Here is a 65,123-nt window from a genome sequence, read left to right as displayed (position 1 = left end):
TTCATAGCATCAGTCTAAAAGTTTGTACATACACTGCTGCCATCTAGTAGTCAAAATCTAAATTGCAGCTGGGCTGGAATAATACATGATGGCCTTTCTCTTGCATTTCAAAGTTGACAGTACAAAAAAAAAATACAAAAGAATGGTTGTTTTCTTTCTTTGTATTATCTTTTACCAGATCTATTGTGTTAAATTCTTCTACATTCCTTTCAGATTTCCACAAACTTCAAAGTGTTTCCTTTCAAATGGTACCAAGAATATGCATATCCTTGCTTCAGGACCTGAGTTACAGGCAGTTAGATTTGGGTATGTAATTTTAGGCAAAAATTGAAACAAAGGGTCCATTCCTGAAGAGGTTTTAAAACTTCAGGATTGGTGGAACCCCTGTGGGACGGTTAAGCTAACATAGGATTTACACCCGTGTTCTCCGTCTGTTTGTTGCCAGTTCGTCGTGTTCGTTCAAGCTAACCAGCGGTTTCCTGTCAGCTCCTATAGTTTCGCAGCCTCTTTTTCCTCGTCCTCCTGGTTTTTGACCTCTGCTTGTCCTGACCCTGTACCCGCCCGCCTGACCTCTCTGCCCGTCCCTGAATCTGCCTTCCATCATGTACCGTTGCTCCACCTCTGGATTACTCAACTCTGTCCCTGACCGCCGTCCTGTACCTTTGCCTTACCTTGGATCTTCGACCCCTGCCTGCCTTGACCTGTCTTTGCCTGCCCCTGTTGCTACAATAAACATTGTTACCTCGACCGTTTGCACCTGGGTCTTACCTTGATTCTTGATATACAAGTAGGGATCCAAAGTAGGTGCAGATACTTGTATACCTAAAACGTAGTAAACGCAGTGAAGATCTGTTCCAAATGTATCTACTGAGGTGTAAACCTCTGAGCTCTGACGTACTAATGAGGCCATCAAGCACACATACTTAGGCAACATACATTATTTTGGATACTGTATAGGAAAATAACTATGTGTGGTTAGTTTATGTCCTATTTCGAGGTTGGGGTCCTTACATTTCACTTCCACTCAGATAGCAATAAGATAACCACCGTGGGGAAGACCCTACTGTATGTAGTATGCCTACATTGCAATCTTAAACACTTGACCGACCTCATTTAGCAAAGTGAAATAGTTCCGAGTCTGACAGGTAGGTAAACATTACCCTTTAATCCTCACAGTTTCTTTCTAATTTCAACCAATGGGAATTGTGAGGTATCACACAAGGCCCCACTGCGCAAATGTACATGGATACTGGTATATCTGCTCAATTCTAGATAGGTTCTTTTCTAGATCTAATACAGATAAAACCTTATTTTAGCATTTATGAATAACACTTTCATTCCATTAGATGCATTTTTAAGAATCACTTTTTGCATTAATTCTTTGTCTCACTCTGAGGAAGATGAGTGGGAGAAAGCCTACTGTCAACGTAATTGAGTTTTGCATCGCAAGTGAGGGAAATTGCACTGGCAAAGCTTTTAACGTACCGTAAGAACTCATGTCAAAACATCATCCATACCATACACACGAGAGGACTTTTTCACAACTTATCCTCCTTCTGACACCGAGGTGTGAATTGAACAGAGAGATGAATGGGATAAAGGTTGCCAAAATCTTTCTAAAGCTCTCTTTGTCAAACCTACAGAATCTTTTCCACAAAAGAAATCCACACACCACTACTTCAGAAACACACTTGAAGTACAATGTGAATATCCAGTACCAGGCAAAAAATTGGACACACCTACAAGTTTTTATTTTATTTTTTATACATTGTAGAATAATAGTAAAGACATCAAAACTATGAAATAACACATATGAAATCATGTAGTAACCAAAAAAGTTTTAAACAAATCAAAATATATTTGACATTCTTTCAAGTAGCCACCTGTCACGGCCGTTGTATGGAGGAGACCAAGGCGCAGCGTTGTAAGCGTACATTCTTCTTTAATTAAAGAAAGAACACTGAACAAAACGTGAAGCAAATATGAGTAGTGCAGACAGGCAACTAAACATAGAATAAAAACCCACAAATACCCTATGGAAATGGCTACCTAAATATGGTCCCCCAATTAGAGACAACGATAAACAGCTGCCTCTGATTGGGAACCAATTCAGGCCACCATAGACCTACATATACCTAGACTTACAAAAACCCTTAGATATACAAAAACGAACATACCCACCCTAGTCACACTCTGACCTGACCAAAATAATAAAGAAAACAAAGATAACTAAGGTCAGGGCGTGACACCCCCGTTTGCCTTGAAGACAGCTTTGCACACTCTTGACATTCTCTCAACGATCTTCAACTGGAATGCTTTTCCAACAGTCTTGAAGGAGTTGACAAATATGCTGAGCACTTGTTGGTTGCTTTTCCTTCACTCTGCGGACAAACTTATCCCAAACCATCTCAATTGGTTTGAGGTCGGGTGGTTGTGGAGGCCAGGTCATCTAATGCAGCACTCCATCACTCTCCTTCTTGGTCAAATAGCCCTTACACAGCCTGGAGGTGCGTTGGGTCAGTGTCCTATTTAAAAAATAAATAATAGTCCCACTTAAGCGTGAACCAGATGGGATGACGTTTCGCTACAGAATGCTGTGGTAGCCATGCTGGTTAAGAGTCCCTTGAATTCTAAATAAATCACAGACAGTGTCACCAGCAAAGCACCCCCACATCATCATACCTCCTCCTCCATGCTTCACGGTGGGAACAACACATGCGCAGATCATCCGTTCACCTACTATGCGTCTCACAAAGACACAGCGGTTGGAACCAAAAATCTCACATTTTGACTCATCAGAACAAAGGACATATTTCCACCGATCTAATGTCCATTGCTCGTGTTTCTTAGCCCAAGCAAGTCTCTCATTGGTGTCCTTTAGTAGTGGTTTATTTGCAGTAATTCGACCATGAAGGGCTGATTCATGCAGTCTCCTCTGAACAGTTGATGTTTATTTGGGCTGCAATTTCCGAGGCTGGTAACTTAATGGTTTTTGCTACTGTACTTGAAGAAACTTTCAAAGTTCTTGAAATTTTCCACATTGACCGACCTTCTTGTCTTAAAGCAATGATGGACGGTAATTTCTCATTCCTTATTTGAGCTGTTTCTTGCCATAATATGGAACGGTATTTTACCAAATAGGGCTATCTCCTGTATACCACCACCACATTGTCACAACACAACCGATTGGCTCAAACGCATTAAGAAGGAAAGAAATTCCATAAATGAACTTTTAACAAGGCACACATGTTAATTGAAATGCATTCCAGGCAGTAACAGATTTAGGCATAGGCGACATGGGTCGACACGGGGCACCCGGGATTTTTGGGGGGAATGGTGACATTTGCGGGATCGGATTTCTATCGCTCATTTGCACGTCACGTCAATGATATCATGTCACCATGTGGGACTGTGGGTCAATTAAACTTGTTGGAGTGGGCGCCCTGATTCTAGTTTGTGAGCTAGGCAGGCTACTGCCTGGGAAGGTCTCCCACTCAGAAGTACGAGATGTGGAAGGGGGCGGGGATAGGTTGATGTCAGGTCTCCCCACTGGAAGCCCGAGGTAGGGGGAGCGGGGGAATCTATCAAATGCGCATCAGTCACACTACGAAATGCTAATAAATAAACCACAAGTCATTCATAATACTGTGAATATATTTTTCTGGTATGTGGTTTGTGCGAAATCGTTAAGAATGATATAAGTCTAGTCTGCACACCACCAAGGTGAATTGGTTTAGTCTTGACTCTTGGTTGACAGTGTTGGGGGACGGGTAATGTATTGGCTCTTGGTTGACAGTGTTGGGGGACTGGTAATGTATTGACTCTTGGTTGACAGTGTTGGGGGAAGGGTAATGTATTGACTCTTGGTTGACAGTGTTGGGGGACGGGTAATGTATTGACTCTTGGTTGACAGTGTTGGGGGACGGGTAATGTATTGACTCTTGAGTGCCGAATTAAAACAAATGTGTTCATATTTGCCTTTGTTACTTCTTTTTATATAGTTTTAAATGTTATGATTATTTATTTGTGTTGTTACTGTGTAAATTACATGTTAACACAATGTTTATACTAGACTAATTACAATGTCACACATAAGAGCAATTGAATATAAAGTGTTACCCAAAACAATAACAATTCCATTTACCCTACACCATTTATGCTGCTATGTCATTTCAGACATAGGCCTATCTTTAATCATTTTTCACTCTTGTGCTATACCTGTCAGAAACACAAAAAACATTTACACTTATAGATAAATACGCTGTGTCCCAAATGGCACCTTATTCTTTATATAGTGTACTACTTTTGAACAGATCCCTATGGGTGCCATTTAGGACGCATGATTTATCTTGGCCTTTGTATGACTTATCAACAGTGACCCAGACAGAACGTTTTCTGCTCCTTGGAATCGGTGGTGATGTGGATGACTCCTGGAATCGGTGGCTGTGCGGATGACTCCTGGCTCACCTTGATGATGATGACATCCCCAGTCTGGTGCCTGATGGGTCTGGATTAGCAGCAGCTCACAGGGTCATTAGCTCTATATTTACCAGATCCACAGGCTGAACTTAATCTGTCAGTCACCTGCAGTGGACTCACAGGTAGCTAAATGCAGAGTTCTTTCTCCTTGGGAGTTTGCGGATCATTCCGGGGATGTTGCATGCCTGTCTGCCTCCCTGTACTGTGAATCCCAGTGGGCTAACAGGTAGCTACATGCAAATAGCTTAAAACAAAGGAAGGACTGCATGACGGGTTGTTTTGTATAATAACGCTAGTTCTGGAGTTCTACTGCCAGCATGGCGCATTGGTCTGAATGCAATGAATGAAGGTGAGGTATACCTTGGGGTTTTGTGTCTCGTTCCAGGGATGTTGCTTGCTGCCTTCCTCCCTCCCAGTACTGTGAATACCAATGGTTTTAGCCTGAGCTGTTATGGCGCGGCCATTGTACAACTGCATTAACATAATAGAAATGAGTGAATGTGTGAACGGCACACAGCCCAGTGTGTCCAATGGATATCCTATTATGGGCCTCCATGGGATGCTGCTGCTCGAATAGAAACACAACGACTAGATTCTATTTCTATGACTGCCCTGCTGTTACTCTAATGGGTAATTAGAGTAACAGTAGAACAATGCTTCCTATTGCTTGTCCTGGATGGATCTGTACATTGAGTTCCTTTTCTGGAACAAAAAAAGTGTTTGGAATTTAGCATCTACAAAAAAAAAGTGTTTGGAATTTAGCATCTACAAGTCATCTTATTTGGGTTTTTAATATAGATCTGTAAAGATACGACACCCATCCACTTCCTTGCTAATGCTGCACCTTCACAAACAGAATGGGGTTACAGAGGAACAACCATAGCCAATATATTATATAGCCTACCTATGGGAACAAGTTTGCTCCTGCTATTTTTGTCCTTATTCTAGCATCAATGCTAAATTGCCCTCAACTCCCCTAAGGCAGCGGAAAGCAAACAGTGGTAAATGATTAGTGGTAGCTAGTCATGCAATAAAGCCTTAGTGAATAATAGTGAATAATCACTGAGTGAACGCCTATAAGCTATAGCAACAGTTAAGTTGTTAATGCCCTGGTTAATTATAAGAGGGTGAAATGAGTGGCTCGTTATAGTGAGCGGAAGTAAATGATCAGTGGGCTGCCAGAGGAGTGTTGTGCTCAGGTAAACCTATTAAGACGACACATCTCAGTCAGAGGTCTCACGGTGAGCTCAGCACTCTGTGTGCTCTCAGGCTTAAGAGCACATAAAGAAACAGACCCGGGCAGAGGAACAAAGGACGAAGGAGGAGGAGGAGGAGGAGAGGAGCGAGGATTGAGGCAAAATGCAAACGCAGCGTTAGGTAACCAGAGTTTTCTCTCAGCAATACAGGGGATTGAGAGGGGAAAAAAGTGAGTAAGGAAGAGCGAGGCTCAAGAGACGGAGCAGGTTGAGAAGAGTTAAGAAAAGATGTAGAAGAGATGTAAACAAAAAAAGATGCAAAAGGAGTGAGGAAGAGAGATGGAGCGAGGGAGGGATACCAAGAGACCAAAAGGGAGGGAGTGAGCGAGAGATTGTGACATAAATAGACCGTAAACAGATTACGGAATGGAAAGGACTGGTGAAAAGAAGGAGACACACAAACACGAGTAAACAAAGCAAGAAAGGAAGGAGGAATAAAGAGAAAATAAACTGCCAGAGCACACTGGCAGTAGTCCTCAATAGCTACTTCAATATGTATGAGAGAGTTTTCCCTGCTAGTAGACACTATACGACAACGATAAGATAGAGAGAGGGAAGAAAGAGAGGGAAATAGAGAAAGAGGAGGATAGGGAATTCAGGTTTTCATGAAAAGGGACTCCATTCCAGTCACAAGACGTTTCTACATGTCCAAGAGATAAGCAGGAACAAGAGACCTGAGATAAGCAGGAACAAGAGACCTGAGATAAGCAGGAACAAGAGACTTGAGATAAGCAGGAACAAGAGACCACCCAGAAGCCTGGTTAACAATCCCCTTGTGTTTCCCTGACACAACAAAACAACAAGCTCTGAGTGCAGGAGCCCAACTCAAACAACCAGCCCACCAAATTACAACACTACGCTGTCGCCAAACAAAACAATTACGTCATTATGATAACACAATGTAAACGTCCTCGCCGCATTACACATGCACAAAAGTAGATAGTCAACGAAACCGCCACAAGGCGTGAAAATAGAAAATGTCACCGAATGTGCAGATTCAGAACACCTTTCTACAGAAGAAGATGGTGGAGAAAGTGAGCTATACTGTAATTGCAGTACTTTCTGAGCTTTCGAAAGTCACAGCTCGTGAGTTTGAAACGTGCACCTGCATGGGCTCTGAGAGAAGCCAGCCGTAGTCAGACCTGCAGAAGATAGACTGTGCTTCTCATGCTGTCAGCCCCTAGGATGCTGCTGAAACAGCCCTACAGCGTGTCCCAAATGGAACCCTATTTAGTACACTGTTGTTGACCAGGGCACATAGGGTTCTGGCCAAAAGTAGTGCACTACATAGTGAATAGAGTGTCATTTGAGATGCGTGGCAACCTTGCATTCTCTCATTACCTCAGAAAAATTTAGAAACACAAGCCACAGCAGCTCTTCTCCCAATAGAACAGCAATCTGTCCAGTGCGCCCAGACCTCTGTGACATTGTCATCCTCCCACAATACTATGGGGGAGAAGAGACTTGAGACTGACACTTCCAGAGAACAGCGCGATCTGTCAGTGACTGACTCCGGTCAGTTACATTCCCATTCCATGACATTCTTGTTCACTTCCTCTGACAGATGTGATGTGAAATAATGTCCCATCAACAAAAAGTTACAACTTGCAACTTATTGTGCTGACTGACAGTGAATTCAGTAAACATGCAGAGATGAGGAATGATACCCAATTGTCATACTTGAGTAAAAGTAAAGATAACTTAATAGAAAATGACTCAAGTAAAAGTGAAAGTCACCAAATAAAATACTACTAGAGGAAACATCTTAAAGTATTTGGTTTTAAATATACTTAAACAACAAAACTAAATGTAATTGCAAAAATGTACTTAAGTATCAAAAGTAAAAGTAAAAGTATAAATCATTTCAAATTCCTTATATTAAGCAAACCAGATGGAACAATTTTTCATGTTTTTTAAAATTTACCGATAGCCAGGGGCACACTCCAACACTGAAAATGTATGTATACATGAAAATGTATGATGGAAAATGTATGTATGGAAAATGTATGGAGTAAAACGTACATCATTTTCACTAGGAATGTAGTGAAGCAAAAGTAAAAGTTGAAAAAATATCAATAGTAAAAGTAAAGTACAGATAACCCAAAAATTATTTAAGTAATACTTTAAAGTATTTTACTTAAGTACTTTACAAGACTGGATATGACGGAAGCCTGAAATATGAATGGAAATAGATTCTTCAGGTAATCACAGCATCAAAATTTTGGAGTATACAACTGGTAAATACACGTGTAAAGAAGGATGGTGTACATGTGTTTAGTCTGTTTACGGACACGTGTTCGTGTGTGAATATACAGCATGTGTGTGTGGTCCAGGCCACCCTTAAAGCACTATGGCCTCGGTACTACACCCTGTCAGTGTGCCGTACTAAAAATCAGCTTAACTTCCATTAGCCCACCCTCCATTCACCATGGCACATGCTGCCACTCTCCATCTCCCTCATGACTTAAAGAGAATGAGAAAATTAATTTTACAACCCCTGACATTTTCTCTCTTTCTCTTCACATCAACAGCCACGGCACACTCCACTACTCCCTCTCTCCTCCTCTTAAGAAAATAAGGAAAAGGAATGAGCAAAGATTTTAATTTTATTGCCCCTCTCCCTCTCCCTTTCCCTCTCCCTCTCCCTCTCCCTCTCCCTCTCCCTCCTTCTCCCCATTATTGACAAGGGCTCGTATCCAAAGCAGCACACTCCATCATTCTCCTTCTCCCTCATTACTTAAAAGAAGGGAGGAGAAAATGAATTTTAGAGCCCCGGGCCCCTATCTGTCTCTTCACCCCCACCCCTCACCACTCAGCCCCCCCCTTATTCGAAGTGGCACGCCAGTCCCCCTACTCTTCTCATTACTTAACCGAAAGATTGGAAAATCATTTTTGCTCTCCACCAAGCCCACACTGGCTCCATGGTCTCTTTCTCTTACACTCCCAAGGAGGAAAAATATATATATTTTACAGCACCTCCCCTCCATCCCTCATAAAGAAGAGCCACAGTTCCCATTTATGTTTTCTGCTACTTTTTTACATAAAAAAATATATGTATGGCACAGTTCTTCTTCGTCACTGTACTGCTGCTTCCACCCTCTCTTGGAAGGCTTCTCTTTTCATTAGCATCCTGGTGGTTCCCTTTGTCTCCCCACCCAGGCACACTTCTGCTCTGCGATGCCCATGTGTCCACTTTGATGGCATGCAGAGGGGCCATTGTGACTGCTAGAGGGTATTAAAAGGTCATTTAAGATAACTGGCCCTTCTGTTGCCACACCCCCTCCCTCACCTCCTCCTTAGATTGGGTACTGTCATTACCTCTGCTGCCTGGTATTGCACACATATGCTCTCTGTAGTCTCACTAAGTAGACTACAGGGGCATGGGGTCAGCATTGATCTACTCCTCCTGGGCCTGTAATTATAAAGCATCTCAGAGTATGAGTACTGATCTAGGATCCGTTTAGCCTTTTAGATAGTAAGGAATATAATCATATGGACAGGGAGGATCTGATCCTAGATCTATTCTAAGATGCTTTATGGATAGGGGACGTGGTCTTCCAACACGTAAATGTAATCGTACATGGACGAAATCCAGCCCTAAAAGCTGACATATTCCAAATGGTTCTTTAAAAGAGTATACAACAGAATGTAGACTCCATGTGAGCTTACATCACACAACAAAGACAGTCTGTGCTCAAACGGGTCATAGAGCACTAGTTATGACACAGTTCTTCAATCTTCTCCTCCCCCAGAAGTACACTGCTACCACAACCTCTCTACACATACAGTATCTGCAGCCCAGATGCTACTCACCCCCCAACTCCTCCTCCCCCTCCTCTCTCTCTTCCTCCTCCTTCGCTCTACTTGAGGCGGCTGTTTCCAGCACCCTATTCATTAACAGATTCTTAATGTTCCCGGATGAGTTGACTGTAATTTATGGTGGTAAAAAGTGCCTCAGTGTGTGTTGGTGTATGTGTGTACGTGTGTGCGTGCGTGTGTGCACTTCTGTGCTATTTCGTAAAGTACCAGGATGGATTTTGACATATGTACAACTGATTAGGCATGTGTGTATATTGATTTGCTTAATTAATGTTCATGCGTGTTTGAGTGTAGTACTGTATATGTAAATGTGCTTGTTCCTGCTTCTCTCTTCACTCTGAGTCTCACTGGAGAGAGTCACGTCTTCCTAGAGGGCAATGTAAGGACAGCGATGAAGGCACATATCAGGTTTTTCGGAGGACGCTCAATGAGGTTTCTGTCTCCAGAGCAGACCTCAGTCAAAGTCCTGGAGTTGTCCATTCTGTCTGTTTTTCCCTTTCCCAGTCTACTGCCTCTACTCGTTGGGGCACGCTGAATTAAGATGACATGAGTTTGTGTGGGAAGTCCCCATGTCCATGGCCACACAAATGTGGGTATGTATGTGTACAAGGTGTGTGTGTGTGTGGGTATGAGAGTGTCTTTTTTGGTCTGTGTGTGTGTGTGTGTGTGTGTGTGTGTGTGTGTGTGTGTGTGTGTGTGTGTGTGTGTGTGTGTGTGTGTGTGTGTGTGTGTGTGTGTGTGTGTGTGTGTGTGTGTGAGAGCATGCCACTTGCAACGCCAAGATAGTGGGTTCAATTCCCGGGACCACCTGTGAGTAAAATATACGCATGATATAAGTAAGTTGCTTTGGATAAAAACATCTGCCAAATGGCATATATTATTATTATGAAAGAAGCAGAGACAGAAACAGAGAGAGAGACAGAGACTGAAACAGAGACAGAGAAACAGAGACACAGAGACAGACAGACAGAGATACAGAGACAGAGAAACAGAGACAGAAACAGAGAGACAGAGACAAAGAAACAGAGACAGAGAGACAGAGAAACAGAGGTTCTGTGCCCAAACCTCATCTCACAGATTTTGGCACCCTCACTCCCCCAGATTGTGGAGTATTGAATCCCAGTGTTGCTCCTCTCTTTCAGGGTACTGGTGGTGGTGGTGGTGGTGGGTGGAGGTGGTAGAGGTTACATAGATTGCGAGCCGCTTTGTGTGCCAAGGAAAGCCTGTTTCCTAGAAATTGAGAAACACACACACATGCACACGCACACACACACAATCAAATAGTTATCTTCACATAAACAGAGGCACTGTGCTGCTCATATAAATGCCCACCCACACTAGTACACACATTCTTAAACACAAACACACACAGTCGTACCCCCCCCCCCCCACACACACCACCCCACACCCTAATGTACAGTACATAGTGCTGTGTCGGGGGGGGCATTCCTTTTCCTTGACTTCTTGACCATTTGAATTTCCTGCACCTCGCTCCCTTGGCAGTTGAACGGAACTCCACGCACGGTAAAAATAACCCCTGGAAAGCCAGTCAGCAGTAGCAATGCTCCGCTCTGAAAACACAGGGTGCCCACACCGCCTGTTAGCAGCAAGGTTTCTATTTGAGGAGGGTCAGGCTCCAGCGGTGGAAGCCGCTACTGCTTATAGTGCAGGGGGCTGGGCCGGTGGGCTGGGGCGGGCTGGGGTGGTGGGCTGGGGCGGCTGGGGTGGTGGGCTGGGCCGGGCTGGGGTGGTGGGCTGGGGTGGTCTGGGGTGGTGGGCTGGGCCGGGCTGGGGTGGTGGGCTGGGGCGGGCTGGGGTGGTGGGCTGGGGAGGGCTGGGGTGGTGGTCTGGGGTGGTGGGCTGGGCCAGGCTGGGGTGGTGGGCTGGGCCGGGCTGGGGTAGTGGGCTGGGCCGGTGGGCTGGGGTGGTGGGCTGGGCCGGGCTGGGGTAGTGGGCTGGGCCGGTGGGCTGGGGTGGTGGGCTGTTCCGGTAGGCTGGGGTGGTGGGCTGGGGTGGTGGGCTTGGGGTGGTGGGCTGGAGCGGTGACCTGAGGTGGTGGGCTGGGGTGGTGGGCTGGGGTGGTGGCCTGAGGTGGTGGGCTGGGGCGGGCTGGGGTGGTGGTCTGGGGTGGTGGGCTGGGCCGGTGGGTTGGGGTGGTGGGCTGGGGCGGTGAGATCCTTGAGGGTTGGAGGCTGGAGGTCCCACTGTCACACCTTTGAGCGCTTATTCCTAATGATTCCAGTTAGAGCGAAGTGCACTAATGGCTCACAGACATGTCACACATGTTGAGAAGGAGCACTAGGGATGATGGAATGCTGTGTGGGGACGTTCTACACACTGACATCCTGCCCCACTCAGGCAGCGAGGCAAGGTAAACACATGGAAATGAGCGCTCAGACGAGCAGCAGACGAGTAAATACACAGACATACACAAACACTCATGGTCACACGCACAGGTTCAGGTACATACACAAACACACACGCTGGAATGAAAACAAACACAGATGCTTGCCTATTTGTTCTCATTTGCAACCTGTTTTATGCTTTCATAGAAGTAGACATGGACATATGCACACACACGCACACGCACAGGTCAAGTATGTCCTCATCTGCAGCATACATAGATATAGATGTGTGCGAGAGTGTCCTCTCAGACCTCACCACAGTGCACAGTGCACAGCTGGAAAGGAGAGAGAGACCCGAGTGTGTCAGTGTGGTAAGGTTAGGGGCCCTGTCTCGCTCTCCCTCCCTCTCTCTCTACAACACTCCTTTTCTCTGTCTTTCCTCGTTTTCTCGGGCCTCCCGCTCCCTTTCCCTTAGTCTGGTTTTGGCATGTCTGTCAGTCAGTCAGTCAATCAGTCAGTCAGTCAGTCAGTCAGTCAGTCAGTCAGTCAGTCAGTCAGTCAGTCAGTCTGTCTGTCTGTCTGTCTGTCTGTCTGTCTGTCTGTCTGTCTGTCTGTCTGGGCCACTCTGGCCAGTCCAGGTTTCTCCTAACTCAAATTTACAAACATACACACACACACACACACACAGAAATGACAGTTGCCATGGTGCCCTAGTGAAAGTCTAAGCAGAGAGCTCCTGTACAATTTGTCAATATTTTCGTAATGAATTCCTTTTTATAGAATGTTTTACCTACAATCGTTTTGCTTTAAGAATATAGCTAATTAATATCATCAGAATCCACCACAGCGTTAAGACTGAAGTCATTTGTTTGTATGGCTAGCTAGCTAACGTTAGTTGGCTAGCTGTTTTGATTTTGAATGCCAACCGGTGTCCGGAGGTTGAAGATGGAGAGAAGCCGAAAGCAAGATGGCAGAGATGTGGAGTAATGAGGATCGTAAAGGAGGACAAAGTTACAAGGTTTCTCTTTAATTATTTTTTGTAATGTGGGGTGCTTTCTGGCACCATGTGACTGCTGTAGCATCATCCAAGAGGGTGCTTTATTTTGGTAGTAGTGTTGAAGGAATAGCTCGCTAGCTACCCACTACCAGTGGTGTAAAAGTAATTAAGTAAAAATACTTTAAAGTATTACTTAAGTCATTTTTTGGGGTATCTGTACTTTACTTTACTATTCATATTTTTGACAACTTTTACTTTTACTCCACTGCATTCCTATAGAAAATCATTTTCATACATTTTCCCAAACACCCAAAAGTACTCGTTACATTTTGAATGCTTAACAGGACAGGAAAATTGTAAAATTCACACACTTCAAGAGAACATCCCTGGTCATCCTTATTGCCTCTGATCTGGAGGACTCACTAAACACAAATGCTTCATTTCTAAATTATGTCTGAGTGTTGGAGTGTGCCCTTGACTATCCGTAAAATAAAAAAACAAGAAAATTGTGCAGTCTGATTTGCCTAAAATAAGGATTTTGAAATTATTTATACTTTTACTTTTGGTACTTAAGTATATTTTGAGATTACATTTACTTTTGATACTTAAGTATATTTAAAATCAAATACTTTTAAACTTTTACTCAAGTAGTATTTTACTGGGTGACTTTCACTTTTACTTGAGTCATTTTCTATTAAGGTGTCTTTACTTTTACTTGAGTCATTTTCTATTAAGGTGTCTTTACTTTTACTCAAGTATCCACAACTACCTTCTACAGAGTCCATGGACTGAAGTGGCTTAGCTGAAACTTCATCTGACTGAGTTCTACTATGGAAAAGCCAGAGACAGCGAGACACGTTGATGAGACCGCACTTCTTGCCTGCCTACGGACTTTCTCTCCCTGCTTGACAACCTCCCTCAGATGACCTCTCATGAACTTTCTAATGACTGTCCATCTCATGATGTTGTGATGTTGTTTTTCTAAATTACTTGTTTTTTTGTGTGCTTTGAAGAGCTTTAATATTCTTTGAAAAGTGCTATATATTATTATTATTTTTAAATTGGATACGCACATACATTCACACAGACACAAACACACCAACATACAGTGCCTTGCGAAAGTATTCGGCCCCCTTGAACTTTGCGACCTTTTGCCACATTTCAGGCTTCAAACATAAAGATATAAAACTGTATTTTTTTGTGAAGAATCAACAACAAGTGGGACACAATCATGAAGTGGAACGACATTTATTGGATATTTCAAACTTTTTTAACAAATCAAAAACTGAAGAATTGGGCGTGCAAAATTATTCAGCCCCTTTACTTTCAGTGCAGCAAACTCTCTCCAGAAGTTCAGTGAGGATCTCTGAATAATCCAATGTTGACCTAAATGACTAATGATGATAAATACAATCCACCTGTGTGTAATCAAGTCTCCGTATAAATGCACCTGCACTGTGATAGTCTCATAGGTCCGTTAAAAGCGCAGAGAGCATCATCAAGAACAAGGAACACACCAGGCAGGTCCGAGATACTGTTGTGAAGAAGTTTAAAGCCGGATTTGGATACAAAAAGATTTCCCAAGCTTTAAACATCCCAAGGAGCACTGTGCAAGCGATAATATTGAAATGGAAGGAGTATCAGACCAGCTGAGGTGGGAGACTCTGTCCATAGGACAACACTCAGTCGTATATTGCACAAATCTGGCCTTTATGGAAGAGTGGCAAGAAGAAAGCCATTTCTTAAAGATATCCATAAAAAGTGTTGTTTAAAGTTTGCCACAAGCCACCTGGGAGACACACCAAACATGTGGAAGAAGGTGCTCTGGTCAGATGAAACCAAAATTGAACTTTTTGGCAACAATGCAAAACGTTATGTTTGGCGTAAAAGCAACACAGCTCATCACCCTGAACACACCATCCCCACTGTCAAACATGGTGGTGGCAGCATCATGGTTTGGGCCTGCTTTTCTTCAGCAGGGACAGGGAAGATGGTTAAAATTGATGGGAAGATGGATGGAGCGAAATACAGGACCATTCTGGAAGAAAACCTGATGGAGTCTGCAAAAGACCTGAGACTGGGACGGAGATTTGTCTTCCAACAAGACAATGATCCAAAACATAAAGCAAAATCTACAATGGAATGGTTCAAAAATAAACATATCCAGGTGTTAGAATGGCCAAGTCAAAGTCCAGACCTGAATCCAATCGAGAATCTGTGGAAAGAACTGAAAACTGCTGTTCACAAATGCTCTCCATCCAACCTCACTGAGCTCAAGCTGTTTTGCAAGGAGGAATGGGAAAAAATTTCAGTCTCTCGATGTGCAAAACTGATAGAGACATACCCCAAGCGACTTACAGCTGTAATCGCAGCAAAAGGTGGCGCTACAAAGTATTAACTTAAGGGGGCTGAATCATTTTGCACGCCCAATTTTTCCGTTTTTGATTTGTTAAAAAAGTTTGAAATATCCAATAAATGTCATTCCACTTCATGATTGTGTCCCACTTGTTGTTGATTCTTCACAAAAAAATACAGTTTTATATCTTTATGTTTGAAGCCTGAAATGTGGCAAAAGGTCGCAAAGTTCAAGGGGGCCGAATACTTTCGCAAGGCACTGTAGACATTTTCATTCATTGTCAGTCCATTCACTTCAAACCCCCAAAAAGTTTGTGAAGTTCCGATTTTCCAAACTACTTCTCGTTCTTTGTGCAACATGCCTCTTGTGTGAGTACTGACCACATGACAAAATGATAAAACTAAACAGCTCGCTGAGATACCAACAGAAAAGACACCAGGAAAACCAACTTATCGAAATAACAGCATCAGTTTAGACATAACTGTGGTGTTTATTCTGTATCTGTACAACAAGGACACAGAAGTCACAGTGAAGCACAAACCTCAAACCCCCTACCTCTCTGTTGTCATCAATTGAGTCAAATGGGGTTGACAATTCAAATGGATATTTCTTAGAAAAGAGGTCGATATGTTTCAGATGAGCAACCCCATGGAAAACATGCATTTACATGGATGACACATCAATTAAAACATTTCCCAGAATGCATTTCCTATCTTTTTTGTTTTTGTTTCCCACTCAGTGTATTTCAGATCACTTAAAACTTTATTGACATTACGACGAATATACAAAAAAACGAACTGGATAAAAGCACTTAGCAACAGCCGGTATGGAAAGAGCTAGCGCTAGTGAAATCAATGGAAAAACACTCTGCCAGAGCTCACGCACTGTACTTATCTGTCGTGGATAGTGAATCTGGCCAACAGTGACTTGCACCCGCTACGTTGCCATGACCTCAGGGCAGGACACAGATGTTGGCGGCTGCAGGCCAGACAGACAACCCTTGGTCCAGTCCGGAGTGGAGACACTCTCATGAACGTAACCTCTAACATGACCTTTGACCTATCAATTTGAAGTTGATGCCCTGATTTTGGACCAAAAGGGCAAATCCTAGAGCAAGGCTTCTGCAAACTACAAGCTGCACTGTTGCTATTATTTTGGAGAGGGAACAGAAGGGCAAATCTTAGAATTGCTCTTTTGCAAACTCCAATCTGCACTGTTGCTATTATTTTTGTCAGGGTTTGTTTTCGCCTTCATGTAACCCGTGGCTATTATTGTGTGGGGGATAAAAGGTGATATCCAGAGCTTATAGAATTTAATCATTTGATATCCTGGGTGTGTGGTTTTCAAACAGTCCTGAAAGAGCTTGATTTCATGTTATGTGTAAAAGCATTCCCACAAAGGGAAAGAAAGGTGGGATGTAGGCTGGTGTGTTGCGTGTGTGTGTGTGTGTGTTTTGTGTGGTTGTACCTCAGGTCCTCTGAGCAAACACAGCTGAGAAACAATCTTTCATCAAGCCCTTTTATTCCCCCCACAGGCAGAGTGAATACAGGTTTGGAGTTCCCTGGATCAAAACATGATTACACTGGATATTTAACCCAAGACACACATTTTACATGAGTTCAAAAAGACAGGAAAAGTTTGAGTGGCTGTCGATGTCTAAATAAAATAATTTATTGCCGTTTCTATCAAGCTCAAGGACAAAGATGTTTAGCACATTAAACAGTCAATTAACCCTGGGAATTGTGATAATCCTTTTGTACTTGCTGAGACAGAACTTGAATGCCACTACATGCACAGACTTACTGTCCAGTCTAATGTATGTGATGGGATGTTCCAACAAAGATATTCTCCCAATTAGACAAACCTACAAAGGTTAAATAAAATGCGGAACAAACAAGATAAAAAAAATGACAATTATCATAGGATGTTGCAAAAACAATGATGAGAAAACCCATGACATCAAAACAAATCAAATGTTATTTGTCACATGCGCCGAATACAACAGTGAAATGCTTACTTACAAGCCCTTAACCAACATTGCAGTTTTAAGAAAATACCTTAAAAAACATTTTTTTTAAGAGCAGCAGTAAACAACAATAGCGGAGCTATATATAATGTGTACCGGTACAGAATCAAGGTCAATGTGCGGGGGCAACGGTGTGGAGGTAATTGAGGTAATATGTACATGAAGGTAGAGTTACTAAAGTGACTATGCATAGATAATAACAGGGAGTAGCAGCAGCGTTCCAGAAGGGGAGGCAATGCAAATAGTCTGGGTAGCCATTTGATTAGATGTTCAGGAGTCTTATGGCTTGAGGGTAAAAGCTATTTAGGAGCCTCTTGGACTTAGACTTGGGGCTCTGGTACCGCTTGCCGTGCGGTAGCAGAGAGAATATTCTATGACTAGGGAGACTGAAGTCTTTGACAATTTTTAGGGCCTTCCTCTGACACCGCCTGGTATAGAGGTCCTGGATAGCAGGAAGCTTGGCCCCAGTGATGTACTGGGCCGTACGCACTTCCCTCTGTAGTGCATTTTTTTTTTTTCATTTTACTAGGCAAGTCAGTTAAGAACAAATTCTTATTTTCAATGACGGCCTAGGAACAGTGGGTTAACTGCCTGTTCAGGGGCAGAACGACAGATTTGTACCTTGTCAGCTCGGGGATTTGAACTTGCAACCTTTCGGTTACTAGTCCAACACTCTAACCACTAGGCTACCCTTGCGGTCGGAGGTTGAGCAGTTGCCATACCAGGCAGTGATGCAACTCTTCAGGATGCTCTCGATGGTGCAGATGTAAAACCTTTTGAGGATCTGAGGACCCATGCCAAATCTTTTCAGTCTCCTGAGGGGGAATAGGTTTTGTCGTGCCCTCTTCACGACTCTCTTGATGTGCTTGGACCATGTTAGTTTGTTGGTGATGTGGCTGCCAAGGAACTTGAAGCTCTCAACCTGCTCCACTACAGCCCCGTTGATGAGAATTGGGGACGTGCTCGGTTCTCCTTTTCCAGTAGTCCACAATCATCTCCTTTGTCTTGATCACGTTGAGGGAGAAGTTGTTGTCCTGGCACCACATGGTCAGGTCTCTGACCTCCTCCCTATAGGCTGTCTCATTGTTGTGGGTGATCAGGCCTACCACTGTTGTGTCATCAGAAAACTTAACGATGGTGTTGGAGTCGTGCCTGGCCGTGCAGTCATGAGTGGGAGTACAGGAAGTGGGGGAGTACAGGAGGGGGCTGACCACGCATCCCTGAGGGGCCCCTGTGTTGAGGATCAGTGTGGCGGATGTGTTGTTACCTACCCTTACCACCTGGGGGTGGCCCGTCAGGAATTCTAGGATCTAGTTGCAGAGGGAGGTGTTTAGTCCCCCCAGGGTCCTTAGCTTAGTGATGAGCTTTGAGGGCAATATGGTGTTGAACGCTGAGCTGTAGTCAATGCATAGCATTCTCACATAGGTTTTCCTTTTGTCCAGGTGTGAAAGGGCAGTGTGGAGTGCAATAGGGATTGAATCATCTGTGGATCTGTTGGTGCGGTATGCAAATTGGAGTGGGTCTAGGGTTTATGGGATAGTGGTGTTGATGTGAGTCATGACCAGCCTTTCAAAGCATTTCATGGCTACATACGTGATTGTTACAGTTGGGTAGTCATTTAGGAAGGTTACCTTGGTGTTCTTGGGCACAGATACTATGGTGGTCTGCTTGAAACATGTTGGTATTACAGACTCAAACAGGGAGAGGTTGAACATGTCAGTGAAGACACTTGCCAGTTGATCAGCGCATGTTCGGAGTACACGTCCTGGTAAGCTGTCTGTTCCTGCAGCCTTGTGAATGTTAACATGTTTGAAGGTCTTACTCACATTGGATGCGGAGAGCTTGATCACAAAGTCGTCCAGAACAGCTGATGATCTTATTGTTTCATTGTTACTTGCCTCGAAGCGAGCATGGAAGTTATTTAGCTCGTCTGGTAGGCTTGTGTCACTGGGCAGCTCTTGGCTGTGCTTCCCTTTCTGTCTGTAATAGTTAGCCAGCCCATCTCTCTGTATCGGATCTATGAAACAGACAAATGTCTACCAGAGAGTAAATATGATCCATTCATACTCCATGCCGATCATTTTGGTACAATGGAAAAGACCAATCACCAGAAAACAGACAGAGTATCAGCAATACCGCATATTGTTCCTTTCCCAGACAGTTTCTGCTGATGTCCCACTCATGTCGGAAAACAATGCCATCAAATCTGCTCTGCCTGACTCGTTACGACAAGGAGGCTTGTTATTCATACCAAGTGTGCCCTTCGGCTTGTTGACGGTTGGCAAAAACATTTAATCTTTAATCAAATGAAATGAGAGATGGAGCAGGAGAAAGCGCACACTGGGCTTGTTGCAGTTAATCATGCAGTCAGTTGAGCAGGCCCGCCCCGGTGTTCCACCTTGGGTTATTTGCGTAACTTAATGAGGTATACAGCACACAGATGTCCTGGACAAGATATTGTCTGAGGTTATGAGCCACGCAGACAGATAAAGAGAGAGACCCCACAGAGATACACTGTAACCACCAGTTCCTGGAATCCCAGACGTGATGACACAGGGAGGGATCAAGGTGAGGATAATGGTTTCTACTGAATCACAGCTGAATCATCAGCATGAAAATGTAATAACAGTCTTGATATCAAACTCTTCAATAAAGACAGTCTAGGCCGGGGGAAAACATAGAGTATAAGCTGTTGGCGAATATCTAAAGATGGGCCTCCGGTACATTATGGTAATTAGACATTGTTGCTCCATATTGTACATCATTAATTCCTAAAAAATGCCTTGGGCTGTTTGCTTAAATAGGACAACACAGTCCAAATATTCAAATAGATATTTATATCCGTCCCATTGGTAAAACATAAAGTGCCGGGATTGGGTGATTCTCTGAACATGCTGTTGTTACAGCCACGATATATTCCTACATACAGTAGTCACAGCCACGATAGTCTTTTATCTATCGTAAAACTTACGTAAGCCAGTATGTAAAACTAGGTTTGTAGGGTGGTAAGCCTATAAAATGAAATATTGTTTGTTCATCAGAGCGATGAGAGCACTTAATAACACACACTTGGAGAAGCACAAGGCCTGACCCACTTCATATCAGAACTAGTGACCTAGATGTTTTGCATGACCTACTGCAATGGGAATGCCATGCGGGCTGCTGACAACGATTGCTTCCCAAATGGCACCATATTCCCTATTTAGTGCACAACTTATGACCAGAAGTAGTGCACTAAATAGGGAATTTGGTGCCATTTCGGATGAAGGCAGGTGACAATGACAGCGGTATGCAGACAGCCTCTGGGACTAGGACTGTCCCTGTTTTGAATCTTAGTCCAATTGCACGGTTAGATTTCAATGGCCGACAACAAGGAGTAAATGACTTGAACAAGTACAGATGTAGGAAATTAATTTGATCACCAATGCAAGAAATGTAAAACTTGAGTGTATTTGAAGTTAAAAATGGCTTCTGAAGTTTAAAATTTCCACTTGCTTTTCCCTTAGGAAAAAAGTACCAACCCCTACAAAAATTGCCATGAATTATAATCCACTAAATAATTCACATTTCCTATTGCTGCAGGATTATTTTCCTAATGTAGCAAATTGGCTCAAATTAAGAATCTACATCTGTAAATCTCCCAGTTGTTTCCAAGATAACAAAGCTAAAAGTTTAACCCTCGAAAATTAACTGCTGAGCATGGAAGATGCTGCCATGCACAAATAAATTAATGAAGCAAAATATAACTCCCCCCAATGCTTTGCTGACAATACAGACTGGATGCATGATGATGTGTACTGTATCGTAGATTTAAAGATAAGCGTAACATTTTATCACCATCTCTGACCTTGTGTGTGTGAGTGTGTGTGTGTGTGTGTGCTTGTGAGCTGGTGTGTGGGGAGCATGTTTTTCGTACCTACTGTACATGTGTGTGTGTGCGTGCATGTGTGCATTTGGGAGTGTATGTCCAGGACAGTGTGTTCTTGTTGTGCGCGTTGCGTGCTGCTAAAGAGTTTATGTTTTCTGTTATCCTCCCTCCCTCGTTTACTTTCTATTCTGGGAAAGTCCAAATTACAGTTCTTCAGTGTGTGGTTGGCTTGTGTGGTTCAGAATTTGTACTTAACCTACCCTTCCTGCTCCATCCCTCGCCCTCTGCCTCCCTACTTCCTCTCTTCTATACCTTCCTTGTTCTTTTCTCACTCTCACTCCATCTTGCTCCCTTGCTTTTCTTGTCCTTTGTATTCTCAAATCCACATTCTTCTGTTCACTTTCACTACATCCATCTTTCTACCGCACTGCCAACTCTCTCTGTTTCCCTACCTCCAACTCCCTGACTTCTTCTTCTCCTCTCTCCTCCCTCATTCCCATTGTCTCTCTCTCTTGCTCTCAGTTGTTTTGTCCCTCAGCCTGTTGCTCTGTGCTGTAGATTTCATGAATAAATCCATGTCTCCTTTAAAAACACGTCCTCCCTGTGGCTTTGCTCCACTCATTTCAGCTCTTCCTGTCTCCCTCCTCTTCCTCCTATAATTACCATCATATAATGTATGGATCTTTCACTGCTCTCTACTCGCCATTTACAAATATGACTTCCCCCCAGTAGTGTGTGTGTGTGTTTACCATTGTGCACCCTCAGCGGGTAGTAGACAACCGGGTGCATCCTGTTTTCAGGGGAAATGGAAGAGTGCCTGTGAAGCGACTTCCGCTTTTGGACATTAAAAAAGCCACACTCCTCCTTAACTCCTCCTCCACATTTATGAGATTGGTGGAACAGTGCAGAAGAGAACCTCCCCAAATTTTTTCTTGTCAGGACCAGAATGAAGGAAACGCCAGTTAGGCGTTTCTTTTAGAACAAACAACTGGGTTGCGTCCATAGATTTAGAACGAAAATACTTAATGACTGAGTCTCAGTCAACCGAACCGATAGAACGACCAGCCGGCTTGGGTAGCAACCTTAGATTTGTGTTGGGACTATATCTCGCGGAAGGATGAAATAGTATGAATAAATTCATCAAAATAAGCTATGGAAAATAATGAACAAAGTGGAAGGTGTGTGTGTGATCTTCCATGGAATTGCATTATTTTCATTATTTTGGATTATTTATACTATTGGCTTTAATTGAACACATGTGCTCGTTTTCTGGTAAAAATGTGTTCAACATTCACTGAAGTAGCTAGGAAGTTTACTAGATAGGTCCAGTAGTTGCCGTGGTATCCAAACCTACATTCTTGCTAGTTTAACTAACCGAACCACCAGTCCTAGCTTGCCATTATGAAAATCGAATTCAAAAATGCGAATAATGTTTTAAATGAGACGTTTGCTTTCAAAAGCAGCTCAAACATAGAACTATAGCCAATGAATTTTATCGCGCAAATATACCGTGCATTATAGGGAATTATAAACGGAGTGGTTAGAACCATGAATGCTGATTGGCTGACAGCCGTGGTATATCAGACCGTATACCATGGGTATGACAAACATTTCTTCTTACTGCTCTTATTACATTGGTATCCAGTTTCTAATAGCAATAAGGCACCTCGGGGGTTTGTGGTATAAGGCCAATATACCACTTCTAAGGGCTGTATCCAGGCACTCTGCGTTGTGTCATGCTTAAGAACAGCCCTTAGCCGTGGTATATAGGCCATATACCACACCCCCTCGTGCCTTATTGCTTAAATATTGCAAGCTCTAAAATGCTCTTCAAGTCAATCAGATACAAGTATTCAACAATTCCATGGTATAACACATAAATAGGATAGAAAGAAAGGCAACGCTACTCTTGGGTTTGCTTGCTCCATTCAAATCTAACTTTAACATTAGAAATATTCCACAATACTGACGACGGATCAGCTCCGAGAAAGATATTATCATCTATGGCTGCAAATATTGAGGTGGCTTATTGTAATGCTTACCCTATAATAATGCACTAAATCAAGATTTGGAACATCACTGTGCACATTTTAGACTACACATCATGAAATATATTGAGACAAATTACAGACAATAGAACTCAATTGATTGAACATGAAATGTACCCATTTCAATATGATTGAAATAGGCCTACTGTATTTATTTTTCAATGCAGTCATCTCAGTTTTAATTAGAAGCATACGTTGCTGGTTTGCATCAATTGCAAAGTCATTGGAAACTTTATATTTCTTTTAAACTTTCTTCTGAAAGTAGCATTTCTTTGGACGATGTGTATGCAGTATACCATGCGTATTCCGTACATACGGTTAATAAAACTTGAAACTGGAAACTATCAGTGTTCACACAGAGGTGGATAAACATGTGATTCTATGTTTAGCGAAGATCTTCTGTGTATAAAGTGATGTGGGAGGGCAAAAAGGCACCTAATGACTTACTTAACTGTCCTACGATTGGTCTGAGGCAGGCGTTAGATTCCGAAGGTTTTTCAATTGCAACTTTACTAACAATGGTTTTGGGAAACAGCTCGAGATTTAACAATACTCCTACGAAGGTTCTAACAATGAACTTCGCCTGAAGATGCTTTTGGTAAACAAGGCCTGGTTTGCATCATAAATGGTACCCTATTGGCCCTGATCAAGCACTATATAGGGAATAGGGTGCCATTTGGGACACACACCTGGTTATCCACTGTGCTGATCATTTTAGAAATCCTTGGAGTATCTGTTTATTGTGTTGACCTAAATGTAAATTCAGTTTTGCTTCTATAACTTTGTCTCCTCAAGTACTCTCTCCTGCTTTCCATTTTTACTTAAATGGTTTATCCATGTCCCCAAACATTAGCAGTAATATGTGATGCATTAAGTCCAAACAGTAGCATATTAACAGGGACAGTTCAGGACAAGCCCGGCACTCAGAGGAGCTTAGATATGACCACTTCCTCTTCCTGCACACTGGACCCAAATCAACAATATTTTAAACACATAATCTAGACATTTAAATGTGACATTTTTATTTATTTATTGTAAGAGGTGTGGGTGGGTGTTTGTGGGAGTTTGTGTTTCTTTGAAAGATATGGATCTGGGACACAATCTAGACATTTAAGTGTAAAAAAAAGTATTTTTAGTAAAACGTGTGTGTGGGAGTTTGTGGGAGTGTGTTTCTTTGAAAGATATAGATATAGATGTGAGAAGTGGGAAGTTCATTTTCATGCCTATCAGACAAATCCTCTTATGAATCCTTTCAGGTCCTATTTCCTCTCTCTCTTTTCCATATAACAGACGACTGGCAACTCATTAACCTCCATCCCTTCCTCTGTGTGTGTGTGTGTGTGTGTGTGTGTGTGTGTGTGTGTGTGTGTGTGTGTGTGTGTGTGTGTGTGTGTGTGTGTGTGTGTGTGTGTGTGTGTGTGTGTGTGTGTGTGTGTGTGTGTGTGTGTGTGTGTGTGTGTGTGTGTGTGTGAGGGTGTGTGCTGTGTGCTGTGTGCTGTGTGCTGTGTGCTGTGTGTGTGTGTGTACGCTGTGTGTCTGTGTCAGGCTGTGGAAAGACACAACCATTACGAATATGTACCGCTTTGCCTCCTAATCCTGTGGAGAGAGATGGCCTCAAGGCCAGACCATGGAGGAATTACCAAATTCTTGTGACTCTCTCAACAGCGTCATCTCAGGCTCCCAATGACATGCAAGCAGAAACACCACACTTTTCCCCCTCCTTCTTCTTCCTCCTCCTCCTCCTCCCTGAAAAAACATGTTCGGTTGCAGTCACATGGTTACACATGATAAATAAATTATCTGCATGAGCGTGTTTGGTTGAGCAAGTGCCAGGAGCATCGCGAGTCAGAGGCTTGATCCCAAGCTCATTAGGGCCCAGCAAAAAGCTCTCATCGAGTTAGAAGTTAAAAATCAGAGCTTATTTTGTCAGGCTTTTATACCGTTTGATTTTCCAAAGAGCGTGTAAAAGGTTGCATAAAACAAGGTTGCATAAAACACGGAGATGTATGATTTTAACCCAGCCAAATATTCAAGAGTGCCCAAGGCAATATCTTGAACATGTTGACTGTACAGCCATGTTTGGCTGTACAATTAGGCATAATTAAACTCCAATGGTGCAAGGTGAGGGAGACAGCTAGGGAGAGGAGTACAATTATTTTATACAGAGGAATGATCTTGGATCAGTCTCTGATAGACATGTTTTAATAAGTAAAACTCCCGTGAGCACAGTTTTAATGATAAGTAGCTTTCCTTTTCTCTCTTTCTGACATCATCTTCATTTACCATGACTTTTGTCTACCTTCCATTTCTTCCCTTTATCTACTTCAATCTTTAACCCTCTTTTTCATTTCTTTCAATGGCTCCCTTTCCCTTTCTCACATCACATTTACTTCTCTCTCTTTCTCCTTTCATCTCTGCCGCTCGCAAAATCATTCCCTTAATCTCTCTCTCACTCTTCCAGAACCCTTTTTTGTTTGTCACCCTCTCTCTTTGTCTGGAACCATCTCTTCTTCTCTCCATATGTCCTGTTCCCATCTCTTTCCCCTTTCCACTCTCCCATCGCTTCCCTTTCTTTCTCAAACTCTGCCTCTCTCTTCCTGCTCTCTCTGGGTTTCTTTGTGAAAGGGGGCTTTATCAGTGTGGCTGAAGAGTGCAGGTCCAGTGGAGGCCGGGACAATAGGCCCATCATCAGAGGAGAGCAGAGCACATGAATGAGGAACAAAGGCCTCCAGCCGTAGAGGCCCCACTCTCCCTCCACCTCACTTCACCACACAGCAGCCCCAACTGAACCTTGCTCTGTACACAGTACTATACAGTATTACACACACTGCTCCAGTGTGTGTCCGTGTCCGTGTGCGTGTGCGTGTGCGCGCGTGTGTGTGTGTGTAAGCAGGCGTTAAATTGAGATTCAAATCAAATCAAATGTATTTATATAGCCCTTCTTACATCAGCTGATAGTTCAAAGTGCTGTAAAAGCCTAAACCCCAAATAGCAAGCAATGCAGGTGTAGAAGCACGGTGGCTAGGAAAAACTCCCTAGAAAGGCCAAAACCTAGGAAGAAACCTAGAGAGGAACCATGCTATGAGGGGTGGCCAGTCCTCTTCTGGCTGTGCCGGGTGGAGATTATAACAGAACATGGCCAAGATGTTCAAATGTTCATAAATGACCAGCATGGTCAAATGATAGTAATCACAGTGAACAGGTCAGGGTTCCATAGCCGCAGGCAGAACAGTTGAAACTGGAACAGCAGCACGGCCAGGTGGACTGGGGACAACAAGGAGTCATCATGCCAGGTAGTCTTGAGGCATGGTCCTAGGGCTCAGGTCCTCCGAGAGAGAGAAAGAAAGAAAGAGAGAAAGAGAGAATTAGAGAGAGCATAGATAAATTCACACAGGACACCGGATAAGACAGGAGAAATACTCCAGATATAATTGAGGGATTGAGGGAACTGTTCTCAAAATGTATTGGTCCCCTCTGTTTTCAGCTATCTGTTTTTTTAAACAGGCACTTTGATAGTCACTGATGGTACTACGCATATATTATTGTCTCGAACCATCATTTGACTGCATTTCCTCCAGTATATTTGCACCATTATGCATTATGTACGGTTGTTTGTCAGTGTGCATATGCCACTACACATGATGTCTGTGTGGAATTGCAACTGCCTTTCTCTAAACGGGATAAGTGACTGCGATAAATATGCATGCCACGCTTTGTGAATTCGCGGCTGCCTAGCAGCGGGAAAGAAAGTGAGCACTTAAAAAAAAATGTTTGTGCATAGATAGCAGCATGTGTGTGTGTGTGTGTGTGTGTGTGTGTGTGTGTGTGTGTGTGTGTGTGTGTGTGAGTGAGTACGTGTCGAACGTGCGTGCGAGTGTGTGTATCTGGGCCGCTGCTGTAAGAAACAAAGGGACCCATCTGTTCATAAATTTGCCATCATCATTTACTGTCCACGTCTCCCCAGACATCAAAAGCATAGAGATCAAACCAAAAAGGGACTTAACATATGGCAAAAACTAAGAACACTATGTCAAAATATCATGCGCTTAATAACAAAATAACATCTAATGTGTGGTCTAAGCCTATAGTCCACATATTAATGTTGTAGATGTTGTACTGTATAGCCAAGGTGAGTTCATATTAACCTGACCTTAAATTATCAACTGTGGTTATGAGTTGATGAAACAAAATTGCCTCTTATCAAACCCCATTACGCTTGTAAGAGACCTGGGGTGACCTAGTGTGAATAAGCTTTCATCGAGGTGCTTCAGGGTGAGTTAGTAAGTGAGTGCGTGTGTGTTTGTGTGTACGCGCACGTTTGCATATTTGTGGGCGTATGCCCTTTCCATTTTTCTCCTGATAGGTGGGGTGACAGTGTACTCTCAGAGGCCAACACACACAGACAGACCAGAAAGGAACTCTATTCATGGGGTTAGCCGGAAAGAAGAGCATGTTATGCAGCCCACAGGACAGGGCACAAGCAATCAACCTCTGACCCCTCTTCCATCAGGGAAGACTAATCCTAGCAGTGTTTACCACACAACTAGAACAGCAGCTGGATGCTCAGCCCACGGTCTCTACCCTCAGACCTGTCTGCGGGGTAATATATATGCATGCTCACTCTGGTGATGTGCCCTTGGACTGCGTCCAATAGGTAGGGGAGAGATGTAGGCCATACTCAGCCCAGAAGGAGCCACATGGGGGTTCACTCCAGTGTGCTGCTATCTAGACCAGTGGTTCCCAAACTGTGGGGTGAGCCCTCTGGGTGGGTGCGAGAGGTCCGGCTGCGAAAAAGGAACGTTTTTAATTTCAACTTACTGTTGAAAGTTGTAATAGTAGAATGCACAAGGTGAAATTTCGAAATTGGGTAGTGCATCATCGGTATTCCTCTTGCCTGTCACGTCCTGACCATAGAAAGCCTTTATTTTCTATGGTGGAGTAGGTCAGGGCGTGACTAGGGGGGTGTTCTAGTTTATTATTTCTATGTGTAGTCTAGTTTTTGTATTTCTATGTTGGCCTGGTATGGTTTCCAATCAGAGGCAGCTGTCTATCGTTGTCTCTGATTGGGGATCATATCTAGGAAGCCTTTTCCCACCTGTTGTTTGTGGGATCTTGTTCTTGTATTGTTGCTATTGAGCCCTACAAGGCTGTACGTTTGTTTCTCTTTATTGTTTTGTTGCTGGTTCACATTTAAATAAATTATGATGAACCCAAATCACGCTGCGCCTTGGTCTACCCATTTCGACGAGTGTTACATTGTCATGTCATTCATTGCATACCGCAGAGGGCTTTTTATAACTTGTCAGAAATGTCCAGATCAACTAGCCCATGCCAGCTAACATTTTTTTGCTCGTTTTTTAGCCCATGTTCGAGTCACTCAAATATCACATGAATACACATTAGACATGGCAAAATGTATGAAAAACTGTTTCTCTCCATCCCATGACAAAATGTGTATAATTGAAGGAAATAAGCTTCAAACTTGCAAAATGTTCACACCAACAAGAGGGGTGTGAACAGTTTGTGTTATGAACAGTGTTTGTGCTCATAGAAATAGACATTGCATGTGTTCCCCAATGCGGGATATTCCCAAATGCTGGACGAGGGACCTGAGTGAAAAAGACAAGCAGACAGGCAGTCAGGCAGTCGTGTGTCTATATTCTCTAATCACCCATCTCTTTCTTTCTCTCTTCTCTCTCTCTTTCCCTCCTCTGTCCCTCTCTTTGCCTCCCTGTCCCCATCTCTCTCTACCTCTTTTTTATCCCACGTTCTCTTCCCTCCCCCTCCCCCCTCTTTCACCGCCTCAACCCTATCCCTCTGACTTTCTCCCCCTCTCTCTTTCTCCCTCCTCTCTCTTCTCTCTCCTCTCCCTCCTTTCTCTCCCCCTGCTCCCTTCACCCTAACTCTCCCTCTTCTCTCTCCATCCTCCACCCCTCCATTCTCTCTCCTTCATTCTTTCCCTCCCTCTCTCTCATCTCATATCACCCTCCCTCCCTCCCTCCCTCCCTCCCTCCCTCCCTCCCTCCCTCCCTCCCCCATTCTTTTCCCCTCCTTCTTTCCCTCCCTCCCTCCTCTCATCTCTCTCTCCCTCCTCTCTCTCCCACCTCCACCTCTCTCTCCTCTCTCCCACCTCCACAGACAGGATATTGACACATAGATAGTCTGTCTGTTGACTCTCCCTCTCTCCCCTCCCCTCCCTCCTCTCGCATTTCCTCACTTTCCTCCTCTCTCTCTCCCTCCTGTCCTCTCGGTGCTCCCTCCCTCCCTCCCTCCCACCCTCCCTCCCCCTCCATTAACCTCTCTCTCTCTCTCCACCTCTCTCCCACCTCCACAGCCAGGATATTGACGCATTGATATGCATACATTGCTTTCAAGGCAATACATTTAGTCATACATCTGCAATGGGTAAATTCACACAGACAGATAGACAGTGTGATTTTCTGGATTTTTGTTTTAGATTCCGTCTCTCACAGTTGAAGTGTACCTATGATAAAAATTACAGACCTCTACATGCTTTGTAAGTAGGAAAACCTGCAAAATCGGCAAAATCAGTGTATCAAATACTCGTTCTCCCCACTGTACATTTATTTACATTTAAGGGGATTATTGTAGTCTTCTCCAAGTCGCACCAACCCGTGCCAGCACTTGTTAAATGACAGACAAAAAATAATTTTTCTAGACAATTATTGTTTGTTTTATGGCAGTAGGGGCAGCCAACCCTCCTCCTGAGAGCCACTGGGTGTTTCTGCTTTTGTTCTAGCCCTGATCTAGCAGACCTGATCCTACTAACCAACTGATTGTTTGGATCTGGTTGGAGTTGCAACTCCACACCACCTACATTAAAACGTTGAATATCTGGCTATGAAAAGCAATCTCATATTACAATTTTGAAGTGTTGCACCATCTACAGCCATCAGGGTTATTATTTGACCCGGTTGATCATCTATGAATGTTTAAGTGTCTTAAAAAATGATCTGGCCTTAATGGAGCTGATCGTGGACTTCAATGGGACTGCAGTGGAAAAGGTGAAATGCTTCAAGTGTACGCATCACTGACAATCTGAAATGGTCCACCCACACAGACAGCGTGATGAAGAAGGCGCAACAGCAGCTCTTCAACCTCCGAAGGATGAAGAATTTCAGCTTGGCCCCTAAGACCCTCACAAACTTTGACAAATGCACCATTGAGAGAATCCCGTCGGGCAACCGCCCGCAACTGCAGGGCTCTCCAGAGGGTGGTGTGATCTGCCCAACACATCACCGGGGAAAACTACCTGCCCTCCAGGTCACCTACAGCACCCCATGTCACAGGAAGGCCAAAAAGATCATCACGGACATCAACCACCCGAGCCACTGCCTCTTCTCCCCGCTATTATCCAGAAGGCAAGGTCAGTACAGGTGCATCAAAGCTGGGACCGAGAGACTGACAACCAGCTTCAATCTCAAGGCCATCAGATTGTTAAATAGCCATCACTAGCCGGCTTCCACCGGGTTATGGTTTATGACCCCCATAAATACCTTTCACCCTTTCCTCTCTCAACTCTACAGAGTGACTCTTGGAAAGCCCTTTGTTAACATAGAGAGTTGGGGAACATCAAAAGGGTGGTGAACAGAACCATATTTCGGTAATCCAACCAGTTGAAAATATGCGTTGGTACTTAAAGAATATGATATCAGATCAGTTGTCATCTGAGACATTATTACTGATGGCAACTTGGTATGAACTTTGAACTCTTATTCACTAAATAAGTGATACCTCCTAGCCGTTGAGTGAGCAGCAGCAGCTGTAAACATGAACTAGGAAAGGACGGACAAAGTATCTCTTCTACCAAACACACGACGGTACGACAACGTATCCGTTCTACCACAAGACATATTCTTCAAAGGACAAGGGAGATCTATGTTGGGCAACACGGCCTTCCATCTATGACCAACCTATTGAAGCACCGCTCAGAGTAAATATTTCTTGCATTTCCTTTTCCAAATGGTGGTTATTTAGAATGCATAAGATTCTGTATTTACGATAGCATAGCTTTACCAAATTCCTTTGTTCCTCATTATTCCCGCGCTTTCATTCAAAACCCAACCCCCTTTCTTTGTGTAACCAGCCGTCATATCTGTTCCCTCCTCCAGGGACGTTTTCTTTTATGACATAATTAGTCATCAATGTATGACCCATCCCGTGTATGTGTATTTCTGTGTGATTGTTTAGGTATTTAGTAAATCAATATTTGAACCAAATTTTGTATTGCTGATTCAACTTGTTAGCCAAGGGTTCGTGAAGATAACCAAGAATTCTACGACTTCAGAAGAGACGGAATAAGGTGACGATTAAGAATTGACCGCTATTGATGTAAAAGATTACCAGGTCTTTAATAAGAGTTTATTCGGAAGAGCTCTATAAACATTATTTCATGGGTCCCCGACTTTCTAGTTAATTACATTTACTTGATTAGTTCAATCAGGTAATATTAATTTCAGAGAAATTATTTTATAGAATAGCATGTCATATCACTTAATCAGGCATAGCAAAGACACGACACAACCCTGCACCTTAGAGGCTGCTGCCCTATATACATATACATGGAATCACTGGTCACTTGTTTGGGGCGGTGTTCGGCGGTCGACGTCACCGACCTTCTAGCCATCACTGATCCATTTTTCATTTTCCACTGGTTTTGTCTTATCTTCCTTCACACCTGGTTCCAATCCCATCAATTACATGTTGTGTATTTAACCCTCTGTTTCCCCTCATGTCCTTGTCGGAGATTGTTTTATTGTACGTGATTGTGCTAGTATATGTTGGTGTGCGATGGGTTTTGTACCCACTTTGTTATTTTTATATATTTTGGTTTTTGGAGTTTGGTCAGCACTTATTAAACGACTCCGTTTATACCAAGTTCGTTCTCCTGCGCCTGACTTCCCTGCCACCAACACGCACCCAATACAGAATCTCCAACCATAACTATGGAGTCAGCAGGAGAAGGTACCCCGGCCATTGGGGTGGAGGAGTGTGTCCAGGAGCATGCAGTTATGTTTCACCATCTTGGTGTCGCCATTGATCGCGTTGTCCAGACAATGGACCGCTGGGAGAGACAGGGAGTTCTTCCAGCGCCTCCACCAGCACAACCGGGGTCTCTCTTGAGCGTCACTTTCCAACCTGAATCCAGTGGGATCCGTCTCTCCTTGCCCCAGGAGTACGACGGGAGGGCTGCGAACTGCCAGGGGTTCATGTTACAATTAAACCTTTATCTGGCCACCGTTCACCCGGCTCCATCGGACCGGGAGAGGGTGTCCGCCCTCGTCTCGTGCCTCACCGGGAGAGCCCTGGAGTGGGCCAATGCCGTGTGGAGAGAGGGAGATGCAGCGTTGGACCAGTTTGAGGAGTTCACCCGCCGTTTACGGGCAGCCTTCGACCACCCGCCCGAGGGTAGAGCGGCAGGTGAGCGCCTCTACCATCTGAGGCAGGAGACGAGGAGCGCCCGGGAGTTCGCCCTGGAGTTTAGGACCCTGGCTGCCGGCGCGGGATGGAACAACAGGGCCATGATTGACCATTATTGTTGAAGTCTGCGCGAGGACATCCGTCGGGAGTTGGCCTGCAGAGAAACCACCCCTATGGTGGAAAGTCCAGACCTGGTCTCCACCGTGCACATTCCCCCTGAATATGCCAATTTGGCACTCACCTTCTCCAAACAAAGGCAACTCAACGGGGCGATTGTGCGATAGATCTCCTGGTAGACGCTGCACTTCCCAGGAGTCACGTGTATCCCCCCTCACAGGTGGAGACGGAGGCTATGGAAACAGATGTCTCCGAATCCCTGCATCAGGGGTACATTCGGTCCTCCACTTCACCCGCCTCCTCGAGTTTATTTTTTGTGTAGAAGAAGGATGGAGGTCTAGGCCCGTGTATTGACTATCGGGGTCTGAATCAGATCACGGTAAGTATAGCTACCCGCTACCGCTCATAGCCACAGAGGTAGAGTCAATGCACGGGGGTGATTCTTCACTAAACTAGATCTCAGGAGCGCTTACAATCTGGTGCGTATCCGAGAGGGAGACGAGTGGAGACGGCTTTCAGTACCACCTCTGGGCACTATGAGTACTTCGTCATGCCATACGGTTTGATGACTGGGCGTCTGTACATTCTGTCTGCTGTCCGCGACCGGCTGATTTATTGGGCCCATACGTCACCCTCCTCTGGTCATCCTGATATCGGTCGGACGGTGCGCTGTCGTAGTGGGAAGTACTTACCCGTTCCACAACGGCCATGGTCGCACCTGTCGGTGGATTTCCTGACTGATCCTCCTCCTTCACAGGGTAACACCACGATCCTGGTCGTTGTGGATCGTTTTTCTAAGTCCTGTCATCTCCTCCCGTTGCCCGGTCTCCCTACGGCCCTACAGACTGCGGAGGCTCTATTTACACACGTCTTCCGGCACTGCGGGGTGCCTGAGGATATAGTGTCTGATCGGGGTCCCCAGTTCACGTCGAGGGCCTGGAGGATGTTCATGGAACGTCTGGGGGTCTCAGTCACCCTTACCTCAGATTTTCACCCCGAGAGTAATGTGCAGGTGGAGAGAGTTAATCAGGATGTGGGTAGGTTTCTGAGGTCTAATTGCCAGGACCGGCCGGTGGAGTGGGCAGCGTTCGTGCCCTGGGCAGAGATGGCCCAGAACTCGCTCCGCCACTCCTCCACTAACCCTTCTCCCTTCCAGTGTGTATTGGGGTATCAGCCAGTTCTGGCTCCTTGGCATCAGAGTCAGACCGAGGCTCCTGCGGTGGACGACTGGTTCCGGCACGCGGAGGAAATATAATATATATTTTGGTTTTTGGAGTTCGGTCAGCACTTATTAAACGACTCAGTTTATTACCAAGTTCGTTCTCCTGCGCCTGACTTCCCTGCCACCATTACAGGTACTGGTCTTTGGTCATCAGTGCTCTGGTCAAAAGTAGTGAACTATATAGGGAATATCTATCTATCTATCTATCTATCTATCTATCTATCTATCTATCTATCTATCTATCTATCTATCTATCTATCTATCTATCTATCTATCTATCTATCTATCTATCTATCAATTGTACAGATGTGTTTATCCCACTTCCAATAAACAGTTGTATTTCATAATGTGTTTATCTACCACAGTATGTGGGCTTAGGCTAGTCTGGACAAGGGCCAGTATTGGTGTCCTTGTAAAGGGCAGTTTGCTTTCTAGGGTCATATTTTTTATATAGACCTTTAATGCAAAAAAAGCCAGCCAAGGTCTTGTAATCATTCTGATTACATCCAGGCTTTCATTTATAAATTCAGGAGGTTTTGGCCTTGTTATGTGAGGAATAGTTAGCTACCATCACAGCACGAGGGCAAGCCCACTGTTCAATACCAAAACCAGGGCACATTATCACATACTGTATCATTTTTAGGGCCCTAGGGTATGGATGATGCAATGGAGAGAGTCTAAAGGCGATGAAATGCTTCCAATCTGAAACAGGTTGGAACAGTTCATGCATATATTATGATTACATTTTGTGACATTTGTGTTCGCTTTGGTCTTCGGAAAAGTTATTTCGGCAGTTCGTGACACAAAACATTTTCTTGACGCAAGCCGAATTTCGATAGCCGAAGTCTAGGCCCCTTTGTCGGTCATTGGTCAACAGTAGGGATTCTTCAATGACGTGTTTGTTGTCATTCTATGATAGATTACTTGTTTTATGCACATTTTTTCATAGAGAAATACTGCACCAAACATCTTAGTTAGATGTGAAATTGCGTGATTAAGATCTCCTCTGCAAAAACGTCACAATGAATGACAGATTTATTGAGTTATCTTACTTTATTTCTGACTATTTTGAGGAATTTTATGCTGGCTACAGCGTCTCAAGATGGACAAACAGTCCATCTTGAATCATAAACACACACATCCACACAGTCTTGTACAGCTAACCTTGTGGGGACACACAATTCAGACCCTTTCAAGATCCTATTTTCCCTAACGCTATAAACCTAACCTTAACCTGTACTCTTAACGTAACTCTAACCTTGACCTTAACCCCAACCCCAAAACCTAACCTTAACCCTTACTCTAGCTCCTAACCCTAAACCTAATTCTAACCCTAACACTAATTCTAACCTTAACACTAAACCCCTTAGAAATAGCATTTGGCCATGTCAGGACCAACAACATATCCCCAGTTGGTCCCCCCACCAGCCACACACTCTAATACCCACTCCCACCCACTCTGAGGCCCTCCCTCCTGTCACTAGGGCTACATGGGGACACAGACAACCGTCAATATCTTAGCTTGTTAGATCTCCTATTATGACCATGGAATTAATGGACCACTGAGAGTGTCTGAAAGAGGGAGAATAAACCTAATGGAGAGAGATTTTATTTGAGATCATTTGAATGGGTGCATATATGGATATAACCCCAATAGAGGACATAGCCTCTGTCCTCTGACCCTGTTGACTAATGGATGCAAAGCCAATCCAGGACACAGACAGAGGACTCTAGTCAATCCGTATCGCGGAAGTTCAGTGTTACAGCGTGATTGAATTTAATAGACAATGTTTTCACGGTAGACGTTGTATATATCGACTCAATCGGACATTACCTTTACATTTCTATTGCACAATATGTAATGCTTCAGCTATATACTGTACACTGCATTCGGAAAGTATTCAGACCCTTCCCCTTTTCCACATTTTGTTATGTTACAGCCTTTTTCTAAAATATCCTCATCAACCTACACACAATACCCTATAATGACAAATCAAAAATAGGTTTTAAGAATTATTTTCAAATTCATAAGAAAACAAACAGAAATACCTCATTTACATAACAATTCCGACCCTTTGCTATGAGACTCGAATTTGAGCTCAGGTGCATCTTGTTTCCATGGATCATCCTTGAGATGTTTCTACAAGGCCAGCAGCATACCACCCTGCATACCACTGCAGGCTTGCTTCTGAAGCTAAGCAGGGTAGGTCCTGGTCAGTTCCTGGATGGGAGACCAGATGCTGCTGGAAGTGGTGTTGGAGGGCCATTAGGAGGCACTCTTTCCTCTGGTCTAAAAAAATATCCCAATACCCCAGGGCAGTGATTGGCACTGCCCTGCGTAAGGTGCCATCTTTCGGGTGGGACGTTAAATGGGTGTCCTGACTCTCTGAGGTCATTAAAGATCCCATGGCACTTATCGTAAGAGTAGGGGTGTTAACCCCGGTGTTCTGGCTGAATTCCCAATCTGGCTCTCAAACTATCACGGTCACCTAATAATCCCCAGTTTATAATTGGCTCATTCATCCCCCTCCTACCCAACGACCCTGTAACTATTCCCCGGGTCGTTGCTGTAAATGAGAACGTGTTCTCAGTCAACTTACTTTGTAAAATAACGGATAAATAAATCCAACTTGATTGGAGTCCGCCTGTGGTAAATTCAATTGATGGGCATGAATTGGAAAGGCACAATGACCCTAAGCACACAGCCAAGACAAAACAGGAGTGGCTTTGGGGTGGCAGGTATTCTAGTGGTTAGAGCATTGGGCCAGTAAGCAAAAGGTTGCTGATTGAATCCCTGAGCTGACAAGGTAAAAAAATATGTTGTTCTGCCCTTGAACAAGGAAGTTAACCCACTGTAGGCTGTTATTGAAAATTAGAATTTGTTCTTATCTGACTTGCCTGGTTAAATTGAGAAAAAAACCCATTTCTGAATGTCCTTGTGTGTCCCAGCCAGAGCTGGGACTTCAACCCGATCAAACATCTCTGGAGAGACCTGAAAATAGCTGTGCAGTGATGCTTCCCATCCAACCTGACAGAGCTTGAGAAGATCTGCAGAAAATAATGTGAGAAACTCCCCAAATACAGGTGTGCCATTACTCAAGGCTGCAAAAAGGTCCTTGCTCAGTACTTCGGACTGAGCAAGGACCTTTTTGCAGCCTTGAGTAATGGGGTCTGAATAATTATGTTAATGTAATATTTCAGTTTTTTTTAAATAAATTTGCTAAAACAAATGTAAACCTGTTCTTGCTTTGTCATTATTGGGTATTGTGTGTAGATTGATGAGGGGAAAACACAAATCAATATTAGAATAATAATGTAACATTACTGGAAAAAAGTAAACGGGTCTGAATACTTTCCGAATGCACTGTAGATTGAATAGAGCCCCGACACTCATGCTGCATCCCAAATAGTATCTGTTGGTCCTGGTCAAAAGTAGTTGACTATAGGGACTAGGGTGCCATTTGATATCACAGCCAGAAACTCTGATCTGGGTTTGCCCATTTGACAATGTGGGTCTTCCAGTAAAAAGGGTTCTTGGTGGGGAAGCTACCTATACGGTGAGTGCTTTCAGGAAGCCTGGAGACTGAACAATAATCCTAATTTTGACGGATTTGTGTGTCTGGGGTCCTGTGTGACTCCTTGGGTAGAGCATGGCGCTTGCAATGCCAGGGTTGTGGGGTCAATCCCATGGGGGAATGAAAATGTATACACTCACTACTGTATGTCGCTCTGTCTTAAGGATCCGTGTCCCGCTAGCGGGATAACTTCCGGTGAAACTGGAGGGCGAACAATTCAAATAAATAATCATAAATATTAGGGATTTTAAGTATTTATGTACATATACAGTGGGGCAAAAAAGTATTTAGTCAGCCACCAATTGTGCAAGTTCTCCCACTTAAAAAGATGAGAGAGGCCTGTAAATTTCATCATAGGTACACTTCAACTATGACAGACAAAATGAGGAAAAAAATCCTGAAAATCACATTGTAGGATTTTTTATGAATTTATTTGCAAATTATGGTGGAAAATAAGTATTTGGTCACCTACAAACAAGCAAGATTTCTGGCTCTCACAGACCTGTAACTTCCTCTTAAAGAGGCTCCTCTGTCCTCCACTCGTTACCTGTATTAATGGCACCTGTTTGAACTTGTTATCAGTATAAAAGACACCTGTCCACAACCTCAAACAGTCACACTCCAAACTCCACTATGGCCAAGACCAAAGAGCTGTCAAAGGACATCAGAAACAAAATTGTAGACCTGCACCAGGCTGGGAAGACTGAATCTGCAATAGGTAAGCAGCTTGGTTTGAAGAAATCAACTGTGGGAGCAATTATTAGGAAATGGAAGACATACAAGACCACTGATAATCTCCCTCGATCTGGGGCTCCACGCAAGATCTCACCCCGTGGGGTCAAACTGATCACAAGAACGGTGAGCAAAAATCCCAGAAGACCTAGTGAATGACCTGCAGAGAGCTGGGACCAAAGTAACAAAGCCTACCATCAGTAACACACTACGCTGCCAGGGACTCAAATCCTTGGTAAAAACTAAACTCGTCGTGTTTGAAGGACAAAGAATGCTGAATTGCATCCAAAGAACACCATACCTACTGTGAAGCATGGGGGTGGAAACATCATGCTTTGGGGCTGTTTTTCTGCAAAGGGACCAGGACGACTAATCTGTGTAAAGGAAAGAATAAAGGCCATGTATCGTGAGATTCTGAGTGAAAACCTCCTTCCACCAGCAAGGGCATTGAAGATGAAACGTGGCTGGGTCTTTCAGCATGACAATGATCCCAAACACACCGCCCGGGCAACGAAGGAGTGCCTTCGTAAGAAGCATTTCAAGGTCCTGGAGTGGCCTAGCCAGTCTCCAGATCTCAACCCCATAGAAAATCTTTGGAGGGAGTTGAAAGTCCGTGTTGCCCAGCAACAGCCCCAAAACATCACTGCTCTAGAGGAGATCTGCATGGACGAATGGGCCAAAAAGACTTACAGAAAACGTTTGACCTCTGTCATTGCCAACAAAGGGTATATAACAAAGTATTGAGATAAACTTTTGTTATTGACCAAATAGTTATTTTCCACCATAATTTGCAAATTAATTAATAAAAGATCCTACAATATGATTTTCTGGATTTTTTTTTTTCATTTCGTCTGTCATAGTTGAATTGTACCTATGATGAACATTACAGGCCTCTCTCATCTTTTTTAAGTGGGAGAACTTGCACAATTGGTGGCTGACTAAATACTTTTTTGCCCCACTGTAAAAACAGGGAGATGTAGACTACACACAACAGCTGGCTGGACCGAACAGTTTTTCTCTAGTGGATTTTTATTACTTCCTTACTACTGATATGTGATTGAGGTAGAAATGATTTGCAGGTTGATATGTTACATGTATGACCTTCAGAGCTGGAATCAGCATTAGATGAAACAGCACCACCGGTCGCCCCCAATAACATTTGTTATTGTTTTGTTTATAAAAGGAGGAGCATCCAGCATCTTGGTTAAAAAAAATAATGGTGCATACTCTTCCGTTCTATTGTGCATGCAATGATGTGCAATCATGTTGAATGGAAGAAAACAGTGTTGATTGTTTGAAGTAACGTCTTTATTGTTATGTATATCACAAACGAACATGGCAGCTTCACCGCTATGGATTCCATCTTTAAATGCTTCCAAGTGCTTCAGATTATTTTCACACTTTACTTTTTTTGGAGACACTTACTGGGACATTCAAGGTAGTAACTCTTTAAAAGTAATGGGATAGCTCATAAAAATGATGTATTCAGATATTTGTTTTCTTACGTGGTCTTACGTGGTAAGCAGTCTAAGGACTGCTCTAAGGATTGACTTGCAATCCACACTCTGCCAAGAAACACTAACATTTTCGGATGGAAAACATAAATTTATTCAGCAAAGAGTGTGTCTGAAGTTGCATACTTATCTACTTCCCCAGCGTCAGATGAACTTGTGGATAACATTTTTATGTCTCTGTGTTCAGTTTGAAGGAAGTTGCCAACTAGCATTAACGCAATTGCTAACTAGCATTAGTGCAATGACTGGAAGTCAATGGAACAGCTACCATGCTTATGTCTCTGAGTCCAGTATGAAGGAAGTTAGAGGTAGTTTTGAGAGACAATGCTATCTAACGTTAGCGCAATGACTGGAAGTCTTACAGAAGTTCATAGACTTCCAGTCATTGCGCTAATATTAGATAGCAATTGCGCTAACGCTAGTTGGCAACTGCCTTCATACTGGACGCAGAGACATAAAAATTCCAAACTATCCCTTTTAAGGAGTATCATGTACTGCTGGAATGTCTACAAATTACATGTCCATCTTTAAGTTAAGCTTGACTTCCTTCCTACTTCTTTCTCTTCATTTTGTAGCATTTCATTTACAGTATTTCCTATATTCTTTGTTGTGGATGGCTTAGACACCAGCTGACCATGACACTTCCTGAATAAAGAGTGAATTGAGGAAATAAAAACAAGAAAATCTGTCTTTTAATACTTTTTTCCAAGAGAAGGATTAGATATCCCTAGACTGGTTGATCAGAAGCCCAGCTGTGTGTGTGTGTGTGTGTGTGTGTGTGTGTGTGTTAGAGTGGGGGTGTGGCCATTTGTGTAAGTATATCCCCAGCTGTTGAGTGCTTTGCAAATGTGACAACCAGAAATAGGGGATTACAACTAAATACAGAGAGACGGAGGGAGATAGAGAGGGAGGGAGGGAGGGATGGGGAGTAAGGGTGATAAGTGGGGGACAGTGCTAACTGAAAAGCAGCGGAAAACAGGCTGGAAATAAAGAGGCAAGGGGATATCATAAAAACCAACATGATAAAGAAGAGATGAGAAGTTAATGAGCGTAAACAACAGACTGACTGGGAGAGATATGGAGAAAATAAGAGAGATAGAGAACACTAGAGAGAAAGAGAGAGAGAGAGAGAGAGATGAATCACTAAAACAATACAGAAATACACTACAGAAAAAGAAAGAACAGCAGCAGAAATCAGCTCAATGTAGAAATCAGCTCAATGTAATTAGAAATCAGCTCAATGTAATTGAAGAATCCATAGACTCTAACCACTTCTGGGAAAATTGGAAAACACTAAACAAACAACAACACGAATAATTATCTATCCAAAATGGAGATGTATGGGTTAACCACTTCTCCAATCTTTTGTCTCTATAACAAAGAATAATGAGCAAAAACATATACAGGATCAAATACAAATCTTAGAATCAACTATTAAAGACTACCAGAACCCACTGGATTCTCCAATTACCTTGAATGAGCTACAGGACAAAATAAAAACCCTCCAACCCAAAAAGGCATGTGGTGTTGATAGTATCCTTAATGAAATGATCAAATATACAGACAACAAATTCCAATTGGCTATACTAAAACTCTTTACCATCATCCTTAGCTCTGGCATATTCCCCAATATTTGGAACCAAGGACTGATCACCCCAATCCACAAAAGTGGAGACAAATTTGACCCCAATAACTACCGTGGGATATGCGTCAATAGCAACCTTGGGAAAATCCTCTGCATTATCATTAACAGCAGACTCGTACATTTCCTCAATGAATACAATGTACTGAGCAAATGTCAAATTGGCTTTTTACCAAATTACCGTACAACAGACCATGTATTCACCCTGCACACCCTAATTGACAACCAAACAAACCAAAACAAACGCAAAGTCTTCTCATGCTTTGTTGATTTAAAAAAAAAGCCTTCAACTCAATTTGGCATGAGGGTCTGCTATACAAATTGATGGAAAGTGGTGTTGGGGGTAAAACATAAGACATTATAAAATCCATGTACACAAACAACAAGTGTGCGGTTAAAATTGGCAAAAAACACACGTTTCTTCCCACAGGGCCGTGGGGTGAGACAGGGATGCAGCTTAAGGCCCACCCTCTTCAACATATATATCAACGAATTGGCGCGGGCACTATAAAAGTCTGCAGCACCCGGCCTCACCCTACTAGAATCTGATGTCAAATGTCTACTATTTGCTGATGATCTGGTGCTTCTGTCACCAACCAAGGAGGGCCTACAGCAGCACCTAAATATTCTGCACAGATTCTGCCAGACCTGGGCCCTGACAGTAAATCTCAGTAAGACCAAAATAATGGTGTTCCAAAAAAGGTCCAGTCACCAGGACCTCAAATAAAAAATTATATCTAGACACCATTTCCCTAGAGCACACAAAAAACTATACATACCTTGGCCTAAACATCAGCGCCACAGGTAACTTCCACAAAGCTGTGAACGATCTGAGAGACAAGGCAAGAAGGGCATTCTATGCCATCAAAATGAACATAATATTCAACATACCAATTAGTATCTTGCTAAAAATACTTGAATCAGTCATAGAGCCCATTGCCCTTTACGGATGTGAGGTCTGGGGTCCGCTCACCAACCAAGATTTCACAAAATGGGACAAACACCAAATTGAGACTCTGCATGCAGCATTCTGCAAAAATATCCTCCGTGTACAACGCAGAACACCAAAAAATGCATGCAGAGCAGAATTAGGCCGATACCCACTAATGATCCAAATCCAGAAAAGAGCCGTTCAATTTTACAACCACCTAAAAGGAAGCGATTCCCCAACCAAATCATGAGAAAACAAAAAGATAATTACTTGACACATTGGAAAGAATTAACAAAAAAACTGAGCAAACTAGAATGCTATTTGGCCCTAAACAGAGAGTACACAGTGGCAGAATACCTGACCACTGTGACTGACCCAAACTTAAGGAAAGCTTTGACTATGTACAGACTCAGTGAGCATAGCCTTGCTATTGAGAAAGGCTGCCGTAGGCAGACATGGCACTCAAGAGAAGACAGGCTATGTGCACACTGCCCACAAAATGAGGTGGAAACTGAGCTGCACTTCCTAACCTCCTGCCCAATGTATAACCATATTAGAGACACATATTTCCCTCAGATTACACAGATCAACAAAGAATTTGAAAACAAACCCAATTTTGATAACCTCCCATATCTACTGGGTGAAATTCCACAGTGTGCCATCACAGCAGCAAGATTTGTGACCTGTTGCCACAAGAAAAGGGCAACCAGTGAAGAAAAACACCATTGTAAATACAACTCATATTTATGCTTATTTATTTTCCCTTGTGTACTTTAACCATTTGTACATTGTTACAACACTGTATATATATAGAAGCATATATATATATATATATATATATATATATATATATATATATATATATATATATATATATATATGACATTTGTAATGTCTTTATTGTTTTGAAACTTCTGGATGTGTAATGCTTACTGTTCATTTTTATTGTTTATTTCACTTTTGTATATTATCTACCTCACTTGCTTTGGCAATGTTAACATGTTTCCCATGCCAATAAAGCCCCTTGAATTGAATTGATGATGACAGATGAACAGACTTACAATAATTGATTGACAGCTAGAGTGAAGAGAATAAAAAGAGACAGGTAGACTGAGGTAAAAAAAAATGAATTGTGCTACGCTGCTACACAATAAATGTTTTAATTTGATTTTTTAAATGTTTTTATTCAGAAGATTTTTTCCCCCACAGAAAAACATATCTGTCATGCCAGAGTACTGTATTACACAACTGTCCATGGCCAAAAATAAACTGTGGATAAAGCATCTTATACTTACCATCCATTTATATTGGATATTCATAAAGGGGAAGAGTATTTGTTTATCATGGTTCACATGGGCTTTCAGCGGTGTCTAAATGTGTTTGTCTTTCATTTATAAGGCTTTTTTGGCCACACAAATGGAGAAAGATAATGGATTATGATCAATTTTCACTGTTTTCAGAGAGCTGAAGAGACTTCTGATTTGAATAGTTGTGAAGGTGTGAAAAGCCCTCAGACTTAATGAGATTCTCTTTTAGCACTGTTTTATATGTTGATTAGAAACATTTTCACATGTAGTTAATCATAGAATACTGAAGTTCGTGGTTGGTGACATTGGTACTATTTGTTATTTAGTGATAAGTATCTTCCACTTGTCAACGCACTGGGCTGAACTGATCCAGAGAGGTTTGGCAGGAACTCAAATGAATGTGCACAAAAGCCCTTGAGGGATTGAGTTTAAGGCCTTTCTAATTAAAATACACGTTGACATTTCCCCACTCCGAGCTTCCAGTCTGTACGCACTTTATAGCAGCATTTCCTTTAAGAACCTAGCTTTACACATAAAACCCTGGTATATTATTTGTGAGGGATTATAAGCCTGCATTTCAATCTCCTGATATTACATATTGTTGAATACACACATGGCTGTGACAAAAACGAAAGAAGGGTGGTTGGTCGTGGTGGATGGGTAGGCGTATAATGCGAACTTATAGCAACCCAATGGGGTTGTTTAACTTTAGCATTTGAGCTAATTAGCTACTTCTTACAACTTTTTTGCTACTTTGCAACGACTTAGCATGTTAGCTAACACTTCCCCTAACCTTAACCCTTTAACCTTAATCCCCAACCCTTAGTGTAGCTAATGTTAGCCACCTACCCACCTAGCTAACTTTAACCCCCAACAAATTGGTATTCGTAACATATCATACGTTTTGGACATTCGTAACATATTGTGCAAATTGTAAGTCATAACATATCATACGAAATGAATGATGGACATCCACAAATGAACAAATATCATACGAAATGTAACATATACTAATGTCCCAATTTAAATGTACTGTGTTACCTCTGAGCCTAGGTTGAATACTTACAGTACACACTTGTTATTCTGAAAACTGGAGCCACCTGTGACTGTCATGGTTCCTCAAGGCACCAGAGGGCGGCAGAGACAGCCCTAGAGACTTTTATTGGACTCAGGTGTGTCTTATTATTTCATGATTGTGTCCCTGTTAAAAAAGGTGTGTTTTCTGTGGTCTTTTGTAGAAGCTTGAATTGTTTACTGTGTGTGGTTGTTACCGGACTTAGTTTGTGGGACTTAGTGTTTGTTTTTAAAGTGTACAGTCTACCAGGTAGCAACCATGGTCTTTACAGTACCCAAAACCATTCTGAGATTGGTTAAAAATAGTTATTGTGTTAATATCACAATGCAGGTTTGAGTGATTTGAGCCCTAAGTCTACACTCTTATAAAATAAGGTGCTACCTAGAACCGAAAAGGGTTCTTCAATTGTCCCAATAGGCGAACCCTCTGAATTATTATTTTTTGGTTCCAAGTGGAACCCTTTCACTAATACAAGGTTCTATATGGAACCCTTTTACCACTAACAGGTTCTAAGTAGATGCTTTCCCACCATCGAAGGGTTCTATCTGGAACCAAAAACAGTTCTCTAATGGGGAGAAACGTAGAACCTTTTTTCTTAGTGTACCAACATGTCTTCAGATGGTATACCTACCTGGCTGCTTCCACAATGTCAGATGTTCCTGTAGACCACTGCCTACTTGTCTCCATCCATCTGTGCCACTCTGAGGATTGGTATCTGTCCAAAGGAGTCAGGGACCTCAGTCTGTGACCAGGGCCCATATCCAAAAGGTGTTTTAGAGTAGGAGTACTGATCTAGGATCAGGTCTCAATTTGTCTCTATAATCTTAATCATTATTCAAACTGATCCTGAGACAAAGCATGATAAATATGCTACATCCAAAAATGATAAACCCCCTCCTTCATTCCCACACATTTATTTTGTGAAAAAGACTCAAGAATTAGCCAAGTTTCCATTTCTGTTTTGAAAGTGCTTTTGAAATTGAGCATGGTGTCTCTATACTACTGATATGGTATAAGATTGAGGTTCAAGGTTGAAATGTTTGAGGTTGAAACGTAATAGGAAGGTCTACCGCAAACTTTTGTCATCTAGACAGATGTTTGCTTAGATACAGGTCAGTTTCCCTCCAAACCCTGAAGATGCACAACAAACATGTTGCAAAAAATCTTTGTAGGCTACTGCAAGCATGAAGACACCAATATCTACACAAAGGTTATCTAGGAAGTTTGAAAATAATATACTTTAATTGTAAAAACCACAGAGTACACAAAAACCTACTCTGTCTGAATCTATTCTAATATTAAATACTTGGGGAAATGTTTGGTAGGCTATAGTACAGGTTCCTGCCCATGACTCCATCTAAATTACATAATACAATCTACTATTTGCAGAGAGAGAGAGAGAGAGAGTGTATTTGGAAAAGGACCTGCAGCTACAGAAAAATACTTTCAATCTTATAGGCCTAGGCTATTTCAAATCAATATATGCTTCACAGTAAATTCTGCTGTAGGCCTATTCTGAGCTAAACACACTCATATCCTATCCTTTAACATTAGGTTGTAGGGGAAAACCAGGACAAAAGTAGCACTTTTTTCTTATATTTCCCTAATTACACAGATATCGATAGAGTTAGAGACACTATATTTTTATGACAAACAACTTATACACAGTACCAGTCAAAAGTTTGGACACACCTACTCAGGGTTTTTATTTTTTATTTATTTTTCTACATTGTAGAATAATAGTGAAGATATTAAAATTAAAATAAAATAACACATGGAATCATGTAGTAACCAAAAAAGTATTAAACAAAAAAATATATATTTTAGATTTTAGATTCTAGATTCTGAAAAGTAGCCACCTTTTGCCTTGATGACAGTTTTGCAAACTCTTGGCATTATCTCTTAGTTTGGATCCCACGACGCAGTTGGCATCAGTTGCTGGGACTGTTTGTCTCTTTCCATTGGTCCTGCCGATCAAGGACTGGTCTGAGGAGCTATTTGGTGTGGCAGCTAGGCTAGCTGCTAGCTACATGCATATCAAGCTAGTGACGTTTTCTTGAACGCAACCCGCGACGCGATTAGCCATTGTGGCCGGGACCGCGGATTGTCCTGGGTTTGTGGCTGTCTAGATCTCTGCTGTTTGTTGTTTTCAATTTTTCCCGTGACCTGCCCTGTCTGGAACTGTGAGGAGTAACAGCGTAACCTATGTTGCTAGTTAGCATGACAATGACCAAAGCCGGTGGGAGTACCGTTGACGACAGTGGTGTGTCTCTATCACATGTGACAGATCTTTTATACGAAAAAAAGAGACCTAAAAGCAGTTGTTACAACAACAAGACAATAGCTTCAAGTGTATTGTCCAAATACTTGTGGATTCTACTAATAAAAGAATGGACGACCTGACCAGAAAGGTCCAGGACCTGAAGAACAGTTTGCAGTTCTCCCAGTATCAGCTGGATGAGTTGAAACAGGAGAACGGCAAGATGACAGCAATCTGTAAGTCATTGAGAGAGAACATCAGTTCTGTGTGTGAATCCATGATAAGGGGGACAATCAAAGCGGAACAACATGGTTCACCTGGACCACAGGCAGATTGAGGTGGAGCGCACCCACAGAACTGGAAAACCCACCACTGGCCCAGGTGATAGGCCCAGGTCAATAGTGGTCAAGTTCCTGAGGTTCAAGGACAAGGTATCTGTTCTGGAAAGAGCCAAGAACTTGAAAATAATGTATATCTTCCCCAACGAGGACTACCCTGAAGCTGTGCGCCAAAAGAGGAAAGAACTGATCCCAGCCATGAAGGCTGCCAGAGCGCTTGGGGACATTGCGTACATCCGCTATGACAGGCTCATTGTCCACCCTCCCTCCCAGAAGCTTGGAAGGGATGAGAGAGCCAAGCCTATGGGTTCAAAGCCTCAACTCCGCAACACACACACACACACACACACACACACACACACACACACACACACACACACACACACACACACACACACACACACACACACACATACCAATTGATTAATGGACGGCTGCATGTATATATTTTTTCTTTGCTTTGTCTGCTCTTTTCAGTATTATGTCTATCTCTGATAAACTACCCAGGAAAGGGCTGAAAATAGCCCATATTAATATATATACAGTGGGGCAAAAAAGTATTTAGTCAGCCACCAATTGTGCAAGTTCTCCCACTTAAAAAGATGAGAGATGCCTGTCATTTTCATCATAGGTACACTTCAACTATGACAGACAAAATTAGATTTTTTTTCCCAGAAAATTACATTGTAGGAATTTTAATGAATTTACTTGCAAATTATGGTGGAAAATAAGTATTTGGTCACCTACAAACAAGCAAGATTTCTGGCTCTCACAGACCTGTACACTACCACTCCCTGCCCGAGCAGGTCTCGGAGAATCTCATCTACGAAGGATTGGAAGACGGCTGGAGCATTCTTCAACCCGTATGGCATGACACGGTACTCATAATGACCAGATGTAGTACTAAATGCGGTTTTCCACTCATCTCCTCCCCGGATACGCACCAGATTATACGCGCTCCTCAGGTCCAGTTTTGTGAAGAAGCGCGCCCCGTGAAATAATTCCACCGCCGTAGCGATGAGAGGTAGTGGGTAACTAAACCCCACTGTGATGGAATTTAGACCTCTATAATCAATGCACGGACACAGACCTCCATCCTTCTTCTTCACAAAAAATAAGCTTGAGGAGACGGGTGATGCGGAGGGCCGAATGTACCCCTGTCCCAGCGATTCAGCAACATATGTTTCCATCGCTACCGTCTCCTCCTGGGACAATGGATACACGTGACTCCTAGGAAGTGCAGCGTTCTCCAGAAGGTTTATCGCGCAGTCCTCTCGACGATGGGGTGGTAATTCGGTCGCCCTCTTTTTACTGAAGGCGATAGCCAAATTGGCATATTCAGAGGGAATGCGCACGGTGGAAACTTGGTCTAGACTCTCCACCGTAGTCGCACCAACGGAAACTCCAATACACCTACCTGAACACTCCTCTGACCACCCCTTAAGAGCCCCCTGTCGCCAGGAAATCACCGGGTTGTGTTGAGCTAACCAGGGAACCCCCAACACCACTGGAAACGCAGGTGAATCTATAAGGAACAGACTAATCTGAAGATCATCAAAGGTAAGCGATTCATTTTATTGCTTTTCTGACTTTCGTGACCAATCTACTTGGCTGCTAGCTGTTTGTAATGTTTTGTCTACTGAGAGAGATGTCCTTACATAAACGCTTGTTATGCTTTCGCATAAAATATTTTTTGAAATCTGACATGCCAGGTGGATTAACAACAAGCTAAGCTGTGTTTTGCTATATTGCACTTGTGATTTCATGGAAGTTAAATATTTTTAGTAATTTAATTTGAATTTGGCGCTCTGCAATTCAGCGGATGTTGACGAAAATGATCCCGCTAACGGGATGGGTGCATCAAGTTAAGTAAAAAACAGCATAGTATGTCTAATTAAACAGTATAGTATGTCATGAATATCCATTTCCTCCACATATCCTCCCTTTTGAGACACAGTCTCAACCTAAATGACCTCTGTTGTCTTTGAGTTTCAAACCTTCACATGAATTTTAACATCAGTACACACTTTATCACCACACACACACAAGGAAACAGCTTCGTTGAGACTGAGGAACGAAGCTGTTTCCTTGTGTGTGTGGTGAAAAAGTGTGTACTGATGTCTCTTGCTGTTTCTGCCTGGCCGGTTCCCCTCTTTCCACTGGGATTCTCTGCCTGTAACCCTATTACTGGGGCTGAGTCACTGACTTACTGGTGCTCTTCTATGCTGTCCCTAGGAGGGGTGCGTCACTTGAGTGGGTTGAGTCAATGACGTGATCTTCGTGTCCGGGTTGGAGCCCCCCCTTGGGTTGTGCCGTGGCGGAGATCTTTGTGGGCTATACTCGGCTTTGTCTCAGGATGGTAAGTTGGTGGTTGAAGATATCCCTCTAGTGGTGTGGGGGCTGTGTTTTGGCAAAGTGGGTGGGGTTATATCCTTCCTGTTTGGCCCTGCCCGGGGGTGTCCTCGGATGGGGCCACAGTGTCTCCTGACCCCTCCTGTCTCAGCCTCCAGTATTTATGCTGCAGTAGTTTATGTGTCGGGGGGCTAGGGTCAGTTTGTTATATCTGGAGTACTTCTCCTGTCCTATCCGGTGTCCTGTGTGAATTTAAGTATGCTCTCTCTAATTCTCTCTTTCTTTCTCTCTCTCAGAGGACCTAAGCCCTAGGACCATGCCTCAGGACTACCTGACATGATGACTCCTTGCTGTCCCCAGTCCACCTGGCCGTGCTGCTGCTCCAGTTGCAACTGTTCTGCCTGTGATTATTATTATTTGACCATGCTGGTCATTCATGAACATTTGAACATCTTGGCCATGTTCTGTTATAATCTCCACCCGGCACAGTCAGAAGAGGACTGGCCACCCCATCATAGCCTGGTTCCTCTCTAGGTTTCTTCCTAGGTTTTTGGCCTTTCTAGGGAGTTTTTCCTAGCCACCGTGCTTCTACACCTGCATTGCTTGCTGTTTGGGGTTTTAGGCCGGGTTTCACTTTGAGATATCAGCTGATGTACGAAGGGCTATATAAATACATTTGATTTGATTAGTCACTACTGCTAGTCCAATTATACAGTGATAAACATACCAAAACATGCTCAAGTCAATTGTTCTGTATTATCTATTGAGCCATATATTGATGCGCTTTAACATTATAATTCTGATAACATGGTAAAGCAAAACCCCTACTATCAACCCAGATGTTAACAACCCAAATGTATAAATGGCAGTCTTCAGTGCTCCATGTTGAGTCCATCACTCAAATTCACTCACATTCACTCAAACTCAAGACCCGCAACTTAGCACACACCAACACAGTTAGAATGTACAAACAGGGGACCATATATAGACAGTTTGTACTACATATTACCAGTATGAAGTTTTCTCATTACAGCCCCCATTTATCCCTGTTGCGAGTGGCATGTTAATGACAGACCGGTATATCAATGCATTCTTGGTCTAAATTACTATAAATTTCATAGTGTGCAGACCTCCACAATCAACCTGATACCCCAAATAAACAATTACGGACACGGTCGACCACCACCCCTCCCTCTAAATACATCCTTCTGGTGTGTCTTCATGTTCTTCTTCAGATAGTGTTTCAGTTTTTCCTCCCAATTGCACATGTTCAAAGTGGATGGCCCTTGATAATGTTTTTCATCTGAGCCGCCACTCTCCTTTATAGTCCATTATGTTCTGTCCATTTTCCAAACAGTACACCAGCAACATGAGAGAAGTTTGGACGGGATCTCTCTCCATGCTCACTCCACGTGGACTCATGTCACACTCCTGAGAGAAAAGCATGAGAGAAACGGCAGTTCATAGCTTTGACTGGATGCTGCGTACAGGTTGCTGTCTTGGACTTAGGTCTCACAGTAGAAGTGGTGCATGACAGGGCTGTAGTGAACACCATTTTTTGCCATTACTTCAGCTGGTTAGTGGGGGTTGAGGTTCACACTGGTCTTGATCAAATTATCCCTTCCGTGCATTTTGACATCATCTGTGGTCACCTCACCATAATCTCGAGAGAGGACAGACAAGAACAACAGTTTAGTTTAGGGCACTTCTAATTCAGGAAATACAGACAAAGTATTTACTGTATGACAAATTATTACTACCACCAATATTCTTAAGACAGATTTCTAAAAAAAAGTTTAATACATTTTTTCCCAAATTTCCTATCATCTTGGCAATCTCACTGCAAAGTTTACAGGGTCAGGGAATTAGATGCCCAATCCTTAGGGAGACATCCCGACCATACAACATACCCAATCTGGTGAGATGTGTTATTGAAGCAACACAAAAATAAACCAACAACAGCAATACACTTCTTCATAAAAAATTAGGTGGGGAAAACAATACATATATATCACTCGAGTTGGGATTTTTTTTAATCCATTTGGAGTAACTGTCAACCATTACCAACATGTAAATTCAGCAAAAAAAAGAAACGTCCCTTTTTCAAAAAAAATCAAAATATCTTCACAGATCTTCGTTGTAAAGGGTTTAACCTCTCTGGGATATGTGGGACGGTAGCGTCCCACTTGGCCAAAAGCCAGAGAAAATGCAGAGCGCCAAATTCAAATATATTCCTATAAAAATCCAACTTTCATGAAATCACACATGTAAGATACCAAGTTACAACAGGTGTTGTGAATACAGCCAACATGTCAGATTTCAAAAAGGTTTTTCGGTGAAAGCAAACGATGCTATTATCTGCGGATAGCACCTCCATAAACAAAAGAGAGAAAACATATTTCAACCCTGCAGGCGCGACACAAAACACAGAAATAAAAATATAAATCATGCCTTACCTTTGACGAGCTTCTTTTGTTGGCACTCCAATATGTCCCATAAACATCACAAATGGTCCTTTTGTTCGATTAATTTCGTCCATATATATCCAAAATGTCCATTCATTTGGCGCGTTTGATCCAGAAAAACACCGGTTCCAACTTGCGCAACGTCACTACAAAATATCTCAAAAGTTACCTGTAAACTTTGCCAAAACATTTCAAACTACTTTTGGAATACAACTGTAGGTATTTTTTAAAGTAAATTATCGATAAAATTGAAGACGGGATGATCTGTGTTCAATACAGGAAGAAAACAAACTGACCCTAGCTTTCTGGTCATGCGCCCCTATCAAACACTACACATGAAGTGACCCTCATTTGAACAGGGCTACTTCTTCATTACACAAAGGAAAAACCTCAACCAATTTCTAAAGACTGGTGACATCTAGTGGAAGCGGTAGGAACTGCAAGCAAGTCCCTTAGAAATCTGGATTCCCAATGAAATCCCATTGAAAAGAGAGTGACCTCAAAAAAAAATCTGAATGGCTTGTCCTCTGGGTTTCGCCTGCTACATAAGTTCTGTTATACTCACAGACATGAGTCAAACAGTTTTAGAGTGTGGAGTGTTGACTGAACAACTTCAGAGTGTTTTCTATCCAAATCTACTAATAATATGCATATCTTATCTTCTGGGGATGAGTAGCAGGCAGTTGAATTTGGGCATGCTTTTCATCCAAAATTCCAAATGCTGCCCCATATCCTAGAGAAGTTAAACACTGTTTCCCATGCTTGTTCAATGAACCATAAACAATTAATGAACATGCACCTGTGGAACGGTCGTTAAGACACAAACAACCTACAGACGGTAGGCAATTAAGGTCACAGATATGAAAACATAGGACACTAAAGAGGCCTTTCTCCTGGCTCTGAAAAACACCAAAAGAAAGATGCCCAGGGTCCCTGCTCATCTGCGTGAACGTGCCTTAGGCATACTTCAAGGAGGCATGAGGACTGCAGATGTGGCCAGGGCAGTAAATTGCAATGTTCGTACTGTGAGACACCTAAGACAGCACTACAGAGACAGTATGGACAGCTTATCGTCCTCGCAGTGGCAGACCACGTGTAACTTCACCTGCACAGGATCGGTACTTCCGAACATCCGACCGGCGGGACAGGTACAGGATGGCAACAAACACTGCCTGAGATAAACGAGGAATGCACAATCCCTCCATCAGTGCTCAGACTGTCCGTAATAGGCTGAGAGAGGCTGGACTGAGGGCTTGTAGGCCTGTTGTAAAGCAGGTCCTCACCAGACATCACCAGCAACAACGTAGCCTATGGGCCAAACCCATCGTATCTGTACCAGACAGGACTGGCAAAAAGTGCTCTTCACTGATGAGCCGTGGTTTTATCTAACCAGGGGTGATGGTTGTATTCATGTTTATCGTTGAAGGAATGAGCGTTACACCGAGGCCTGTACTCTGGAGCGGGATTGATTTGGAGGTGGAGGGTCTGTCATGGTCTGGGGCGGTGAGTCACAGCATAATTGGACTGAGCTTGTTGTCATTGCAGGCAATCTCAACACTGTGCGTTACAGGGAAGACGTCCTCTCTCATATGGTACCCTTTCTGCAGGCTCATCCTGACATGACCCTCCAGCATGACAATGCCACCAGCCATACTGCTCGTTCTGTGTGTGATTTCCTACAAGATAGGATTGTCAGTGTTCTGCCATGGCCAGTGAAGAGCTCGGATCTCAATCCCATTGAGCACGTCTGGGACCTGTTGGATCGGAGTACTTAACCCAGCTGGTAGCCACACCAGATACTGACTGTTACTTTAGATTTTGATCCCCCCCCCCCTTTGTTCAGGGACACATTTTTCCATTTCTGTTAGCACCTTGTCTATGGAATTTGTTCAGTTTATGTCTCAGTTGTTGAATTTTGTTATATACATACAAATATTTACATATGTTATGTTTCCTGATAATTAACACAGTTGACAGTGAGAGGGCGTTTCTTTTTTTGCTGAGTTTATTTCTTCCTTTTACAGGCAGGCATGTGAAGAAAATATATTTGCATATTTACCAAAAAGCCCTAGGGGACCAGTATGTAACGGTAACCAAAATGCAGCGTGTAGATTGCGATCCATGTTTAATAAACAAACGTAAAACACGAATCAATTACAAACACTACAAAACAAAGAACGTAATGAACGTAACGAAAACCGAAACAGACTATACTTGTGTAAACTAACACAGGAACAAGGACACTAAGGACAATCACCCACGAAACACTCAAAGAATATGGCTGCCTAAATATGGTTCCCAATCAGAGACAACGATAAACACCTGCCTCTGATTGAGAACCACTTCAGACAGCCATAGACTTAACTAGAACACCTAAACTACAATCCCAATACATACACACCACATACAAAAACCCATGCCACACCCTGGCCTGACCAAATAAATGAAGATAAACACAAAATACTTCGACCAGGGCGTGACAGAATCCCCCCCCCCCCCCCCCCCCTAAGGTGCGGACTCCCGAACGCACCTCAAAACAATAGGGAGGGTCCGGGTGGGCGTCTGTCCATGGTGGCGGCTCCGGCGCGGGACGTGGACCCCACTCAATCACTGTCTTAGTCCCTCCTCCTCGCGTCCTTGGATAGTCCACCCTCGCCGCCGACCATGGCCTAGTAGTCCTCACCCAGAACCCCACTGGACTGAGGAGCAGATCGGGACTGAGGGGAAGCTCGGGACTGAGGGGAAGCTCGGGAGTGAGAGGAAGCTCGGGAGTGAGAGGAAGCTCGGGAGTGAGAGGAAGCTCGGGAGTGAGAGGAAGCTCAGGAGTGAGAGGAAGCTCAGGCAGGTTGATGGATCTACCAGATCCTGGCTGGCTGGTGGTTTCGGCAGATCCTGGCTGACTGGCAGATCCTGGCTGACTGGTGGATCCTGGCTGACTGGCGGATCCTGGCTGACTGGCGGATCCTGGCCGACTGGCGGATCCTGGCTGACTGGCGGATCTGGCAGATCCTGGCTGACTGGCGGATCCTGGCTGACTGGCGGATCCTGGCTGACTGGCGGATCCTGGCCGACTGGCGGATCCTGGCCGACTGGCAGTTCTGGCAGATCCCGGCTAACTGGCGGATCTGGAAGAGTCTGGTTGACTGGCAGATCTGGAAGAGTCTGGTTGACTGGCGGATCTGGAAGAGTCTGGCTGACTGGCAGATCTGGAAGAGTCTGGCTGACTGGCTGATCTGGAAGAGTCTGGCTGACTGGCTGATCTGGAAGAGTCTGGCTGACTGGCGGATCTGGAAGAGTCTGGCGGATCCTGGCAGACTGACGGATCTGGCTGCTCCATTGCTGACTGGCGGCTCTGGCTGCTCCACGCTGACTGGCGGCTCTGGCTGCTCCATGCTGACTGGCGGCTCTGGCTGCTCCATGTAGGCTGACAGCTCTGGCGTCTTCTTACAGACTGGCAGCTCTGGCGGCTCCGTGCAGACTGGCAGCTCCTTGCAGACTGGCAGTTCTGGCTGCTCCATGCAGACTGACAGCTCTGGCTGCTTCTTGCAGACTGGCAGCTCTGGCTGCTCCATGCAGACTGGCAGCTCTGGCTGCTTCATGCAGACTGGCAGCTCTGGCTGCTTCATGCAGACTGGCAGCTCTGACTGCTCCATGCAGGCTGGCAGCTCTGGCTGCGCTGAACAGGCAGGAGACTCCAGCAGCGCTGTAGAGGAGGAAGGCTCTGGCAGCGCTGAACAGGCGGGAGACTCCGGCAGCGCTGGAGAGGCGAGGCGCACTGTAGGCCTGATGCGTGGTGCTGGCACTGGTGGTACTGGACCGAGAACACGCACAGGAAGCCTGGTGCAGGGAGCTGCCACCGGACCGTGCAGGCGCACTGGAGCTCTTGAGCACCGAGCCTGCCCAACCTTACCTGGCTCGATGCCCACTCTAGCCCGGCCGATACGAGGAGCTGGAATATACCGCACAGGGCTATGCACCCGCACTGGGGACACCGTGCGCACCACTGCATAACACGGTGCCTGCCCGGTCTCTCTAGCCCCCCGGTAAGCACAGGGAGTTTGCGCAGGTCTCCTACCTGGCGTAGCCCTACTCCCTGTGAGCCTCCCCCAAGAAATTTTGGGAGCTGACTCTCGGGCTTCCTTGCCAACCGTGTTCCCTCATATTCACCGGCTCCTCTCTCCGGCTTTCTCTGCTCTCCTCGCTGCCTCCACCTGTTCCCATGGAAGGCGATCCTTTCCCGCCAGGATCTCCTCCTATGTGTAGCAACCCTTGCCATCCAATATATCGTCCCATGTCCAATCCTCATTGCGCCGCTGTTGCTGCCTTTGTTGCTTCTCCTGTGGCTCCTGCCTGTTGACACGCTGCTTGTTCCTGTTGTGGTGGGTGATTCTGTAACGGTTCTCTTGTGGTGAAGGAGAGTCGGACCAAAATGCAGCGTGTAGATTGCAATCCATGTTTAATAAACAAACGTAAAACACGAATCAATTACAAACACTACAAAACAAAGAACGTAATGAACGTAATGAAAACCGAAACAGACTATACTTGTGTAAACTAACACAGAGACAGTAACAAGGACACTAAGGACAATCACCCACGAAACACTCAAAGAATATGGCTGCCTAAATATGGTTCCCAATCAGAGACAACGATAAACACCTGCCTCTGATTGAGAACCACTTCAGACAGCCATAGACTGAACTAGAACACCCCACTAAGCTACAATCCCAATACATACACACCACATACAAAAACCCATGCCACACCCTGGCCTGACCAAATAAATGAAGATAAACACAAAATACTTCAACCAGGGCGTGACACAGTAATTAAAAGCAACAACAACACTACCTGGTAAACAAAAAAATATCAAATTATAATTACAACTCTTGATTACTCCATAAGGAAATAATTGTATCCCATAAGGTAATGGTAAAATAGACTAGACACCAGGTGTCCATCATTCAGGGGCTGCGCTTTCTCTCTCTCCTTCTCGTGTTCCGAATCACACATAGAACTATTGCTAAATTTATAAACTTCTTCCTAATTATCAGTGTTTACATAGCCCATTTAAGTCTCACCCAATGTCTCTAGTCTTTCTAGTGAGGGTGATCAGGCGTCACCAGGAAGTCAGAACCAAGGTCATTCAATACCATTAACTATTTTCTTTCCCTTTTCTTTCCCTGTACTTTTAAAAACATTTCAAACATTTCCATCATTCTGCTTACCCGGTCTACAACCAAATTAAAGAGACCCCACACAGTAAATCAAACAAGGTATTAACACCACTAACAAAGAAATGGCCAGATCTGACTTATTTGGGAGCTCCCTTAACGGTCAAATCCGTTTCACTAACTACTCTCCCAAGGCAACAGCCTCGGGAAACATTTGATAGGAAGAGAAAATTAACATTTTGTTAGTTTTCACTTTGCTTAATCTTAATCAGGCCAAACAATTCAAATTCAAAATTCTTAACAATTAATCTACATATCTTGTTTCCATATTATTAATCACACTCACAGCTGAAAAGTGAGCAAAATTGGATTCCAATAAAAAATGTTGGTCCACTACCCCTGCAATATCCGTTTTGATAACAGGTTTCAAACCCGCAATCGAAGCAGACGTACACATTCTATCAATGCCCTCACATTTTTTGTAGCTGTGTTTGAACGGTGTGTATGTAAATTCAAACCGTTCAGAGCACACACTGCCCGCTCTGGCTAAAGTTGGCTAGATCGGAGCAGATAGCCAGAGCGAATTTACAAAGCTCCTGGTTTAACAATGTCCATTGAGAATGCACAAAAACCATACCATTTAGCTAAGCTAAGAATGACGTGAATAATCAAGTTAACAAATGTTGAATAGTTAGATAGCATATAGTTAATATACTGCCAAGTTCAATGTATTAGTGACCAACTAATGTTAGGTAGCTAGCTAACATATTACCGGTACATAGTGCTGTAATGATATGCTATGCGGTTCATAATGATGGCGTAATTAACAAATTGTCAGCCAACATAACGTAACATAACACAACATACCTTATTTGAAAAGTCATTATTTTATGACATTGCTCAACATTTAATAAGTTAAAGTAATACATTTGTATTGTAGCGACCCGCACAGACAGCTGTGTGTTATGTGCTAGGCTAGGAGGTGGTTGTGTTGTACTGACCAGTACCCGGTGTTCGCGGGGTCCGACATGTCAATCAACCTGCTATCTGCCAATCACGGGAATGCCTGGAATGTTCTGATGCCGGGCATCCTGGTGGTTGGCGGAGTGGCGTGGAGGGGGGTTGGGCATTGGAAGTTAAGACCAGGTTCAGCCTTTGTTCTCTCTCTCTTACGTCTGGGCTTCACAAGAGAAGGTCACGATTGGCTTGTGGGTTATCTGTCATCTATTTGGCGTGTGCTACGGCCCAAACAGTAGCCTGTGTAAAGTTGGTTCAATAAACCGTCAATTCGCAAACTCAAGCCTCTGTCTGGACAATTGTTCATTTATGATCTAGTCAGGTCATTACATTGGTGTCAGAAGTAAAAACGTTGATACAAGTTAGCCAGCTAGCTAGCTGACTTATGTGGCTAGCTACCGTAGGTGAGAACGGGATTGAAAATGCTTCGAGGGAATCCGAAAGTGAAGGTGGAGGTAGGGGACGATTATGGCCAAGGAGGTGCGTGTGAATGGACGTCGGGGGTTCTGTCTGAGGAGATCGCCAGGGCGTCGGAGCGCAGAGGCCGCTTGAGGGAGGACGTTAGAGTGATGGCCGCTGAAGCGGGCATGAGTGCTTGCCGAGTGTATTTCGCGCGGATTCTGGTGGGCGGACCGAAGTGGCGACGCGACGCGGCGTGACGAGGAATCTGGGGCTCAGGATGTAAACAAACATGGCGGCGCCCAGTTCCCGGCTGCGTCCGTATCTGTTAAGACCCCGAAGTATTCCGGTAAGGCGGATTGGGAAGCTTTTCATGCTCAGTTTGAACTGTTAGCTCATTTTAGGGGGTGGTCGGATGAAGAAAGGGCACTGCAGTTGGCTTTATGCCTCACGGATGAAGCTCTGGCCTGTTTGATATTGATTAGCCCCGAGGACAGGCATGATTATGGTGCTCTAGTGGGAGCACTGAGGAGGCGCTATGGACAGTGTGTACAGCCCGGGCTACTGCGCTCCGAACTGAGGAATAGACGCAGGCAGCCTGGAGAGCCTCTACGGGTGCTAGCTAATGACATTGAGAGCCTCTCTCGGCGGGCATATGCTCACATGCACCCCTCCGTGCAGAGCGAGCTAGCACGGGACCAGTTCATACAGGCGCTCTCCCTACGGAGCTGCGCATACAGACCCAGCTGGCTCATCCTGAGTCATTGCAGACAGCCTTGGAGATGGCTTTGGAGAGGGAGCTGGTGTGGGCTGGGGCTTCAGCTGGGGCTTTGGTGGGGGTGCAGGGAGACACACCCTCTGTGCGAGCTGGGGGCAGAGCAGCCCGGAGCCGGAAAAGCCTGCTTGGGTGGCCGAAATGACAGAATTCATTCGGGCTGTGTCGCTACAGGCGGCACGAAACACAAGCCCTGGTCCCAGGGTCTGCTGGGGTTGTGGCCAGCCAGGCCATCTGCGCCGAGATTGCCCCATGTCCCCCAGAGCTCAGGGGAACGGCTCGGGGTCCGCATAGACCGGGTAGTGCGGACCCCTGGCTTTCTATCCCAACCACCATCATCTTCAGGAGGAGCCCACCGGCACAGACGGGGAAGCAAGGCCCACTTCCCCAGAAGCAGACGAGGGCAAGCGGATGGAGCCTGTTGTTGTGGTGGGCCGGACCTGTGTTGGGGACTTTTGTCATGTCCCTGTCACTGTGGAGGGGGTGCCCTGCTCCGCCCTGGTGGACACTGGGTCCACAGTAACCCTGGTGAGGCCAGATATTGTGCCAGGTTGGACTCAGTGTGAGCCTACAACTGTGCAGCTCCGCACAGTCACAGGTGAGCTGGCACCCATGAAAGGGAAGGGAATAATGACTCTGACAGTAGGGGGCAGGACTGTGCGTCATCCTGTGTGGGTGGCGGCTGTGCAGGACCCTTGTATCCTGGGGTTGGACTTTCTTAGGAGCACAGGCTGCCAGTTAGACCTAAATAGGGGCACACTGAGCTTCCAGGGAGGGACGGAAGTCACCATGGCCTCCCTAATGTCACATTCACTCAACCCAACAAACCCTTTACTCCAACAGTTAAAGCAGCAGAGACTCATGGCTGCGCCCCTCCCCCACAGCTGTGTGTGACTTTTCCCCAGTCCCCCTGTCACCTACGGCGGTGTGTTACATTCCCCCAGCTACCTCCATGACACAGCCCTCTGTGAGCCCGGGCCGCACCCCCAGCCCAGCTACCCCAGATGGGAGAGGAGAGGACACTGTCTGCAGTGAGGGAGATATGGGGAGGAACTGTGTTGGTCTTGACCCCGAGCAGCAGGAACGGCTGTGGCAGTTGCTGTTTGAATTCAGAGACAGCTTTGCGTTGAGTGAGGAAGAGGTGGGTCAGACCCATCTGGTGCAGCATGAGATCGACACAGGTGATGCTCGACCCATCAAGATGCGTCCCCGCCGTATCCCGCTGGCACGCCAGGAGGCGGCAGACAAGGCTGTGTTGGAGATGCAGCGGGCAGACTTCATTGAGCCCTCAGACAGCCCCTGGGCGGCGCCAGTCGTCATGGTTCCGAAGAAGGGGGGCAAGCTGAGGTTCTGTGCGGACTACAGGTGGCTGAATGAGGTAACCAGGAAGGACTCATACCCCATACCACGTATCGATGAGTCGCTGGACCTGGTTAGGGGGTCCTCCTGGTTCTCCTCACTAGACCTCCGCAGCGGCTACTGGCAGGTGCCCTCTCCCCAGAGGCCAGAGCCAAAACTGCGTTCTCCACTAACAGAGGACACTGGCAGTTCAAGGTCCTGTGCTTTGGCCTGTGCAACGCTCCAGCTACTTTTGAGCGTTTGATGGACAGGGTGCTGGATGGCATCCCCGACAGTAGTGTCTGGTATACCTCGATGACATCCTGGCCCATGGCAGCTCCTTCCAGTCAGCCCTGGGGGCGCTACGGCGTGTGCTGGAGAGGGTGGCTGCCGCAGGTCTGAAGCTCCACCCCGAGAAGTGCCACTTCATGAGGAGAGAGGTGTCCTTCTTGGGCCACCGAGTGGGGAAGGAGGGGATCAGCACCATGGAGGACAAGGTAGGGGCTGTCAGAGACTGGCCCACCCCCACCGACAGCTGAAGAGCTTCCTGGGCCTGGCCTCGTACTACAGGAGGTTTGTACGGGGCTTCTCAAGCGTTGCTGCTCCACTGAACCGCCTGCTGCCGAAGGACAAGGCTTTCACTTGGACAGTGGAGTGTGAGGAGGCGTTCAACACCCTCAAACGTGCACTGATCGAGGCCCCCGTGCTCGCCCCCCCCCTGACCTCACCTTGCCCTTTATCCTGGACACAGACGCGAGCAATGTGGGCATGGGTGGGGTGCTGGCCCAGGTGGGGCCAGAGGGGGAGAGAGTGGTGGCGTACTTCAGCAAAACATTTGACAAACATGAGCGCCGCTACTGTGTCACCCTGCGGGAGCTCTTGGCTGTTGTGGCTTCCGTCAAACACTTCAAGTACTACCTGGGTGGTCTGCTCTTTACTGTAAGGACTGACCACTCTGCTCTCCAGTGGCTCATGTCTTTCAGAGAGCCAGAGGGGCAGGTGGCACGCTGGTTGGAGGAGCTTCAGCCGTATGACTTCACGGTGGTGTACAGGGCAGGGGCACGCCACTCCAACGCCGACGCCATGTCCCGTCGGCCCTGTACTGCAGACGGCTGCCGCCACTGTGAACGGAGAGAGGGACGGGAGAGAGAGCTGCGGGCAGAGGAGGGTGTCTGTGCCACAGTGTGTCGGGCGAGCGGGCCTGTCTGCTGTGAGCTGCAGACTGTCGACGTGGCTGAATGGCGGCAGCAGCAGGGACGGGACACAGACCTACAGCCAGTGCTACAGTGGGTAGAGGCGCAGGTGAGGCCACCATGGGAAGAGGTGACAGCGCTCTCACTCGCGACCAAAGGGTTGTGGTCGAAGTTTGAGAGACTGCGGCTGGCTGATGGCGTGCTACAGCGGGCATGGAAGGAGTCAGCTACGGGAGAGGAGAGGTGGCAGGTGGTGGTCCCAAAAGCATTGCGGGAGGCTGTGCTCCAGAGTACTCATGGGGGGGTGGGGACTGGATACTTTGGGGTCACAAAAACACTGTGCCGTCTCCGTCAGGGCTTCTACTACTGGGGGCAGCACAAGAGGGATGTGGAGGACTTTTGTCGCCGCTGTGACAACTGCACAGCGAGAAAGGGCCCCCCAGGCCGCTCTCATGCTCAGCTCCAACAGTTCCCAGTGGGGGCTCCCATGGAGAGGGTGGGAGTGGATGTAGTTGGGCCGTTCCCCACCACAGACAGTGGAAACCGCTGGGTGCTCACGGCCATGGACTATTTCACAAAATGGCCCGAGGCCTATGCTCGGCCTGACCAGGAGGCAGAGACCATCGTCGACGCCCTGACAGTGGGGATGTTCAGCAGGTTTGGAGCTGCAGAGTCCATCCACAGCGACCAAGGCAGAAACTTTGAGTCCCGTGTGTTCGCCACCATGTGTGAGAGGCTGGGTATGCACAAGACCCGCACTACTCCTCTCCATCCTCAAAGTGATGGCCTTGTGGAGCGCTTCAACAAAACGCTTGGACAGCAGCTGGCCATCGTCTCTTCCAAACACCAGCGTGACTGGGACAAGCACCTGCCTATGGTCCTCATGGCGTGCCGCTCCGCTGTCCAAGACTCCACCTCCTGCACGCCTGCCCTCCTCATGCTGGGGGAGAGATCCGCACCCCTGCGGAGATGGCGTTTGGTCGGCCCCTGGATAGCCCTCATGTTCCTCCGGGGCCGGAGTATGCCCGGAGACTCCAGGACCGCCTGGAGACAGCCCACACCTTCGCCAGAGAGCAGCTGGTGAATGCAGGTGTGAGGCAGAAAAGGAACTATGACGTGCACACCCGGGAAGGCACTTTGTGGCTGGGGAGCTGGTCTGGGTCTACAGCCCCTAAGGAAAAAAAGGCAGATGCCCCAAGTTGGACAGTCACTGGGTGGGACCCTGCAGTGTCCTGGAGAGGGTAGGGGAGGTTGTGTACCGGGTGCAGCTTCCTCCCAGGGGGAGAAAGGTGGCACTGCACCGGGACAGGTTAGCCCCATACAGAGGGGCCTCTTCTCCCCAAACCCCAGGAACCCCCACAATTCCCCTCTCTGGCAATGACATTCTCCAGGCACCCACCCTCAGGTGCCGCAGACAAGGCTCCAGACAGCCCACTCCCCCTGTCTCCCCCCGTGTCACCGCGTGGTTCCCCAGAACCACGGACTGTATTACCCGTTCCCGCTTCCTTGTCCCCCATATCCCTGCCTTCATCCCCTGGTTCCCAGAGGGGCACTCTGCGACCATCACGGCCACGCAGGCAAAGGAGACCTCCGGGTCGCTTCAGAGACTTTGTTTGTTCCCTCGGGGACGAGGGACTTTGTGGTGGGGGGCTGTGTAGCGACCCGCACAGACAGCTGTGTGTTATGTGCTAGGCTAGGAGGTGGTTGTGTTGTACTGACCAGTACCCGGTGTTCGCGGGGTCCGACATGTCAATCAACCTGCTATCTGCCAATCACGGGAATGCCTGGAATGTTCTGATGCCGGGCATCCTGGTGGTTGGCGGAGTGGCGTGGAGGGGGGTTGGGCATTGGAAGTTAAGACCAGGTTCAGCCTTTGTTCTCTCTCTCTTACGTCTGGGCTTCACAAGAGAAGGTCACGATTGGCTTGTGGGTTATCTGTCATCTATTTGGCGTGTGCTACGGCCCAAACAGTAGCCTGTGTAAAGTTGGTTCAATAAACCGTCAATTCGCAAACTCAAGCCTCTGTCTGGACAATTGTTCATTTATGATCTAGTCAGGTCATTACAGTATGTATGACAAATAAGTATATAACATACTCAATTTATGTCACAAATAGTACGGTTATGCTGAAAACATCTACTATTTTGGTTTTAGCGGTTTTGCTTTCCTGTTGATAGAACACTAACATCAAAACGCTGGTGTAATTGAGCTTAAATTTAGATTTAAGCCATTGTGCCAACTCACAATAGCATCTCTGAATTCTTTATTAGATTCGCTTTTTCCATCAGCAGGGAGTCACTGCCCAATTTTATTCGTGATTAGATTTTCTTTCATAATCAAGCCGAATTGGTAGAATGCTCTTGCGTTTCTTTCAGTGCCTCTATGGCGTCGCTATAGTTTACCTCTTCTATTCCTACTTTTACGGGAGTGTCAGAAACAAAGGATGACATTTCAATGGTTATATTTCTGCGCCTCTCTCTAAAGTGTCCACAGTGTTTAGATTTCCTCACTCACGGCTCTAATATATGCCAATTTGAACCGTTTTCCAATGTAGTGATACCCATTTCTCCGGAGAGTAGTTACATTGGTTGCTCAACTAAAAGTTTTGAGATTATGCTGTGGGATTTAGAGGTGGGGGTTTAGTACGTTACCCCACGTCATTGGGGGAGTTGGAGCACTGATTATGCTTTTGGGTCCCAAGGCGCTAAATGTGTCTCTACCTGACAATGAGTGGGCGATATAAACCAAATAGAAACTGATCATCGTGCACGACTTCCAAATTGAATGTCAATTTACTGAATGATGAGGATGAAGAAGGTGATTGAATTTAGATACATGTCTTGACTGAATAGAAGCAAGTGATGTCTGCTAAATAATTGATGGAGCAGTCATATAGCCTCGGCACCTATATAAAGCTGAGTAACTCAGTCATATAGCCTCGGCACCTATATAAAGCTGAGTAACTCACTCATTCATGGCTTTGGATCAAAATAAATAAGTACCAACATTCTTTCTGATAGTCTTTATAAAGAATTTTTTTGGTTTTCCTGACCTGAATGCAT

The 65,123-nt window shown here is 44.7% G+C and overlaps 1 long non-coding RNA gene across 1 annotated transcript; it reads left to right on the top strand.

Annotated features, from left to right (window-relative positions):
• The first annotated feature begins 19,731 nt into the window (after positions 1-19,731).
• On the top strand, positions 19,732-50,899 carry LOC115128201 (uncharacterized). The gene is made up of 3 exons (XR_003863484.2): positions 19,732-19,846; positions 49,584-49,707; positions 49,997-50,899. It is a non-coding gene; the product is annotated as an uncharacterized LOC115128201 (long non-coding RNA).
• The last annotated feature ends 14,224 nt before the right edge of the window (positions 50,900-65,123 follow it).

Source organism: Oncorhynchus nerka, linkage group LG4 (genome assembly GCF_034236695.1).
Source record: "Oncorhynchus nerka isolate Pitt River linkage group LG4, Oner_Uvic_2.0, whole genome shotgun sequence".
In the NCBI taxonomy this organism is placed as follows: Eukaryota; Metazoa; Chordata; class Actinopteri; order Salmoniformes; family Salmonidae; genus Oncorhynchus; species Oncorhynchus nerka.
This window is presented reverse-complemented; position numbering and strand designations above follow the sequence as displayed.